The 72,089-nt window shown below is 38.2% G+C and overlaps 1 pseudogene; it reads right to left on the minus strand.

Moving 5' to 3' along the window:
- Nucleotides 1–1,894: 1,894 nt before the first annotated feature.
- On the minus strand, nucleotides 1,895–60,510 carry LOC149267497 (putative protein arginine N-methyltransferase 6 pseudogene; annotated as a pseudogene).
- Nucleotides 60,511–72,089: the final 11,579 nt, after the last annotated feature.

Below are 72,089 nucleotides of genomic sequence, written 5' to 3' on the forward strand. Positions count from 1 at the left end.
AAAGGAGACTATTGCAAATCAAAAATTGAGCATGATGAAGAAGATCTAAAGTAAAGCAAAGCTAGACTATTAACCTACTAAAAAGCTGCAAACACTAGAAGTCCTATGAAGGAGGAAAATTTGTGTTTTTGGGGCAGCAAGAGGGTCTTTGCCTCAAATCATGGTCCCAAAGGGAGGAAGAGAGGCCAAGGCACTATTGCTAGCCTTTTGAATCTTTTTTGATCATTTTTTAACCTGCTACAAAAAGCACAAATGGAAGCAAACTCCTAGATCATCAAAAACAACCTATTCTTAACCATAAAATAAATACATCTAACAACAAACTAATCTACAAACTGAAACAAAGCATACAAATACAAGTAAAGAGGAGCCTGGCTGCTTAGGTTGGGCCCTAACCCAAGAGCTTCAGTCCTCTGAGGTGACTCAGTGCTAGCTCAAAAAGGATTCCATCTTTATTTTCAAAACAATAGCAAGATTACATGAAACTGTCACAAAAAAATAAGCTCGAAGTTTGAGCAGAGTTTGCACAAGAAAAAATCCAACAAAAATTCCAACAAAAATCCAACCCTAGTGAGGCCCTAGGCCTTTCTACTTAATACAAATGAAGCTAGCAACAACTTCCTTAAAATCAAGGAGGCTTGGCTCCCAAAACTCGAGATACTCATCAATCATCCTCCACTTGCTCAGTTGCCTTCTAGTGCATGATTTGACTGCTTGTACTCTGAGCTGAATGAAGGGGAATTCGAAGTGAGGAGTAATAAATGAGGGGGATTCCCTCCTATAAGTCCTCTCCTTTGTCCACTTTGAGTTATTGCTGCCATTTTTCCACTAGATCCTTGACTTTGACTTCGAAAATCATCAATAATCTGCATTAAATACATGTTAGACCACATGGCACAATAACTAACTCAACTCACTCTATAAGCATAAATATAATTAGAAAATCATATAATAAGCTAAGAGAATGGTTGGTTTGACTAGGTTAGGAGGTAAAATGAGCCTATATAATTATCCATTTATGAGGCTCATCGTAAACACATACATCAAGCTGAGTCGGATAAACTTTAAAAGCCATCCGATTTGAATAAATATCATAACGTGAGATATAAAGAGGTCCAATTTCGGAACCCAACCTGAAATTAGGTTGTTTAATTTCACTACACTCAGCATCTGGCAATTGAAAACCAATTTTCCACTTCCCAACTTTCTTCAAACTAACATTTGGCATTTTGATGTCCAACCCCTATTGCCTTCCAATGTCGGGTGCTTCTCCTTGATGTAACCTTGGGGATGGCCCTACGCGCAGCGCCAAAGGGCTACGTGTAGTGCTCCTTGAAGATGGCTATACGCGCAGTGCCAAAGGGCTACGTGTAGCGCTCCTTGAAGATGGCTATACACGCAGTGCCAAAGGGCTACACGCAGCGGTCACGGTTTTTTTTTAAGCCATCAAAACAAATCCTCACTTTTCCCATTTAGGTATGTAGTTCTAGTCAATTGCACTCATCCAAAAAATAGCTACTGTGCCTTCTTCAAATTGACATTTGAAACTGTCCTTTTCTGTGAATCCTCAGCAATATTTGACATCTTATTTGACTGGAAACTCTCCACCTTTGCTAATAGAATGTGCACTCTGAGATAAACCACTACAAAAATGAGAAGTCTTAGGCATGCTCCAAGACTTTCCTCTTGATAGCCATGGTAATAGCATAAACATCATACAAGAGCACCCAGCTCCTATGATGATATTTAGAGGACAAAATTGTGGTATGAATTGAGCCCAACATTCTTTCAGATCAACTTTGCTACAGAAAACGTCAAAGAACCAATGAAATAATCAAATCAAATGTTTCAAAATGATGCCCCAAAGGCTGTGAACAATAACAAGCTGAAAATATCACTGCATAATAAATTCCTTCACAAAGCATTGTCCCCCAGAAGCATATTCTAGGTGTATATTCAGAAAGCATGGGTTCTCCCTACTCTGTGACAATGTAATAGAACCTACAATTACTTGATCTTGCTTCACCTCTAAAGGATCATAGATATAGAGCAAAGTCAGGGCCCAATAGTACAAGTGTATTAGGTGATTTCGCACACTTTTTCTTTGATGTACACCATTTACATGAACATCTCCAAATAAAGAGCTCTCTATTGATGATTCTGACTGGGTATCACTAGATGTTGTTGCATTCCCTCCAAATGAAACATCAAACCATAATGAAAAACCATGCAGGGATGCTTTCATCATAGACGACACACTAAAATTTGCAGTAACTGATTCCAACTCCTGTATTGTGACAGTGCTACAATCAATTTGTTTGATAACAATTACCCATGTCAAGACATTTTCTGCTATAATAGTTTCAATGCAAGGCTCCTCAAAGGTACATTGCTTTGCCAATGGTAACATCACAGACATATCAATTCCATAAACATTTCACCAGAAGTCAATACTTTCACTGTATCTTTCAGGATGTGTAACTGGTGCCATGTACAATGTCGCGTGAGAAGGCAAAATTAGCCCCCCCTTGACTTGAGCCAACGATCTCTTGCAACGATTACACTAGAAAGCATGCTCTCATATAGAAGCATGTAACCCATCCATTCCGATATAATGACATCTACCTCCTCATCAATTTCAACCTCCCCAAGATTCATACTTATAAATCTCCAAGTAATTCCTCTCTAGAACCATGAGACCAGAAGCTGTAAACTTTTCACCAGCAATATCAATATCAGCAATGTGTAGTGCCCTCTACAAAGATTCATGGATATCTCTTTCAATCAAAGCAGAGAAATGAGCTCGCCATATGTTGAGATGAGGATTAGCAATGCAACAGATATCTATGACCTAAAATGCTATGTTCTCTCTTTCTCTATCACAATCCAGCCACAAAACCAACCACTAGCATCTCCTAGCTTCCTCTGGATCATTAAATACATGAACTGTTGCATTGGGAGATCTTTGAGTCAATCAATCATTCGGTCATATCTGCTGATCCAGAAACCAATTACGGGAGTGTGATATACCATTAGAAAGATTTTTCCGAGCTGCTTCTGATGGACATACTTAGGATATGATTTGCCGTGAAAATCATGTGCAAAACATCTTTGAAAACTAGAAATAGTAAGAGCCCATTTTGATTTTGATCCTCGGTGACAGGCTACAAAGACTGGAACTAACATAATATATAAGTGAAAGAATTCTTATTAGTTGTATATGGATTTTTTGTTGTTTTTGGTCATTATGGGCTATTGGTGTATGGATAGCTAGTTTTATTTCCTTTTGTCTGTCTCCTTTTGTATATACCACATAGCCAACAAGTCCAGTAGGAATGAGGCTTGGGGAGGCCCTAAATGATGTGCTCACAAATGTAAATTTTTCATGAATTAATAGAATTTATCGATTTACAAAAAATATATATATATATATATATATATATATATATATATATATATATATATATATATATATATATATATATATATATATATATATATATATATCACAGATATATCTGGAAAGAACAATTAACCTTTAAAAAATATATTTCTATACTTTATACAAAAAATGTAAAAGCTTCTAGATAACTTTCTCAACAAAAACATTATCACCACAATAACTCTTTAAAATATATCTATATATACTTTACATAGAAAATGTAAGACCTTTTAGGAAACCTTCTCAACAAAAATATTATCACTACAATAAGACATTATTATTGTTATTGGGTAGGATTGGGTTCTCTACAATTAACAAAATACCTCAATTTACAAATCAGTGAAACCTTAATACTAACTTTAATTCAATAATTTTACTTTAGTTTAGTTATATTTAAACTAAGAGGCAAATACTAGCTACTGTGTAGCACTTGTTTAATGTAATGTTTGATAATTTTTATTTAAATTTAAGTGGGATTTTATTGGAATTATATATCTTAATCTATTTATATGAAATATAAATTCAAAAACACAATTTAAACAACAAAAGATTAAAATTGTAACAAATCATATTACACCAAATTTATGATTAAATAACCTAAAGCTTCAAACATTTAGCAATCTTATTATGAAAAACTAAAATTTTAAATTGTTCAACAATTATCTACAATTATTAGGTGGATGGTAAAAATTTAACCTCCAATTATTCCCTAAATTTTGGAAAATGACTTTAAGAATTTTAATTTAATTATCAATAACTATTAGGTGGATGGTAATGATTTATTCACAAATCAAAGGTTGAGATTTATCTTCAATATAGCTATGTCCTTTTTTGCCATTTTAATTAAATTGATTAATTAAAATAAATGCCATATGAATAATTGTCATATAAAACAAATTATGGTTTTTTAGGCATGTGGTATTGATAAACCATGGTATTGTAACAAAGTCTATTTACAACTTAAAGATCTCCATGGTAAAAGTGGGGATGAATTTTATTGTTAAGAATCTTGTTATATATATATAATTTAGTTGATTTTTTAACTTTTAGCTAAGTGAGATGTATAATAAAGTAAGTGTTATTATGTATAGTCCATTATTTGTCATTTAATCTATTTAGCTACGGTAGTTTTACTAGAGACATTGAAAATTGAGATTATCTCAAAAGTAGTTATGCCTTTAATTTTCAATTTAATTAAAACAAATATGATATCCATAAATGCCACATATTATGTATTTTTTGGTACATTTTTTTAATGTTTATATGTCTAGCTATATAGTAAATTTTTAATAATAATAATAATTTAAAATAAAATTATAATTTAGTGAATTTTTTATGATTTTTTTAAAATTTGGCAACTATGTATGATGAGATACATGTCATATTCTTTATTAGGTTTACCAACTTTAATTTATGTGGTTGTGCTAGTAATTACTTAATTATTCTTACTCTAACTTCATTGCAGAGTAAGAACTGTTTGCACCATATTGAATAAGCATATTTTAATTATGAGGGTTTTTTATATTTTGACCTTCTTTTTAGATAAATCTACAAAAAAAACTTTATAATGGTAAGTTTGAATTGTCTAATTTAGAGAATTCAAATATCCCAATTATTTTGAAAGAGTTAAAACTATTTATGCATTCAAAAACACATTTTAAAGAACAATAAATAACATTTCCACCCAAAAATCATGTCACCAAAAATAGGAGTGTTTGAGTAGAATCCAAAAATAGGAATGTTTGAATCGAATTTTTAATGGTGGAAATAGATTCAACACCATCGAAAACTCTGTAGGCATCCAAAATTTTGAATTTTGACAGCAATAACCTGGATTTACAAAAATTCCTACCGGAGTTTATCAAAATCTTACCCAAATTTCTATTATTCCCGGCGCATATTTGAAAACGAGATAAACTAAAGCTTTTTTGGTTGTCCTCGTTCTCATGCTTATTAGTTTAGTTCCCGTTGATGTACCTAAGATAAAGGCATGTCCAGTACTTCTTAGTCATTATGGTTTCTTTCCAATATCATGCCTATTCATTGCAGCCAGTGGAATCATTCTCCAGGTATAATTTGCTTTATTATTTGTCAGACACATAAATCTGATGTCCACTAACCTTTCTTTTAATTGTTATACACATAAATCTTATGTCCACTAACCTTTCTTTTAATTGTTATCATTGTAGACCGTACTATATACTGCTCAGTGCTCAATCCATTATGTATTGACAAAAAAGCTCAGTCCTCAATCACTCTCACGCATACTTTGCTATATTATCGTCCACACAGATCTTATCGCAATTGTACACGTTTGTTCAACTTTGTAGTTTGCAATGTGAATACGCAAAGCTTCTGGAATCTGATTAGCATGGAAAGTCGTGACAGTGAGAGGCCCAGTGGGCTTCATGGTGGGCAGAAAAGCTTCTAATCATGGGCACACATACAATAATTAGCTCCCTTCCTTATCAATAGGGTGTGGACCTTTGGAAACTGCAAAGAAACTATTGAAGAAAATCCGGTACACAAAAATACTCATAATTTTTCCCTTTCATGTGGACGATCGGCCATTGATGAAGACATGTCGAAAACGAAGGCCCTAATCCAACCGAGCCCACCGGAAACTTTCTTTTCTTGTCAAGATTGTCAACTGAACATTGAACGGCCGCAATACTTATCACTTCCTGATGTGCCTACTCTTCCCGTTCTTGTAGAAAACTTATTAACTGATAAGACACCACACCAACATAATCATTTAACTTTTTTATTTTTTTTTATTATTTTTTTCCTTTCCTTTTGGTTTTTTTTTTAATTTATTTATATTTTTATTTTAACCATCTATCATTTATTTCTTCTCTATATTTTCTTTACTTTTATTTATTTATTTATATTTTTATTTCTACAATTTATGTTAACGTGTTTCTTTATATTTTACAAATTAATGAAAGCCAAAATGCACTTTTGACCTAAATAGTGATAGCAAAAAAAGCCACAATCCTTTATATTATTGCTGAAACCACCTCCAATAAAATGATGTGCTCTTTAATAAAATCAAATATAACTCAATTATTTAATTATAATAACATTTTCTTCACATACAAAAATTGAAATATAATTAAGACTATTTATGACACAACAATCAAATTTCATTTCTTTTCAGTGAGTATATTGTCTTCTCTTAGGTATTTCTTATATTCTTTGTATAACTAGCTTCACATATTATTATTATTATTAGGTAGCTTTTGAGTTTAGTTTTTATTAAAAGTAGTTTTGTGGTGGTTTTTATTAAACGTAGTTTTGTTGTGTATGATATTTTTTCTCATGGTTTTGTAGTTTTGGTTAAAAAACTACAATTTGATTGTAATTCATGGTAAATGGTAACAAAATATATTGTATTATAGTGTTGTACAGAAAATATATTGTGAAAAATAATTTGGTTTATGTTTGTCATTCTATCTTTTCTATTTTAATTAAGAATTTGTTTGCATTAATGAATTGTATAAGGTTAAAACCTACATTTGATATCAAAGTAGTTTTGACTTCAAGGGTATTCATTTGTGGCTAAGGCACTTGGGTCTATGATACATCCTATCACGGTGCGAGATCTATGGAAGCGCACTTGGGTCTATGGTACATCCTATCACGGTGCGAGATCTATGGAAGCGATTCTTATAATAAAAAAGAAATGAAACCTTATGATACTATTTCCATTCTGATGTACCTACTCTTTTCATTCCTTCTTACAAAACATTAACTGATGAGACAAAACACCAACATAATCATTTAATTTACTTCCTTCTTTCTTTCTTTTTCGTCTTTAATTTATTTACTCTTTCCATTCTGATGTACCTACTCTTTCCATTATTTTTTACAAAACATTAACTAATAAGATAGAACACCAACATAATCATTTAATTTACTTACTTCTTTCTTTCTTTTTCATCTATAATTTATTTACCGGCTTTCTTGATTCTATTGATTATGATGAATGTGAGTTTATTCATCTCTTTTTTAAAAGAAAAAATATGTGATTTACAATAAATTATTGGAAATGTTTAGCCATCAAACATTCACTTCTGTTATCTATCATTAGTTTTGGATTGTTAATGTGTTTTTTCGCATTTCACAAACTTAGACCAAGATGCACTTTGGACCTAAATAGTGTGGGTAAGAAAATTCACATCCTTTGTGTTATTGCTTAATCTACCTCTAATAGGATGATGTGCTTTTTAATAACATTTAACTGTAATCTCATACATAAAACCAAATAAAAATCAACTATTTAATTATAATGATATTTTCTTCATTTACAAAATTCGAAAAATATCAGTAAGACTATTTATGACACAATAATCAAATTCCATTGATTTTCAGTGAGTATATTCTCTTATGTTGGTAATGTTATATTCTTTGCATGACTAGCTCCATGTGCTAATGTGCCATAACTAATGTGCTCTGGAAATATTTTTTGGGTAGTTTTTGAGTCCGTTTTTGGCAATTTTCAGCACATGGTTTTACTAAAAGCAGTTTTGTGGTGCATGGTGGTTGTTCTCATGGTTTTGTAGTTTCAGTTAAGGAATTCTGATTTTTTGTGGTCCAATGTAATGGATTGATAGTTCATAGATGAAGCAAGATATATATTGTATTATAATGCTGCATATAAAATATATATTAAAAAAACTTTCTGTTTTTTTCAGTTTTGGATTTCAAGGATAAAATCTATATGTTAATGTATGTGTTTTCCATTGTATGTTTTCCATTTTAATTAAGAATTTGTTTTCAGTAATGAATTGTACAAGGTTAAAACCTACATTTGGTATCAGAAAAGTTTTGTCTTCAAGGGATAACTTTGTAGCTAATGGGGTTTGACTTGGGCCTATGGTAGATCCTATTAGAGTGGGGGATCAGTGAAAGTGATTCTTGTGGTGAAAAGGAAATGGAAAATAGTTCAAAGATAGAGATTGAGAAATTCAATGGGCAAAGTTTTGCACCTTAGAATCTCAAAATGGAAGATTTGTTGGTGGATAGAGATCAATGGATCACTACGAATATAGGTACTACACTAAAAAAGATGTCAAGAGAAGGCTAGACCAGATTGAATCGAAAAGAAAAGAAGACGATATGATATTGTCTCACAGATTCAGTAGTAATGAATATTTTAGGAAACGTTACAACAAAGGCTTTGTGGGACAATTTACATTAGAGGAAATTTCAACCTAAAAGTGGTCTCCCAAGGAAAAATAATAAAATAAAAGTTAATATAATAAAATAAGAGTTATGAATTTTGGAGGCAAGAAAATGAAAATATCTTTTTTTAATTGTTTTTTGGTTTATCTCCTTATAGGTTTATTCAATTTTCAAGTGTAGAGACTCGTTGGATGCATAATTAAATCTCACGTCCAACGAGTACCCATTATGCATACTTTTGAAAAGCCCACATTGATAAAAATTTAGGATACATTAAAAAAAACATGTGAACACATTTTTTAATGTATCCTTAATTTTTTTATCAACGTGGGTCTCTCAAAAGTATGCATAATCGGTACTCATTGGATGTGAAATACACGTCTTGTTTTTAATGTATACTCAATTGTTATGAATGTGGGTCTTCTCAAAAGTATGCATAATGGGTACTCATTGGATGTGGAATTTAATTCTACATCCAACACGTGTCTACACTTGAAATTTGAGTAAGTCTATAAGGAGATAAGCCAAAAATACAATTAAAAAAAATAGTTTTCTTCTTTTCCCTCCAAAATATTTACATTATATATGTTTTTAAATTTAAAAAAAATTGACCGGTTTACATTTTATGACATGGAAATTATATGAAAAATTCATGGGTATTTTTAGGTTGAAATTTCCTCTAATATGCCTTATGGTGAGCCTCAGTATTGCAGCAATGATGCTGCAACTCCTAGGGCTACCAACCGTACTTTATCAACCTGGGGTTTCGTACAAACCTGGAGGTGACAGCGCTATATAAACAACAGATGCAACATTCTACTCATATCACTACTCAACTGGGGCACTAGACCACTAGGGTCCCAAACCAGTCTTCTATTGATTACAAGGAGTTGACCACTGGTAGTGAATGTAAAGCTATTTCTAATGCAAGAAGGTAAATTCTTTCCTATTTGGGAAATGAAAGTTGTTGAATGATAAATGTTATCAAATGCCATAAATCATTTAGTTAGGGAATAACACAAATTACTTGCAAAAAAGAACTAGGCTAGCTATGCAATTGATCATCTAGCTATTTGGACTATTTGGACATGGGAAGTTGTTCTATCATTCTATGATTTATATATGCATGCACTAACTATTTCATTTTGTATTTGCAGAAAAATATTCTTTTAATTTCTAAATTCAGAAATGTAAATGCTATGCTTATTTTGTTTGATCTTGCAGGGGGGAAAGGTATGGGAGAGTTGATCTCAGGTGGCAATGATAGGCATGGAATCCAATATGAGGGCCTAATCGACTCTCATAATAACATTTCTGATCAAAACAGGTCAAAAAGTATGCTACAAGAGATCTTGTTGCTGCTACATGAAACTACTAGAGGATGTCCTAGTTTGCTATAGGATGTCTTGGTTTTCTACAGGAAGTTAGCTGAAAGATTTAGGAGGGCAAGAATAGTGGAATGAGGTGTTGGAGAGATGTATGATAGTGAGAGAAGGTGTAGGGAAGGTGCATATTTCCTGAGGCTAAGCCCAACACTTCAGGGAGGTTGGATTTTCCTAAGGTGGCTACTCACAGTGGCTGCAAAACAGAGATTTGGACTATGGGACGGTATGCCTTGGTAGAAGGTCGATAAGGCTTAGGTGAAGCTGGTTGGAAGAGGTCCTCCCTGTAGATCAACAATCCCTGCAACAAAACCTATTTTTCTCTTCATTTATGCATCACTACATATCAACATGGAAAAGATGAATTGAATTTGAGAAAGTTGATCTATCTATTTCTAATGACTAGATCTATTAAATGGAATGCCATTTTAAGCTATAACAAACTCAAGAAACAAAATAACAACTGTAAGTGCTTCCAAGAAATCATAAACAGTGATCTATCTAAAAATGAACCTTAAGTTATGCAATGGCCAAAAGACAACTCTATTTTTGGGGTTGTGAGAATGGGACCCTCTAATCATGATCCCATGAGGGAGATGAGAAAGAGTCCACTGTCACAAGCTTTTCTGGAGTACCTTCCTTCACTGCTGCACCTCCTATCTACTTCTTCAAACTAATGGAAACAAGATTAAGCCATCATTCAAAAAATTGTTAAGTTAAACAAAACATAAATAACTTCATCAGATAACTATCATTTTACACTAAAAATATAGATACAAAAAGAGGAACTTCTACTACTAAGGTTGGGCCATAGCCCATGAGCTTCAGCCCTCTGAGTCAACTCAGTGCTGGATCAAGGTAAAATTTCTCATTATTATCAAAATATCAAATACAACAATACAATGATAGTCACAATGTTTCATTTCAAATTGCCTCTTGGTTACATAAAAAAATAAAGAATATTCCGACACATAGGAAATAGTTAAGTATAACTTGGTATAGTGTAGAGTTAGGTAAAGTGTGTTTCTTTACTATGTACTTTTGTAACTTACAATCCAACGGTCATGATATGTTCTAGACATGAAGTGATCCAACGGTTCATTCTCTCCTCGATATTACCGACACTTGATCTGTGGCTTAACACCCGATTGGTCCATGATCTCTATTTAAAGAGCATGGAGGGTCATTCGTAGGGTGACCGTTCATGAGAGAAGCTTGTGTAAATTTTCTTTCTTTTACATTAATAAGTTGCCTGAAGTGGTCGCGTTGGCTCAAGCCATGGACTATTTCCCTCTTTGAGGGTTTTAACCACGTAAAGAATACTGGTGTATTGATCTGTGGTCTGTTTGTGAGCGGTGTCCTTTGGTGTTCTATCCGAGGAACTTACCCTGTAAATTCCTACATGGTATCCGACTACACTTTGGTGTGATAATCAAAGTGCCATTCAACTATGCAAATATCCAGTCCAACATCAGCGCAACAAACACATTGAACTACACATGCACTTCATTAGAAAGCTCATTCATGACCATGTTCTTGAAGTGCAATATTGTTCAACCGATGATAAAGTTGCAGACATCTTTACAAAGGCTCTCACAGAGGCGGGATTTACTAAACTTCGATTTATGGTTGGAGTTCAAGAAGTTGTCATTAAGGGGGGATAGGATCCAATGCCTCCTTCCTTCTCCTATTGTGTCATATTTGTACATCCTTCAATCCTATTGCAAGTTGTTCTTAAGGGGGGATGATAGGATATTCCGACACATAGGAAATAATTAAGTATAACTGGGTCTAGTGTAGAGTTAGGTAAAATATGTTTCTTTACTATGTACTTTTGTAACTTACAATCCGATGGTCACGATATGTTCTAGACATGAAGTGATTCAATGGTTCATCCTCTCCTCAGTATTACCGACACTTGATCCATGGCCTAACACCCTATCGGTCCATGATATCTATTTAAAGAGCATGGAGGGTAATTTGTAGGGTGATCATTCATGAGAGAAGCTTATGTAAATTTTCTTTCTTTTACATTAATAAATTGCCTGAAGTGGCCACGTTGGCTCAGGCTGTGGATTGTTTCCCTCTTTGAGGGTTTTAACCACGTCAAGAATATTGGTGTATTGATTTTTGGTCTGTTTGTGAGCGGGTGTCCTTTGGTTTTCTATCTGAGGAACTTACCATGTAAATTCATACACACATCTTCTACTTTCTTTGACTTGGCAATTTGCATCTAGCGATGTGTTCTTTCCCTTTCTTTTCAAGCCCAAAGAAGAGATGGATTGCAAATTTATGTGGTATTACTCTACCTCCCTCAATGAACTTGTAGTAAGAACTTAGATTTGGCTATGGGTTAAGCTCCTGCAACTTCAAAAAATATCCGTTAGATGCTTTTGGAGAAGCTACCTCCTCCTTCACTTGTGGTGTTGCTTCCCTACCTTCTCTCTGCCCCTGTTGTCCTTCCTATAAATTTTTGTGTTTCCTATAGCACTGACAATGTTTCTTATAGTACTGTTTGAGGATCCTGTAGCAGCCTTTTTCCTTTCTGTAAGAGGGTATAGCCCTCTGCCATAGACCCCTCAGGTTTTTCCCTTTGTCGAACAAAACCTTTCAATTTCTTCATGTGCCTCTCTAAGAAGAACATCCAATAATAAGAAATGACCCCAACTAATTCAACCTCATCTACTAGTTGAATTAGAATATGAACCTATGAGTCCATGAAACACATCGGAAGTTCCTTCTCAAACATACAAACAATCTCAATTATCTCTTGACGCTGCCATGGAATTGTAACAATATGAATCCCATTTGATGTGATCCATTGTACAAATGCAGTTAATTTAGGTATGGCACATTGTAGGTCTTATGGGAAGTCATGGTTCACACACCCACACACAAGCAGAGGAAAATGACACTACACAGTAAATAGTACATTATACAAAAAATAATTATAAAATATCTCGTTGCATAAAACAAAAATAAAAATAAAAATAAAAAAAATCATGTTTTTGACATACATACTCTTAGAAGGTTCAAATGTGTAGAAATTCCTTGTAGATTCAAATTGTTGACGTAATATGCTAAGACAAAAGACTTGAATCTACTCTACTCGTCAGTGGAAACAATTAATCGATCGAGAAATAAAAAAACATGAGAGAAGATCCAATATCATCTACTCAAATATTTATCTAAGGGGAAATATTGCTTCTCAAAACCCCTTCCTATCTGTATATTGCATCAGATCGGAAAAATAGAGAATATTTGTAATGCTTGTTCAACCTGAACAATCTCTGCACAAATACAATCTATCTCCCTACCTCACAAGAAGACTCTAGCCAATACTTAGCCAATTATGATGCCTACCAAGCTCCTATTTCCTTGCATTGTTAATTCTCAAGGAATTATCCCCCTATTAATTAGTGAAATCCCCATCCTGAATTATGCAATCTCTATATGCCCTTCTCTGACTGCATGCACCACCTGTATAACTCGGAATATTATACAACTGATAGTACACTTCCCTTGAAATTCAATCTCAACTGGGTAACACGTATTCCATAAATGCATGAGTTGCTTATGGTTGATTTATTAGTTAAATGTTTGAACACATGAAGTTGCACCCCACTGCTAGACCTCCTGCTAGTTCCTCCAACAGTTGGAGCTAGTTTAAATGAATTAAACTATTACAACTCAAATTAAACTCAACCTAGGCTCCTAAAATTTAGGAGACACTCTAGATGACTCAATTTATGCCCTCAAATCGAATTAACTAAGTAAGCTAAGTGAAATTAACTTAGTTAACTCATTCTCATTGTCTTATGATGTGGAATTACAATTTTCTCCTAATATAATTCAAGGGAAAATTAAATCAGGATTTTCTTGTTGCCATTTTCAACATTCCCTCTCAACAAGAAAGGTATTGTCTGCTACCCCGATCCTGCCTCTATGGAACTTGAATTTTCATCTTTATAATGTCTTTGTCAAAATATCTGCATCCTATTCCTCTATAGGAATGTACTCCAACAACATGATTATCCTCTGCACACAATCTCACAGATGGTGATACCGGATGACGATATGCTTGATTTGATCATGAAAAACTATATTTTCTGAGAGTTTGATACAACTCTAATTATCACAGTAAATCATAGTGGGATCCATCATCTGACCAAATAAACCAACAAGAATCTTCTTCATCAAGATAGCTTTACAAGTTGCTTGACTAGTAGCCATGTACTCTGCTTCCACTTAACAGAATGCAACTAATATCTGCTTCCTGTTGTACCAAGAAATTTCTACTGATCCAATACTAAATATGCCTCCTAATGTGCTCTTCCTTTCTGATGCAATACCTACCCAATATTCATTTTTGAAGCATTGCAGCTTCACTCACTCTGTCTTCTTGTACCAAAGACCAAACTGAGTTGTTCCTTTGAGGTATCTCAACACTGTTGAAAATAGCAACAAGAAATGATAAAAATAGAATCCAAAATATTCCAATTTTAATTTGTCCTTGAATTAAAATTGTGAATTAAAATTTGAATTTAGTCTCACCAGATACTTGAAAAATAATTAATTAATTCATCTTGAGTTAATTAGTTGGAGAAATTCAAGTTAGAAGTCTTTGTGAAGTCATGCAACAGTTATCCCTTAAATTAAAGAGATAAGGTTGAGTTATAATTGAGTTGTAATTAGTTAGATCAATTTACTGAGTTAAGTCCAGTTAAATTAGTTCAAAACTGTTTGAGGAACTAATTGTGAGTTCAGTTAGTTAATGCATGCATGCATCCAACTAGTGTACTCTAGATAACTAAACATTCTCTCATCAGTAACTCATGCATGTCTATTATGAGAAATACCCAGTTGAGGTTAAAGACAGGGACAGGTTACTATCAGTTGCATGTGTTTTCCTATAAAGGAAAGTCATCCATGCAGTCAAGGTAAGGTTCCTTGAGGATTTTTCAGTTTTATAGGGTGTGAGATCAGTGTGAGATATCAGTGTTACACTTGGTAATAGGAGAATCACCCAGGAGAAACTGCGCAAGGAAAAAGGAGGCTTGGAGGGTAGAGGAGAAGGCTTATGAGAAGCTTTGATTTCTTGTGAGAATCCATGAGGATTGTACTAAGAGCTAGCTAGCTATGAGAGCTAAGGATTTATGTAATCCTGATGTATTTCTACCTTGTACGATAATACAGATAGTGGGGTTTTTAGCTGAGGCTTTCCCTTGAGTATTTTCTGTGTTTCATGTGTATTGATTCTTCTTCTTATGGTTATATGTGTTCAGCTCTGATTCAGCTTGATCTTTAAGCTTCTACAAGTTTGATAGTAGAAGTAGATTATAGTATTTTGCTTTGGTATATTACATTATCAAGTTAATCTGTAGTCAGATTTTATACATAGATCTCAGAGGTAGATTTGTAGAAAATTTGCAGGAAATTCTACATGGTATTAGAGCCAAGTTTATCAGAGCAGTGAACAGTATACGGAGAAGAATTCAAAGTTTGAAGTTTGGGGTTGCAGGTTGATCCAGGTTGGGGTGTGAAGAAGGACCCTTCCAAGACCTTTTACTTTCGTGATGTGTTAAAATTGCTTTTAAAAGAACATTAACAAATACAACTGTAGACTATAAATAAGAGGAACATAACAATCATCAGCACATGAAAACAAAATCTGTTGATAACAGAGTTCATCCAGGAGGGACTACGTCTCCGGGCCTCGGTGTCAAGATGGTGTAGGCCGCTGAATTATGTGTTGTCAATAAATATGATGTACACAAGAGATGATGTCTCGATCATACAAGGAAGAATGCCCTCACGCAAGAGTGGCTCTAAGAGATGTTCCAAAACTAGAACTCTCAATCAAAAGACTCCTATTAGTATGACACAAAAACAAGCATGGTGCGCATCCCGCCAACATGGCACAAAAGGGATGTCAAAGAAAAACACATGCATGACGACAACAAGAGTATCCCAACAACATACAACAAGGGATCTCAAAGCATAACATAAAGATTTATGACAACAAGTACATCATATGAAAGATTCCGCATAACATGAAGCAAGGAATCATGACAACATGAAATAAACAAGATCCTACATCAACATCAATCATGGATATCCTGCATCAACATCAATCATGGATCTGTACAACATAATGCAGCAAGAAGAAGTACATGAACACATCATATACCTCACAACCAAGGGCCATCTGAAGAAGTGGTTGTCTCACTGTTGAAGTTGCTCAGACCATTGCTCTCAAGGCATCGATCTCATGAAGATGGCTGCTTGCACAAGAATGTGGACATCTGCATTGGCACTTAGAAAAGTGACTAGAAGAAGAAATGAGAGAATAAGAAATCTGAAGCCACCATCAGATTTGTGGCATCGAGTAGTGTTGAATCGACTGTCCAAAATCCGAATTCTGAGAAGTTGATAATTTTGGGCTCAAGGAATCTTCTAGATTCCCCCAAGATTTCACAAAGAGTTTGTTCCATGTATGGACTGTAAATCTACAACTCAGATGGCGAATATGATTGCTCCATTGCGATCCTTGTGGAAAACCATGAAAAACAAGTATAAACTTGACTATATTCTGAAATGTCAAAATTTTACATCCTTGGGAAAATTTCATGGCTTATGGTTCTGCTCCCTGTTTTCACTGAAATCATATGTGAATTCTAGAACTGACTGAAAAATTCAGACCTCTGATGAAGAAATAAACAACACCATTGTGTTCGTGGTGATGAGAGGTGTAAAAACCATATAGAACTTGTCAAATTCTAACAAAGTGAAAATTTTTCCCTCCTGCAAAATTCATGGTTCCTGCATTAAAATATTAATTAATTCACTGCCTTGAAATCCGTGCCTGCATTTTGCCTCGAAATTTATGCCTGTAGTCTCTCTCCTCCTCAAACTACATGCACAGGGAAAAATGACTGTTTAAATAAAATTCATCGGTGGGTTCTTCAACAAATAGGCTGTTGGCCTAATGGTTAATATCGGCATATGGTTAAGGAGAGGTCAGGGGATCAAATTCCGCCTCGTCCATATATAAACCTTTTAGAACCATAAACCCCGAAAACCCCACATTATGCCTTATTGTCGCATATATTAATACATATAACAACGCACATAAATCGCAATCGACAGTTGCAAGGGGCGCTAGCGCATATATCGACGCCCGATATAGGGTTTCGCCGGTACCCATATCGGCGATTGCGGTCATCGGTGGTCGGATCGGCATAAACATAGGGTGCTGGTAGTTTGATCAGACCGATTTACGGGAGTTCCCCGATATATCGGCTAGTGGCATTTCCACATCGGTGATCGGCGCGACGTTGTTATCGGTGCTTTTGCCGATAAACATATCGGTGATATTATGACGATGCAATAATCGACATATATAAAGGGTAGGGGCAATATATGATATCGGCATACATATATATATATATATATATATATATATATATATATATATATATATATATATATATATATATATATATATATATATATATATATATATATATATATATATATATATATATATATATATATATATATATATATATATATATATATATATATATATATATATATATATATATATGGTTAACATATGGTTGTATATGCGGAATATGTGGAGGAGGGTTCGGTGGAGGTTATTGTCGCCGATCCCGAAACCATATTATATATATATATATGTTTGGTATTGCAATTTTAAAGGGTTCGACAGGGTTTATTGCCACCGATCCTGAAACCAAGTGTTTGTTATTTTAATGTGTTATATAGTTATTTTAATAATTATATTAAAACATATTTCATTGATGGTGATTTATTACCCATTTAAAAATGATTTTGTCTCCTATGCAGGTTTAGGAGACAAATGAGAAAATGCCAAGTGTCAATGGCTATGGGATGCCATGTGGGTCCCCCTCTGCTTATTGGGATGACATGTGGCATGCTGTGGGCCCCACTTTTCCCCTGTCATGTCAAAATTTGAAGAGCTCTATATTTCGCATACGAGCTCGGTTTGACGAGCCGTTCATACGACCATAATCAGGATGACGAGGTATTCAATTTGGTCCTAGTTTGAGCACAATCCAAACACTTTGATTTTTGAGCCATCTTTGTCATGTGTGTCTCTCTGGAGCCACCTGGATCAATCCTCCCCACTAAGGATCTTTTGGTCCTCCAAAAGAATGAAAAATAATCTGCATCTCTATCTGTACCCCATCCGCATCACAAGTGTCCTGGAAAGGTATCACTTCCATCTCCTTCACCTTTGTTCTTCAGAGCCTTAAGCGACGAACCGACACCTGCTACTTCTGCCACCTGTAGTACATTGTTTTCAAATCACATGCTTTGAGTAACATGACCAAACTAAAGACAGAAATGTCCCATACTTGCCATGAGTTGAAAACACATACTCGATGGTCATGTTTACAACGAAATGGACGTAATACCCCAGCTATGACAATAAGGCCAACTCATCATGGTTGATTCAAAAAGTGATGGAAAAACAACATCATCACTGCAACACATGATTTACATACATAAGGGAAAACATTATTATTTTGACAAGTGATGGAAACATAACATCACTTTTAGAGTTTTAACATGCGACTCAAAACATGACCAGACATCATTGTTGCTGACCAAGTGATGGAAACACATCATCACTTTTACACTTTAAGATGCAACAAATGATTTACAAAAGAATGACCATGAAATGACAACATTTCAAAAAAACCATTTTTCATTGATCAATGTGAATGGGTCACCTCCTTGAGGTGGTTTTGCTTGTCGAACAACTACTCTTCCCGGTTCACGCACCGATGCTTTGTCTTTAAGGTGCTGCTCTAGATGTAGCTTCTATCAAGTGGCTCTTTGATGGCCATTTCTGTCACAATGACTGCAGTAGGCTTTCTTCCTCCATACCTACTTAACCTGTTTCTTTTCATACTGTTGAGAGGGTCTTTCATGCCTCATGAGTGATGCCATTCTTTTCCAACACTTGGAAAAGGTATGGTTAGGTAAACCACAAAAGGTGCATGTTTTCTGATTCCTTAATCTTCGTTTATCATTAAAAAAATGATCATAATAAAAATGAACATTCGAAGATTGAAAGTGATTATACCTTCCTTTGCCATCTTTGATGTCAGTATGGTGATGAGAGCTTGCGTCAGCTCTCTCCCCACAATGGAAACTGCCATGTGATGATGGGGATTTTTTCCCATCATTCTCTTTCCTCGACGATGTCTCAGACAAATCTGACACCTTTGAGTACTCTCCTTTAGTGTATCTTGATCCTGTAAATCGATGCTCATGCACAACCTCCAAAGGTTGAGTGATGCCTTGGTTATTAGCACCAAGTTCTTCCTCCTCGTGCCTTGTCTTTGTAAGGAGCCTCATGTTTGTCCCTATAATGGGGATCTCCAAATCTCCAACAGACATCATACTATCAGAAGATAAAATCAAAAGGAAATCAACATCTTTTACCTTCTCTTTCGATTTGGAAAGAACTGATGAGCGCTGCTCATCATTTGTTGTTGGTGGATCGCATTCCCCAACTTCTTTCCTGACATACCCAAGTCCTGCTCAACACAATAATTCGTCTACTTGGATGGGATTGACAATGCCTTGGCCATTAATGCCAAAGCCTTTTCCTTCATATCCCATTCTCTTTAGTAGTTTGGAGCCAATTCCTGTGGTGTGATTTTCAAAAACAATGAAAACATCATTAGGAAACATACATGAAGATGGAGAACTACCTTTTACCTTACATGAGTCTCGCTGCAGCTTTTCCAAGGCCTCATCCTTTGCTTGCAGCTGTAGTAGCAAACTTTGTTTCTCCTCTTTCTCTTCATGTAGATGCATCTTCAATTCATCATTCTCTGTTTGAAGATTATGTCTGTCTTGCTTCAGTTCTTTCATGACCTCTTCTGTGGCTTTCAACTGAAGCTGTAACCACTCCTTTTCCTCTGTTTCTTTATGTAGAGTTTCATACATAATTTCCACCTTCTTGGCAATGTTAAGCATGGTCTCGTACATTTCTCTTTCATCCTCTGTCATTGTTCATGCTGCAATTCACATACACGTAAAGACCCGCTTTGATACCACTTGATCCAGGTCTGGGTGTGAAGAAGGACCCTTCCAAGACCTTTTACTTTTGTGATGTGTTAAAATTTCTTTTAAAAGAACATTAACAAATACAACTGCAGACTGTAAAGAAGAGGAACAGAACAATCATCAACACATGAAAACAAAAGCCGTTGATAACTAAGTTCATCTAGGAGGGACTACATCTCTGGGCCTCGGTGTCAAGATGGTGTAGGCCACTGCATTATGTGTTGTCAATAAAGATGATGTACACAAGAGATGATGTCTCGATCATACAAGGAAGAATGCCCTCATGCAGGAGTAGCTCTAAGAGATGTTCCACAACTAGAACTCTCAATCAAAATACTCCTATCAGTAGGACACAAAAACAAGCATGGTGCGCATCCTGCCAACATGGCACAAAAGGGATGTCAAAGAAAAACACATGCATGTCGACAACAAGAGTATCCCAACAACATACAACAAGGGATCTCAAAGTGATCCGAATTGGATCCTAAAACACTCTCTAAGTTTTCACGACTATTTCAAATTATGCCAAAAGACTCAAGTCTTAGAAAAATCAAAGCTATCAGAAGGATCCTCGTAACAGTTGCAGTTGTGGCCCAGAGCGGAGCAATGAGGACCCTCAGTCGAGCGCGCAAACCATTGGCCCATGGTAACGCGCGCTATCGTAAACTGGCAAAACCAGAGGCCAAATCAAGAAACGGGGGTGGTTTCTGATACGCAATTAGCGCTAAAGCACTAATCACATATCGCAGGGCATCCCCTTCAGTGAAGGAAAGCCCCAAAGCACCTGAACCTGAAATCATTATAAAATTTGGAAAAAAGTAACGCATTCGGTTCCGTAGCGCAAGATTCCACAAACCGGCAGGATATCGGAAGGCCTCGAGGCGGTAAGCAGTTTTGACTGAGTCCCGCTCGATGCCACACATCGAGTGACATGCGTCTGGAAGATGAGAGAGAAAACCACCCGCATCAGAAGGGTAAACATCGTGCAACTTGTCTACCTGATATGAAGGATAACTGTAGGATCTAGAGGGCCTGGATCAATGGCGGAGATGCGTCCCGCTAACTGATCAGATTTGACAAGTCAAAAAAGCAACATGATAGGGGATTTGAAGTCCGACATGGATGATGATTTGGCAAAAAATTCATGTTTCGTGGGCGATCTTGAAGCAAACGGAATTAACGGCCATTCAAAAATGATTCAAGGAATCTGACACCCAGTTTGTTAGGAACAAGTGGCCACCTCCCTATGAGGTGTTACCCAATGATGATGATGCAGAGCAGAGGAATTCGAACGGACAAAGGTAAGGAAACTAGAAGCCCAGGAAGCGGAAACAAATAGTCAAAAGAACATACTAGCTTTAAAGCCATGAGCTGACAGAAGCAAAAAAAAACAACACAAGAAGGCAAATAGCTAAGAGTAGAAAACAGAGAGTAGAAGCCAAGCTGACCTGAAGGCAGCGTCGAGCCAGACAGAGCCAGAGAGAGTCAGAGAGTCTGCGTACTCCATAGAAGGTTTGAGAGGTTCAAGCAAACTCCTCGGCATAGGCCTGTCATACTACTGTGACCTTCAAAGGTCGAATTTCAGTAAGGAGAGTCTGTGTACTCCATTCCTACTGACTTTTATCTGTTTAGTGAGACTCAAATTGAGCTCATTGTTGTAAAAACCCTGCTTAAAAACATAATAGAGAGGCCACCACTGAGAGATGGACCAGGAGACATAGCCCAGGAGCATTGGGTGAACTCCTTATTAAAGTTGTTGTCTTACATGTTTTCCTGTTATGTTTTCTCTAACTGCCTCAGTGTCTGTGTATTTTGCAATCTTATTGATCCATTGCATAAAGTAACATAGGCACATCCATGCACATGCGTCTGTAATACTTTAATTCTTTGTCTTGGATAAATTCAAGATCAAGTGGTATCAGAGCTATAGGTTACTAAGGTTAGACAAGCTTGTGCTGGATTTTGTTGTTGAATGCTAACTAGATCAAAGCTTAAATTAGGAGAAGGAGAGTTGGCTGAAACTAACCCGGAAAGAGGAAAATGTCAGAAGAAATTCCCTTGGAATCAGACCCCCAGTTCATGGATAGTTTTATGACCATGAGATCCATGGTGGAGTAAATGTATAGGGAATTTAAGAAAAATAGAGATGAAGATTCATAAAACTCGAAAGAAGACAAAGGAGTAGAAGAATCTCTCCTCCATGACCACTCTAAAGGCAAAGGGAAAGAAGAAAAATTTCTCACAACTCCTAATAGCCCTGAAAATAAAAAGAAGACATCTTTGATTAAATTAGATGTTAAATTTGATTTACCAATATATGATGGAGAGTTGAATGCAGAGAAGCTGGATAATTGGATCAAACAGATTGACGTTTATTGCAGAGTGCAGAGCATTTATTCAGACAAGAGTAAGATTCAGTTGGCCAGCCTACGCCTTGGAAGGCAGGATACAAGCTAACATGAAGAAACATGGTAAGATTCTTTCTGTCTGGAGTGAATTTGTTTCTGCAATTAAAAAGCAATTCTATCTACTAGCCTACATGCAGTAAGCCATGATGAGCTGGCAAACTCTTTAACAACTAAAAGGGAAAAGTGTACAAGGTTACATCCAAGAATTTAGGAAAAGAGCTTTGATTCTAGGAATTTCTTTAGACTCACCTGAGACTCTGTTGAAGTATATAGGTGTTCTACACAGCTACATGAGGCACACTATCCTCATGTTTAATCCCACTAGCATAGATGAGGTATCCGTTTAGGCTATGCATCTAGAAGATAGAGGTAAGAATGGGAACCCAAAAGTTGGGGGATCATCCAAACCCACTGCAAGCAAAAATAAGGAGAAAAGAAAACAAAAACAGAAAGAGAGGAAGACAAAAACTGTACAGAAAAGCAAGTCTTCATTCACTCATTGTAAGAAGGATGGGTATGGTGATGAACACTACTGGATTCTACATTCGGAAATGAAACCTAAGAAGTTCGAGGGCAAGAAGAAGAAGACTGCTATAGTTATTCAAAAGGATTTGGGGTCAGACTGAGGAGATGAAGAAACAAGGATAGCCATAGGTATAAAAGGTAAAAATTATGAAGCATCTACTGGTAATCTGCACAATCTACTGATAATGAAGAAAATGAGATAAAAAGACATGAGCTTTTTCATATTCGAGTTATTTCCAATCATCAAAGGATTGATACTTTGTTTGATAGTGGATCACAAGTAAATTTAATTTCTGAAGCAATTGTAAAGAAGTTGGGATTACTAACCACACCTCACAAGAAACCATATCCATTAGGTTGGTTATGTGATAAAGCAAAGCTACAAGTGACTAGACAATGTAAACTTAAGTTTTCTTTTGGGTCAGCATTTGTAGATGAGGTTGAGTTAGATATAGTTCCTTTGGATATATGTAGAATTGTTTTAGGAAGTATTTACTTGTATGATAGAAAAGCTATTTTCTATAGAGTTGAGAACAAGTATCTACTCATTAAAGATGGAATCGAATATATTGTAAGAGCTCATAAGCTCAAGAATAATTATACTCTCATAAACTCAGGGCATATGAAACGAATTGTAAATTCATGCAAACAATTTTTACTGATGGTTATAAAGGAAAAAAACCTGATAAAACCAATGAATTTGAGGGCTGTGATGCTAAACAACAAGCTGATTTAGAAAAAGTTGTTTCAGAGTATGATATATTGTTTCAAGAACCTAAAGGTCTGCCGCCCAAAAAGGAAATAGTGCATGATATTAATTTGCAGCAAGATGCTCCATTGCATAACATCGGAATGTATAGGTTGTCCGCTTTAGAGAATGCAGAAATCAAGAAGCAGGTACAGGATCTGCTCAAGAAGGGGTTCATCAGACCTAGAACATCACCATGTGGGTCTCTAATTGTTTTGGTGAAAAAGAAAGATGGCACGTGGAGAATGTGCATTGATTATCGAGCACTGAATAAGATAACGATCAAAAATCGTTATTCCCTTCCTCGCATAGATGATCTATTAGATCAGTTGAAAGAAGCTGTTTATTTTTCCAAGTTAGACTTGCATAGTGGCTATCATCAAGTCAGAGTTGCAGAGCAAGATGCATGGAAGACTGCTTTCAAAACAAAGCATGGATTGTATGAGTGGTTGGTTATGCCTTTTGGCTTAACTAATGCTCTTGCTACTTTCATGAGAGTAATGAATGATGTACTCAGACCTTTTCTTGATGATATTGTTATTGTATATCTGGATGACATTCTTATATTCAGCAAAACGTGGGAAGAACATTTAAAGCATGTTAAGCAGACTCCAGATGTTTTATAAAGAGAAAATATTTATGTTAAAGTCTCAAAATGTGAATTTGGCAAAACATATTTGAATTATTTGGGACATATAGTAGGAGGTGGTGAATTGAATATAGATCCCTCTAAGGTTGCAGTCGTTGTAAACTGGCCTAAGCCCAAATCTGCTACAGAAGTTAGAAGCTTCTTAGGAGTAGCACAATATTGGAGAAAGTTTATTTCTAACTTTTCCTTAATTGCATGTTGTGGGGAAAAATGCCTATGCAGGACGATCCTACCCACCTAAGGTGTGACAGTGCCTTAGCAAAAAACAGAGACAGCTATTCTAGTATCTTCCTTTATGAATTAAGAATGAAGAGAGATGGATGGACTAACTGGTGTCTTCCGTTTGTCCCTCGATCCGGTTTCTCTTCTCTTTGGGAGTTCACAGCTACTTGTCTTCTCGCTCGCCCAGCTTCAACGGGTCTCTGCAAGATCACAAGAGAAGAACACTACACAAAGACATAGATTCATAATCATAACTAGTTCAGGACTAGAAGTAAACTAAACATACTAATGCAATCATACATCAAAGATACATCAGTATATAGGAGAAACCAAGATAGCTTTATTGATGAATAACAAGGTTCAGGAAGAGATACAACCCAGAGGGCTCCAATCCAGCATCTCCTTCCCAGCAAAATGGAATTCCTATCTTCACCTCCCTTCAAAGCATTAAGCACCCAATGATTCCAGTCTCAAACCAATGACAATTCTTTGCAATAACAAAATTCCAGCCTCTAGATCTCATGGAGGAGAGATCCATATATAGATGTTTGGAGAGAGGATGAGTCAGCTTGAGATCTGACTAGTGTCCTCTCCCTCTGTCAGTTCTTGATTCCACTTGGAGGTTCTTGCTTCCACTTGGAGATTTGGAACCTCTTACTCATCATAGTCGAATTCCCTGAGGCACGTGTCATTGAGGAAGATTTTGGAAGCTTCCTGGGTTTTGACACCTTGTGGAATGAACTTGCCACATGTCAACTCTCGCTCAGCGCAGGTAGCCTATGTTGGCTTTGACATTCAACGTAGGTAGCCAGTGTTGGCTTTGACATTTAGCGCAGACAGCTAGTGGAGCCACTGAATTGATCCTGAATTGACTTGTTTTTTGAGCAGTTTCTGGTGGAGAACTTCTGTGAATTGCTGTGGTTTGTTAGCCTTGTTCCTCTAGGGGTAGGAACAACATGTTTAGGGACTTTGGATCCCTTAGATTATGGACATTTCATGCTCAATGCGATAAGGCACAAAAATGTCTATAACAGTTTCCCCCTAGAGTATGAGGCCGTTTATCGGGTGAAATGCTTTATCCAGGAGGGTCCGAAGTTCATCCAATGCTGGGAGGAGACCTGTAATAAGATACAATACAATACATTATTTTTCATACTGCTTTCATGATCTAGCTGAGGCGGGCATTCCCATGCTCAGCTTTATAAATTCATTTTTCTATACATAGAACGGATAATCGTCTGATGGTAGACTGATAATTTTGATGAAATTATCATCCTTTGGGTAGGATGATTATCTGCTGCAATGATGTACATGTCAATGTCTTTATCTTTCCTGGATATATATCGTAGTCCGGATGGATGAAACTAGATCCGGGGTCTTCAAACTCGTTCGATCTTCACTCTAAGTACAAGTCGATCCATGTGAGAAATGTTCTGAAGTCGAACATGGAAAGACATCGCTTGATTACCGGTCAATGAGGTAAATCGTTAATAAGCGCGAGAGGAATCACCGATAATGATAATGACCCTCAAGGTACTGCAGTACAATTCACGTGGTGTGAATAAAGGACTTGGCGTCGAACACCATGCAAAATCTTTCAGTCGAAGGTCATTGATGTATACCTGTCGCCGGAAGTGAGAAACTTGCCATTGAGGCATGTAAGCTTCAAAGTACTGAAGGGGTTGTTCCTAGATCAACTTCTTGGATAATGAGCTGATGTCGACAAGAAGCGATCCGTCAAAGGAGGGCCTTAATGAATCCCACATCAGTGACACGGAACGGAGCTAATGATTTTGATGGAGGTGAAAACGATCTGTGACATATGATTCAGGGTGGCGGTCATGAAAGGATGAAGGATAATGTATGGCAGTGGATGGGACATGGTTGACTTCTCTGAATGAATTTTCTTGAACATGTGGCGACACTGATGCGATGGATCGGTAGCATTACCCCAGATATGGATTGTATGGCGAGACCATGGTGATGTGACCGGTGAATGAAACAACCCAACCCGATTGTGGTACGGAGGAAAAGTGTCATGTTCAAGAGAGACTTGCTACCATCAAAGTTTTCTTGAGTTTCTCCCAATTTTTCCCCAGTCATTGCTGACCAGTACCTCTTTATTTTTGTCAAGCTTGAGGAGGATAACATATGCTTATTCTATAACCTGCCCTTCGGGCAAGCCCATCGCTATGTTTTAACGAGCCTAGCGATGGTGAAACTCGTTCTCGTCTAAAGACAAGTTTGTCGCTATTTAGTGATTTTAACGAGTCTAACAACAAAGATAACTCGGTCCTTTTCATTTTTAGAGAGTCTGAAAAGGTACATAAAGTTAACTCCAAAATTCCTTTTTCGTCATCTAATCCCTTAAGTCCGAAAAAGTATAAAACAATACAGAAGGGATGAGTTTTCGATAGTTTTAACGAGCCGAACAAAACAAGCGCTCGATCTTTTTGTGCAATAATCCCTCAGGTCCAAAAAGATTAAAATCTAGAGGAGGGATAGCACTTCCGGTCGCTTTAACGAGCTGGAAGGCCAAAACTCGGCAATCTTTTCATATTTTACGAGTCAGTTGAAAAGAGCTTAAAGAAGACTCGTCTTTTGAGGAACGAGTGATAAACAGGGTTAGCAGCTGATTCCAGGTACAGGTTGGAATTTTCCAATCACGGCGGTGTCACAAGGATGGCTAGGTGAAATCACTCTTCGCAGCTGTTCCTAAAAATGGGTAAACAATCATATGGAGGTGAACGATCGACCAAATGAAAAGTGGAGGTGACGGTGCAAACACGACCAACGCTTTAATGGCTGATAAGGTTACATTCACAGTGGTTATTTACCAGGTAGTGGTTCATTTTTTATTTTAAAATGAGCTTAAACGCTGGTGGAAACACTTGCTCATTGCTTATGTTTATTTTTTAACGAGCATGAAGTCCGCGTTAAAACTGCTCGGATCTTGCGTTTATTTTTTAACGAGCATGAACTGTGTGCTAAAACTGCTCGATTATACCAGTCATATGATAAGAGTGTCTCATTGAGATTCTATTTTTTATGGAGCTTCATCTCACGAAGCTTTGCCCCGGATCCTTTCGTTATGCAAGTTCGGAAATGACTAATCCTACGAGTTTAAAGGGTTAGACCTACAGGTTTAAAGGGAGGACCTAAAAATTTTAAAAAAATAAATAGTCGCCCCTTGCTTGCACGCCAAAAGGTTTGCATGCCCCCAGGCATAAAGTACGATTTCAAGGTTACCTCTACTTCATTTCCGTCAAAACTTTCGTTTCACCGAGAGAGGCCTACCTCTTTCAGGTTACCCAAAGATTGTCTCGTTCGCGGCCACGAATAAAACACTTCTTTGACAATGTCTACCGAGATAAACAAAGGTGAGCGACGTAGCCCGCCAACTCACATAACTTTGACAAAAGAATCTTATTCTAGAACAACCCCTCTTCCTAGACGGACGGGGTACGGACTAGTCATATTCTCCTGCAGAAACCTACTCTATACCCAAAGTTTCCCTGCCGAAGCAGACCAGGATGCATGCCCCCTGGGTTCCAGTCATATCCTCCTAGATTACTCACGCTCATCAGGAGGACGGACCGTGGGTTGAGACACTTCTTGCGTGAATAGACCATTTAGGGATGGTTCATGACTATTTGTGATGCGTGATCCGGGAAATGAAAGTTGGTCCACGAGCTTGACCACTCTTCCTTCATGCGGAAAACACATTACTCTAAAGAGTGAGGAGACAAGGGATCCCATGCAATATATATAGTCTCGTCCAAGGAGTAGGTTATAATCCAAGGGTCCTTGAGTGACCATCACGTTCATTTGAACGATCTTCCCTTTCAATGTTATGGGCACATTGGGGAGGATCCCTAAAGGTCGACTGGTTCCTTTATCAAAGCCTGATAGATTTCTCATTTCAGGCAAAAGCGCTGGCGAACCAAGCGCTTTCCAAGCAATAGAGGAAAGGATACTCACAGATGCCCCCTCATCAATGATAGTGCCAGCCATTACCATTCTATATATTTGAACGATAATTCTGAATGGTATACTGGCTGGCAACCGGGGTCTGCCTAGTTGGTTCCAGTCGAACGAGACAACTAGGTTGCTTGGTGGTGGGACCGAATAGACGGCCGGATATCGCTCTGACGAACTTCCTTCCTGCGATAAAGGAATGGGGGCATTGCCCCCTTGTTCATCGGAGTCAGTGTTGATGAAGAGAATTTGGACGGTGTCATCTTTATTCTCCTCTGTGATGGTATCATTCGAAGATAGAGCCTCTGAAGGCAAAACCGGGTCAACTGCCGCCTCAACCTTTAGACTTTCGTCAGGTATGGATTCAGATGGTTCATCTTCAATGATAGGTGCTTCGGCTAACCATCTGAGCGGGCCAACCGGGTTCTCAACTAGTGAAGGACTTGGCAAGAGTTTTTGATATCCAGGAGGAAGTTGCGCTCGTAAAATCGAGCGGTCTTCCAAAAATCTTTTTGCCTCGTCTAAGAAGGGACAGCGGTGGATGGCATGATCACCTTCACACAGTTTGCAGGGAGATCTAGCTTTCCCTCTCTTTCCTGGGGTTTCACTTCCACTAGTTGACGGTGTGCTGTCAACATGGCTATCAGAGGTTGACGCCACCGAATTGTGCAAACGGGGAGACCAGTCCCTTAGTATCCGAGGGATGCAGGGACAATCTCTGTGGAAGTGGTCTCCCTTGCATATGACACATCGCGATTTAGGCCTGGCCAGTGCTGTGTGTGGATTTTTGTCAGAAGACACTTGTTTGCCCCCAGTCGCTTTTGGCTCCGTCTTCTTCTTCTCTTTCTTCTTCTTTTCCTTCTTCTCCTTAGGAACTCGGTTTTTTGTTTTACCAGTTCCGTCAAGCGAAGAGAAAGGAGGAGAGGAAGAATTATATGAAGTAGAAGGCTGGTGAGAAACTCTGGTCTGGTCTAACTGTTGACTCGACTGTTCAGGAATCGTGGTGTTCTGAATGACATTGGTTGAAAAGAGCCAGACCGGCAGGCCAATTGTCAGTCCTGGAAGCGACAATGTGGCCATGTGGGGCGCACCAACATCTCCCCAAGAGGAGAAGGGACTAGGATTTCCACCAAGGGGAATTCCTTGGTTGGTGGGCTCCATCTTTTCAACCTAAAGATCAACGCGGGAATAAAGGGTGATTGTTCTGTTTAAAATAAATTTTTAACGACTCTTAGACACAACTTGCTTTTTCACTTTTAAAGAGTCGAGAAAAAGCTAAAGATGACTCTAGTCTCCTTCGATGTTTTAACGATCCCGAAGTGACAAATGCTCGGATGGACTTTTTCCATTATAGAGTCTGAAAAAGGCCAAAAGGAACTGCTCTGGAGTTCTAGGCAGAGGGTGTGCCAAACTTTTCGCAAAACCGCAGAATACATTTTAGGGTACGGGCGGTCGATCTTCCTGAATGCTGTGTTCAGTGCATTGCGATCAGTAGGGCGGCCGACACGACTTCCTAAGGATAAATGTTTTATTCCTATAGGGGTCTCCCAATATATACGCGACGGTACGTGGGAGCACAATCCGTACTGGTACTAATCGTCCCTCAGGAGGAATCACCCAACCATCAGTGAGGCGACCAGTAACCAGGTTTTACGACGCCGGAACACGTCTCTAGCCTAGACCTCTATGTTGTGCGTTATGTTGCAAAGCGTTGTTAAGTTCATTCAGTTTATTTTAAGTTGATCTTTTTAGAAGTTTGCCTTTCTGGATCACCACGAGATGTATGATACAATTCCTAAATGCAGTCTAAAGATGATAAGCAAGCTTTATATCTTTTCAACTTTGAAAATCCTAGCTACTAAGGGAAAAGAAAGACACCATCTTTTCTCAAAGAGCAATCAGCACACTCTAATGCACTTTTCCTAAATCAAGCATGCAAACTATCAAGATGCAAATGCACAATGCAAGTGTTTGTTTTCCGCTTTCTTAGTATTGATGCCTACAAAGAAAGCTTTTTGTACAACTTTGAATTTGCTTTTAAATGACAAATACAAACAAGTTTACTTTTTCGAAATCAGGAAGGGTAGAAGAGAATACAACACTTTACGACTTTCGAAATGAACACTTGTTTCGACACTTAAAAGAGACAAACTCAAACCAATAAGCAAAAGCAAATGTATAATCAACTGTAAACAGCCAATGAACTCTCTCCTAAGATCACAATCAACAGATCTGAATCAAGGGCTACATGATGATTATTTCACTCATGCAAAGGAAAACTGTAAATGACGCCACAAACACATAAAAACACTCACAGTCTTTTTGTACAAAAGGAGGTGGAATTTAAGCAGAGAAAAGAAGTTATCAGACTGGTACCTATGCTGGTTACAGGCTGCAAAAATCAGAGATCAAAACAGGGCAACACAGAGCAGAGAACCCCAGCTGCACAAGGCCAAACTGGATCAGCGCAACCTCAACATAGGGGTTTTGACATTCAGTGCAGGTGGCCTTCACGGGACCTGCGTTGAAATGTAGAATCCCTTCACAGGGGTCGCGCTAAAGGAGAAACGAGAGTTTCTCACTGGGTTCTGGGTCACAGATTGCTGATTAATCAACGGTTTCAGGCCAAATAAAAGCAACAAGCAAGGTACAATCAAAGGGATACTTTGAGGGAGTACTAAGATCTATCACAAAGAATCATCAAATCATTTATGAGTCCATTGTTCAGATCATAGACAAATCCAGTGATTGGATCAAAGCAGCAACTGTCTACTTTGCATCTGAGAATAGCAGAAGCAATTCGATTGTTGCTGTTGAGTCTATGAAACAAACAATGATAGAGACACAAATAAAATGACTAAACAGACCTGTCCCCAGCGGAGTCACCAATTTGTTGTGGGGAAAAATGCCTATGCAGGACGATCCTATCCACCTAAAGTGTGACAGTGCCTTAGCAACAAACAAAGACAACTATTCTAGTATCTTCCTTTATGAATTAAGAATGAAGAGAGATGGATGGACTAACCGGTGTCTTCCGTTTGTCCCTCGATCCGGTTTCTCTTCTCTTTGGGAGCTCACAGCTACTTGTTTTCTCGCTCGCCCAGCTTCAACAGGTCTCTGCAAGATCACAAGAGAAGAACACTACAAAAATACATAGATTCATAGTCATAACTAGTTCAGGATTAGAAGTAAACTAAACATACTAATGCAATCATACATCAAAGATACATCAGTATATAGGAGAAACCAAGATAGCTTTATTGATGAATAACAAGGTTCAGGAAGAGATACAACCCAGAGGGCTCCAATCCAGCATCTCCTTCCCAGCAAAATGGAATTCCTATCTTCACCTCCCTTCAAAGCATTAAGCACCCAATGATTCCAGTCTCAAACCAACGACAATTCTTTGCAATAACAAAATTCCAGCCTCTAGATCTCATGGAGGAGAGATCCATATATAGATGTTTGGAGAGAGGATGATTCAGCTTGAGATCTGACTAGTTTCCTCTCCCTCTGTCAGTTCTTGATTCCACTTGGAGGTTCTTGCTTCCACTTGGAGATTTGGAACCTCTTACTCATCATAGTCGAATTCCCTGAGGCAAGTGTCATTGAGGAAGATTTTGGAAGCTTCCTGGGTTTTGACACCTTGTGGAATGAACTTGCCACATGTCAACTCTCGCTCAGCGCAGGTAGCCAGTGTTGGCTTTGACATTCAGTGCAGGTAGCCAGTGTTGGCTTTGACATTCAGCGCAGACAGCTAGTGGAGACACTGAATTGATCCTGAATTGACTTGTTTTTTGAGCAGTTTCTGGTGGAGAACTTCTGTGAATTGCTGTGGTTTGTTAGCCTTGTTCCTCTAGGGGTAGGAACAACATGTTTAGGGACTTTGGATCCCTTAGATTATGGACATTTCATGCTCAATGTTTTAAGGCACAAAAATGTCTATAACATTGCAGCTCCCTTACATGCTTTAACAGGATTGAACAAGGTGTTTCAGTGGGGAGGCAAACATCAGAAAGCCTTCGAAACCTTGAAAGAAAAGATTAGTTCAACGTCAGTACTAGCACTTCCCAATCTTCAAAGACCATTTGAGATTGAAATAGATGCCAGTGACTATGCCATGGGAGTAGTGTTGATTGAGCATAGTAAACCCATATGTTATCATTCTGAGACATTTAATTCTACAGTAGTTAACTATCCCACATATAATAAAGAATTGTATGCATTAGTACAGAGTGTGAAAAAGTGGAAACATTACTTAATGGGCAAAGAGACAGTTATACATACTGATCATCAACCACTTCAATATCTACACTCCCAAACTAAGTTGCAGTAATCAAAACACTATAGATGGATGGGTTTTCTACAACAGTTTCATTTCGTCATCAGATATAAAAAGGGCATACACAATAAAGTTGTAGATATGTTGTCCAGACCAATTATAAATGCATCTACTATACTTAAGCATAATTCAGTATTGCATGAAAGCTACATTGAACAATATGCTCAATATATAGATTCTAAAGATGTCTATGCAACTTTAAGTCAAGGCAAACAAGTAGAAGAATTGGATTATCATGTTAAGGACCAACTCTTGTATCATTTTGGGAAGCTATGCATTCCACAAACTGAAAGAGTAAAGATAATTCGAGAAGCACACACTTCTCTAATATCAGGTCACTTTGGTGTAAGTAAAACATTTGCACAACTGCAAAGATTTTGTTATTGGCCAAAAATGAATGAGACTGTTTCTAGATACGTAAGAGGGTGTACCATGTGTGCTAAAAGCAAGCCCAGTAATAGAAAACTAGTCTTGTACACTCCACTACCAGTTCCTTCTCATCCTTGGGAAAGTGCTTCCATGGACTTTGTTGGAGGGCTGCTTAAATCTAGGAAAGGTCATGACTATTTATATGTTTTTGTGGACAGGTTTAGAAAAATTTGTATTTTAATACCTTGTAACAAACATATTATAGTTGAAAAAACTGTAAATTTGTTCTTTCAGCATGTATGTGTTCATTTTGGATTACCCACTTCCATAATGTCTGATCGAGATACCCGATTTGTTGGGAGATTTTGGTCAAGTTTGTGGGAATTTATGGACACTAGGTTGAAGAAGAGCACATGTTTTCATCCACAAATAGATGCCCAAACAGAAGTGGTCAACAAGACAGTGATCCAGTTGCTCAGAGGTTATTGCAACAAGCATCCCAAACTTTGGGATGAACATTTATGTTATGTGAAACATGCTTACAACCAAGCTAAACATTCTTCTACAGAGAGATCTCCTTTCAAGACCTGTTTTGGTTTCACACCAAGGTCTCCCTTGGATTTTGTCTTTGGTAAAGACATAGCAATTGATGGACACAGTGATGTGGACAAGGCAACCAAGTTCATTGAACAAATCCAAGAGATTCACCAGGCAGTACAGGAACAGCTAGAAAAGAGCCAAGCCAAGTACAGGGCAAGGCATGACAAGCATCAGATGGAGCACAATTTTCCAAGTTGGTGATCAAGTCTGGATGTATATCAGCAAAGACAAAATGCAAGGTGAAGGTAAGAAGTTGAAGCCAATAAGGTATGAACCTTTCAAGATACTTGAGAAAATTGGTGAGAATGCTTTTCGCCTTGATCTACCAGCTTACATGCACATCTGCTCAGTTGTTAATGCAGACAACTTGAGACTATTTGAACCTTCATTAATCAAATATCCCGAAGAGTAGAGTCGATTACCTTCTATTGATGATCTGTTGCCTGAATATATTAATGAATTGTAGGAAGATATAGTTTTGGGCAGGAAGGTAAGAACTACATGTAGAGGGGATTTTGAATACCTCAGGATTGGACTCAAAGGTTCAAAGCCAAGCAGTGCGAAATGGATAGAAATTGAGCAAGCGAGGAAGCAATACCCTCACTTGATTGATGCTTAAAAGAAAAACCAACATTTGGTGGTCCAAAATCATTTTCAGTGGGAAGGTCGTGATCCGAATTGGATCCTAAAACACTCTCTAAGTTTTCACGATTGTTTCAAATTATGCCAAAAGACTCAAGTATTAGAAAAATCAAAGCTATCAGAAGGAATCCTCGTAACAGTTGCAGTTGTGACCAGAGCGGAGCAATGAGGACCCTCAGTCGAGCGTGTAGACCGTTGGCCCATGGTAACGCGCGCTGGCGCAAACTGGCAAAACCAGAGGCCAAATCAAGAAACAGAGCGTCCCCCTTAGTGAAGGAAAGGCCCAAAGTGCCCGGACCCGAAATCGCTATAAAATTTGAAAAAAAGTAATGCATTCAGTTCTGTAGCACGGGATTCCACAAACCAACAGGATATTAGAAGGCCTCAAGGCGGTAAGCAGTTTTGATTGAGTCCCGCCCGCTACCACACATCGAGTGACACGCGTCCGGTGGATGAGAGAGAAAACTGCCCGCATCGGATGGGTAAACATCGTGAAACTTGTCTGCTCTATATGAAGGACGACCGTAGGATCAAGGGGGCCTGGATCAACGACAGAGATGCGTCCCGATGACTGACCGGATTTGACAAGTCAAAAAAGCAAGATGACAGGAGATTTGAAGTCCGACGTGGATGATGAGTTGGCAAACGATTCATGTTTCATGGGTGATCTTGAAGCAAATGGAATTAACGGCCATTCAAAAATGATTCAAGGAATTTGACACCTAGCTCGTTAGGAAACAAGTGGCCACCTCCCTGCGAGACATTACCCAGTGATGATGACGCAGCATAGAGGAATTCGAATGGACAGAGGTAAGGAAACCAGAAGGCTGAGAAGTGGAAACGAACAGTCAAAAGAATAGACTGGCTTTAAAGCCATGACCTAATAGAAGAAAAAAAAAAACAACACAAGAAGGCAGATAGCTAAGAGCAGAAAACAGAGAGTAGAAGCTGAGCTGACCTGAAGGCATCGTCGAGCTAGACAGAGCCAGAGAGAGTCAGAGAGTCTATGTACTCCATAGAAGGCTTGAGAGGTTCAATCAAACTCCTCGGCATAGGCCTGTCATACTACTATGACCTTCATAGGTCGAATTTCAGTAAGGAGAGTCTCTATACTCCATTCCTACTTACTTTTATCTGTTTAGTGAGACTCGAATCGAGCTCACTGTTGTGAAAAATCTGCTTAAAAACATAATAGAGAGGCCACCACTGAGAGCTAGACCAGGAGACGTAGCCCAGGAGCATTGGGTGAAATCCTTATTAAACTTGTTGTCTTACATGTTTTCCTGTTATGTTTTCTTTAACTACCTCAGTGTCTGTGTATTTTGCAATCTTATCAATCCATTGCATAAAGTAACATAGGCACATCCATGTACATGAGTCTGTAATACCTTTAGTTCTTTTTCCTGGATAAATTCCAGATCACAAAGCATAACATAAAGAGTTATGACAGCAAGTACATCATATGAAAGTTTTCGCATAACATGAAGCAAGGAATCATGACAACATGAAATAAATGAGATCATGCATCAACATCAATCATGGATCTGTACAACATAATGCAGAAAGAAGAAATACATGAACACATCATACACCTCACAACCAAGGGCCATCTGAAGAAGTGGTTGTCTCACTACTGAAGCTGCTTGGACCATTGCTCTCAAGGCATCGATCTCATGAAGATGGTTGCTCGCACAAGAATGTGGACATCTGCACTGGCACTTAGAAAAGTGACTAGAAGAATAAATGAGAGAATAAGAAATCTAAAGCCACCATCAGATTTGTGGCGTCGAGTAGTGCTGAATCGACTGTCCAAAATCCGAATTCTGAGAAGTTGAGAATTCTGGGCTCAAGGAATCTTCTAGATTCCCACAGGATTCCGCAAAGATTCTGTTCCATGTATTCACTCTAAATATGCAACTCAGATGGTGAATCTGATCACTCCATTGCGATCCCTGCGGAAAACCATGAAAAACAAGTATAAACTTGACTATATTCTGAAATGTCAAAATTTTACCTCCTTGGGAAAATTTCATGGCTCATGGTTCTGCTCCCTATTTTCGCTGAAATCATGGTTCCACGTGCATTCTGGAACTGACTGGAAAATGCAGACCTATGATGAAGAAATGAACAACACCATTGTGTTCGTGGCGATGAGAGGTGTAAAAACCATATAAAACTTGTCAAATTTTGACAAAGTGAAAATTTTGCCCTCCTACAAAATTCATGGTTTCTGCATTAAAATATTAATTAATTCACTGCCTTGAAATCCATATCTGCATTCTGCCTTGAAATTCGTGCCTACAGTCTCTCTCCTCCTTGAACTGCGTGCAGAGGGAAAAATGACTGTTTAAATAAAATTCATTGGCGGATTCTTCAATAAATAGGCTGTTGGCCTAATGGTTAATATTGGCATATGGTTAAGGAGAGGTCAGGGGATCAAATCCCGCCTCGTCCATATATAAACCTTTTAGAACCATAAACCTCAAAAACCCCGCATTATGCCTTATCGTCGCATATATTAATACATATAACAACATGCATAAATCGTAATCAGCAGTTGCAAGGGGTGTTGGCGCATATATCGACGCCCGATATAGGGTTTCACCGATACCCATATCAGCGATCGCATTCATTAGTGGTCGGATCGACATAAACATAGCGTGCTGACAGGTTTATCAGTCCGATTTACAGGAGTTCCCCGATATATCAGCGAGTGGCATTTCCACATCGGCGATCGGTGCAGTGTTGTTATCGGCGCTTTTGCCTATAAACATATCGGCGATATTATGACGGCACAATAATTGGCATATATAAAGGGCTGGGGCGATATATGATATCGGAATATATATATATATATATATATATATATATATATATATATATATATATATATATATATATATATATATCTATATCTATATCTATATCTATATCTATATCTATATATATATATATATATATATATATATATATATATATATATGGTTAACATATGGTTGTATATGCGGAATATGTGGAGGAGGGTTCGGTGGAGGTTATTGCCACCGATCCCGAAACCATATTATATATCTATATATATATATATATATATATATATATATATATATATATATATATATGTTTGGTATTGCGATTTTAAAGGTTCAGCGGGGTTTGTTGCCGCCGATCCCGAAACCAAGTGTTTGTTGTTTTAATGTGTTATATAGTTATTTTAATAACTATATTAAAACATATTTCGTTGATGGTGATTTATTATCCATTTAAAAATGATTTTGTCTCCTATGCAGGTTTAGGAGACAAATGAGAGAATGCCAATTGTCAATGGCTGATGGGCTACCATGTGGGTCCCCCTCTACTTACTGGGATGCCATGTGGCATGTTGTGGGTCCCACTTTTCCCCTATCATGTCAAACTTTGAAGAGCTCTATCTTTCGCATACAATCTCGGTTTGACGAACCGTTCATACCACCATGATCAGGACGACGACGTCTTCGATCTAGTCCTAGTTTGAGCACAATCTAAACACTTTGATTTTTGAGCCATCTTTGTCCTGTGTGTCTCTCTTTAAGCTTCTGCAAGTTTAATAGTAGAAGTAGATTATAGTATTTTTCTTTGGTATATTGCATTATCGAGTTAATATAAAGTCAGATTTTCTACATAGATCTCAGAGGTAGATTTGTAGAGAATTTGCAGGAAATTCTACATGGTATTAGAGCCAAGTTTATTGGAGCATTAAATAGTATACGGAGAAGAGAATTCGAAGTTTGAAGTTCGGGGTTGCAGGTGCAAATCGAATTCATATCATACTTTAGGTTGGTCAATGGCGTTCTATGGCTTGAGACATGAGTATGCCTTGGATGGCAACTCGAATTACATAGCATGGAAAGATCGCATGGAGGCTGTATTAGAAGACAATGGATTGAAGGATTTCATTGATCAAGAAATCCAAAAGCCAGGTTCAACTAATGCACAAGAGTTGGCTGAGTGGAAGAAGTGTGTGGCAAGGGCAAGAAAGATCATCCTTGAAGGAGTTTAAGACCATATTGTCTCGAGTCTCCATGGGAAGGATACTCCATATTCAATGTGGAAGACATTGAAGGACCTCTACCAAAACAATAGCGACCAGAGGAAATTGGCTCTCAAGGATAAGCTTCAAAGAATCAAGTTGGTGAATGACAATACTATTTCCACATCTCTAAACAAGCTCACCACCTGTAGAGATGAGCTTGGAAGTGTGGGAATAACTACTGTCAATGATGATATGGTGAGCCTCGCTCTCCTTGTCCTTCCAAAGAGCTGGAATATCTACCAGGACTCTGTGAATGGAAGGGAGAAACTGCCGGATTGGGAACGACTATGGTTGGATCTCATGCCAGAGGAGATTAGGAGGAGCACACGAGATGGTTCTTCATCCAAGGATGATGATGAATAAAATCTGGCCTTAACAAGTAAGGCAAGGAAAGGGAAGGGGAAGGTGTCCCATTCCAAATCTAATTCTTCTCATGGAGGGAAGAAGGGTGACAAGTCTAAAGTGAGATGCTTTAATTGTCACGAGATGGGTCATTATGCGACTAATTTCCCATCGAAGAAGTCCAAGAAGGGATCCTTAGAAGGATCTGAAGGTGAGGCATTAGCCTCTTAGTTAGAGATGGACTTCACCCTCATCGCATGCATGGTGTCATCGATGATGGGTTTTGGTTGGTATCTTGATAGTGGAGCCTCATTCCACATGACCAGTGATAAAAGTTTATTTAGTACCTTGGAGGAGAAAGACCTCAAGATGCGCATAGAGATGGGTGACGATGAAAGGTATAGTGTTTCAGGAGTGGGCATGGTTGCTTTTCAAAGGGAGCATGGAGCTTCTATCACCTTGACAGATGTGAAGTATGTGCCTGGACTAAAGAAGAACTTGGTATCAATCACGATGTTGGAGGACAAAGGCTATGATGTTGTCTTCACTAAGGGAAATGTTTTCCTTAGACACATCACCATGGGACAGGTGAAACAGATCGGTTCACTAGTTAAGAACTTGTATGCTCTTAAGGTTCAAGATACATGCAAAGCCTTGAGGAGCAAGGAAAATGTTAGAGACTTGGTGGTTGAGATGGAGAGTAAATTACCTCTCTACATGCAGCCCCAGAAGAAGTCTCAGACAATTGTGGAGGAGCCACAATTGGAGATGTTGAGAGGAGACCGAGTGGAGGCATCCACTCATGCAGAGACCTCCAGTAGGGGGAAATTTCGAGCCAAGTGGGTAGAGGGATCATATGCAGGCATACCTCTAGGTGTTAGGTGGGGTGATGTGAAGTGATAGTCCCAAGAAGGCTAAAAGTGGGTAGGGTCCATTGAGAGGTTTTATCTCATGGATCGTACCTTGGTATGGGAGCCCAAAGTACTTAGTAGCGGGAGGAATCAGTGGGATTGAAGCAGTTAGAGATCAAGGTGAAAGAGGCTAGAGAAGTCAGATATTGAAGAGCACAAAGAAGGATTGACAACAATGCAGAAAGGCAGAGTCAGCAAAAGCGCAAAGTTTTTAGTTGACAGAGGCAATAGCAGTCAAAGACTTTGATGACAAATGCATCATACTGATTCAGGTTGGATGTTTTTTTTTTTTTTTTTTTTTTTCTGGTCTTGTTGGAGCAACAACACTAAAGAGTAGCGTTGCATACATAACATTCCAAAGGTTCAGGAATGGGATTGAGTTGAATTCCTTTCTTGTTCAGAGGGAGTGTTGAAAATAGAAACAAGAAATGATAAAAATAGAATCCAGAATATTACATTTTTAATTTGTCATTGAATTAAAATTGTGAATTAAAATTCGAATTTAGTCTCACCAGCTGCTTGAAAAATAATTAATTAATTCATCTTGAGATAATTAGTTGGAGAAATTCAAGCTAGAAGTCTTTGTGAAGTCATGCAACAGTTATCCCTTAAATTAAGGAGATTATCCCTTAAATTAAGAAGATAACGTTGAGTTATAATTGAGTTGTAATTAGTTAGCTTGGTTTACTGAGTTAAGTCCAGTTAAATTAGTTCCAAACTATTTGAGGAACTAATTGTGAGTTCAGTCACTTAATGCATGCATGCATCCAACTACTGTACTCCAGATAACTGACAATTCTCTCATCAGTAATTCATGCATGTCTATTCTGAGAAAGACCCGATTGAGATTAAAGACAAGGACAAGTTACTATCAGTTGCATGTGTTTTCCTGTAAAGGAAACTCATCCATGCAGTCAAGGTAAGGTTACTTGAGGATTGTACAATTTTACAGGGTGTGAGATCAGTGTTATACTTGGTAACAGGAGGATCACCCAGGAGAAACTACGCAATGAAATAGGATGCTTGGAGGGCAGAGGAGAAGGCTTGTGAGATGATGTGATTGCCTATGAGCATCCAGGAGGATTGTACTGAGAGCTGGCTAGCTGTGAGAGCTAAGGCTTTGTGTAATTCTAATGTATTTCCACCTTGTATGATAATATAGATAGTGGAGTTTTTAGCTGAGGCTTTCCCCTGAGTATTTTTTGTGTTTCATGTGTATTGATTCTTCTTCTTATGGTTATATGTGTTCAACTCTGATTTAGCTTGATCTTTAAGCTTCCGCGAGTTTGATAGTAGAAGTAGATTATAGTATTTTGCTTTGGTATATTGCATTATCGAGTTAATCTATAGTCATATTTTCTACATAGATCTCTGATCTGATACTGAGATCTAAGACAATTAATAAGGTATTACAGACTCATGTGCATGGCTTTTTCTATGTTATTTTATGCAATGGATCGATAAGATTGTGAAATACATAGACAATGAAGCAGCAAATAAAACATAATAGACAACACATAACACAACAATTTAATGAGGAGTTCACCCAATGCTCCTGGGCTACATCTCCCGGTTCAGACTTCACTGGTGGCCTCTCTATTATGTCTTCAAGAAGAGTTTTACAACAGTATGAGCTCAATTTGAGGCTCAATACACAACATATATAACAGTAAGAGTTTGCTTGAACCGATCAAGCCTTCTCTGAGTACACAGACTCTCTGAATCACTCTCTGTCTCTGTCTTAGCTCTGTCTCGGCACTGCCTGCTCTGTCTTCTGTTTTCTATGGCTTTAAAGCCAAAACTACATTGCCTATTCATTTTAGCCTCTCGGCTTTCTATCTCCCCAACCTCTGTCCGCTCAGATCCCTTTCCAAGCATTAGCAATCATTGCTAAATGCTTCTAGGGATGGTGGCCACCTGTACTGTAACGGAATGGGTCATCGGCCCTTGAAATCCTTTGGAATTCCCAAACGTAGTCGTTTTCTGCTAACACAGGAAAATGCATTCACGATTGTGAAATTCCACCAAAACACAGTTCATTTCAAACTTCAAAAGTCCTTAGATATGGTTTATTCCTCTATCGGGTCTGTCCTCAATCACTATCGCAAGTCGCTTCGGCCCTGCTCCAAGGTTCCCCTTTGTATTTTAGAAATATGTTAAAACTGTGAAAATAAAATAAAAATGACTGATGGCGGATCTGAAATAATATACAATAGCTTTAAGGAACCCTTTTGGGTCCGGCTTATCGCATCGGTGCTTCATCCTTCGCATTTCGTTTAATAAACGAAAACTACGAAAATGCATTAAAAATGGCTTTTCTACGGATCTCAAATCTTATGAAATAATATTGATAAAACCATCAGGTCCTGTTCATCGGATCGCACATATACATGTGTATGGTCCTGATTCATAATGTTTCTCCGATTGTGATATCACAATGCAATTAATCGCAATCGCATATCGGTCATGCCCCGGGCCATTGCAAGCGCTCTTTGTAATCACTGAGAGTGATCCCGCGATGCAACGTGGGCTGTTGATCTGTGCGCTTGATCGATGGTCCTAGTTGACTTCGCCAGTCGCCATGGAAAGTTTTATATGGTCTGTGCCGATATCCGCTATCTGCCTGTGCTGATTGCGATTTTCCGTTCAGATCTGGGCCATTGATCGGCCAGATCTGACGGCTATTGTGAATTCATTGTTCAGACCTCCGATACTTTGTTTTTCACTGTTTTGACGTGTTTTTGGCCTCCCGATAATGGTTTTCTGCCATTCTAAGGGTTCTTCATATGTGATTGTTTTGATCTTTGGCATGATTTTAAGAGGTTTTGAAGACTTAGAGATCATTCTAGGATCCATTTGGATCACACCTTCCACTAAAAAAGGCTTTTGGACCACCAAAAGTTGGTTTTTAAGCATCGCTCAAGTGAGGATACAGCTGCCTCACATGCCCAATCTCTATCCATTTTCATTGCTGGGTTTTGAACCTTTGAGTCCAATTCTTAGGTACTCAACATCCCCTCTGTGCGTAGTTCTCACCTTCCTATCCATAAATGTATCTTCTTGCAACTCATTGAGATATTCAGGTAACATATCATCAATAGAAGGCAATTGACTTTTCTCTTCGAGATCTTCAATTAATGAAGGTTCAAATAGTCTTAAATTTTCTGCATTTACCATTGAATAGATGTGCATGTAAGCTGGGAAATCAAGGAGAAAAGCATTCTCACCAATTTTCTCAAGTATCCTGAAAGGCACATACCTTATTGGCCTCAACTTTTTTCATTCACCTTGCATTTTGTCTTTGTTGTTATACAGCTACACTTTATCACCAACTTGGAAGTTGTGCTCCACCCGATGCTTATCATGCCTTGCCTTATACTTGGCCTGGATCTTTTCCAGCTGTTCCTGCACTGCCTGGTGAATTTCTTGGATCTGTTCAATGAATCTGGTTGCTTTGTCTAGATCACTGTGTCCAGCAACTGCTATGTCTTTTTCAAATACAAAATCCAAGGGTATCTCAAAAGGAGATCTCTTTGTAGAAGAATTTTTAGCACGGTTGTAAGCATGTTGCACATAACATAAATGTTCATCCCAAAAATTGGGATGCTTGCTGAAATAACCCCTGAGCAACTGGATCACTATCCTATTGACTACCTCTGTTTGGCCATCTGTTTGTGGATGAAAAGTTGTGCTCTTTTTGAGTTTGGTGTCCATTAATTCCCACAGACTTGACCAAAACTTCCCAACAAATCAGGAGTCTCGATTAGATACTATGGAAGTGGGTAACCCAAAATGCACCCAGACATGCTGAAAGAACAACTCCGTTGTTTGTTCAGCTGTAATCTGTTTGTTACAAGGTATTAAAATACACATTTTGCTGAACCTGTCCATAATAACATATAAATAGTCATGACCTTTTCTAGATTTTGGCAACCCCCAACAAAATACATGGAAACACTTTCCCAAGGACGAGAAGGAACTGGAAGTGGAGTGTACAAGCCTAGTTTTCTATTGCTGGGCTTTCTTTTAGCACACATGGTACACCCTTTAATATATCTAGAAACTATTTCATGCATTCTTGGCCAATAACAAAATCTTTGCAGCTGTGCAACCATTTTTCTTACACCAAAATGACCTGATATCAGAGAAGTATGTGCTTCCCTAATTATGTTAACTCTTTCAGTTTGTGGAATGCATAGCTTTCCCAAATGATACAAGAGTTGGTCCTTAACATAATAGTCCAATTCTTCTACTTTTTTTCCATGACATAAAGTTGCATATAGATCTTTAAATTCTATATCTTGAGCATACTGCTCAATGTAGCTTTCATGCATTACCAAGTTATGCTTTAGTAGAGTAGATGCATTTATGATTGGTTTGGACAACATATCTGCAACTTTATTTTGTATACCCTTTTTATATATGATGACTAAATGAAACTGTTGTAGGAAACCCATCCACCTATAGTGTCTTGATTGCTGCAATTTAGTTTGTGAGTGCAAATACTGAAGTGGCTGATGATCAGTATGTATAATTGTTTCTTTGCCCATTAAGTAATGTTTCCACTTTTTCACACTCTGGACTAATGCATACAATTATTTATCATATGTAGGATAATTAACTACTGCATAATTAAAAGTCTCAGAATGGTAGCATATGGGTTTACCATGTTGCATTAACACTGCTCCCATGGCATAGTCACTGGCATCTGTTTTGATCTCAAATGGTTGTTGAAGATTTGGCAATGCTAGTACTGGTGTTGTACTATTTTTTTCTTTCAAGGTGTTGAAGGCTTTCTGTTGTTTTCCTCCCCACTGAAACACCTTGTTCAATCCTGTTAAAGCATGTAAGGGAGCTGCAATTAAGGAAAAGTTAGCAATAAACTTTCTCCAATACTATGCTGCTCTTAGGAAGCTTCTAACTTCTGTAGTAGATTTGGGTTTAGGCTAGTTTACAATGACTTCAACCTTATAGGGATCTATCTTCAATTCACCACCCCCTACAATATGACCCAAATAACTTAAGGATGTTTTTCCAAATTCACACTTTGATAATTTAACATAGAGATTTTCTTTTTTCAAGACATCTAGAGTCTGCTTTAAATGCTTCAAATGTTCTTCCCATGTTTTACTGAAAACAAGAATGTCATCCAAATATACAATTACAAAATCATCTATAAAAGGCCTGAGTACATCATTCATAACTCACATGAAAGTGGCAGGAGCATTAGTTAAGCCAAAAGGCATAACTAGCCATTCATACAGCGCTTGCTTTGTTTTGAAAGCAGTCTTCCATGCATCTTGCTCTACTACTTTGACATGATGGTAACCACTACGCAAGTCCAACTTGGAAAAGTAGACAACTTCTTTCAACTGATCCAATAGATCATCGATGCGAGAAAGGGTATAATGGTTCTTGATCATTATTTTATTCAGTGCTCAGTAATCAATGCACATCCTCCACGAACCATCTTTCTTCCTCACCAACACGATTGGAGATCTACATGGTGATGTGTTTGGTTTTATGAACCCTTTCTCAAGTAGCTCTTGTACCTGCTTCTTGATCTCTACATTCTCTAAAGCGGATAACCTGTACATTCCGATGTTAGGAAATGGAGCATCTTGCTGCAAATTAATATCATGTACAATTTCCCTTTTGGGTGGTAGACCTTTAGGTTCTTGAAATAGGATATCATATTCTGAAACAACTTTTTCTAAATCAGCTTGCTGTTTAGCATCACAACCTTCAAATACATTGGTTTTATCAGGTTTCTTTTCCTTTAAAACCATCAGTAAAAATTGCTTGCATGAATTTACAATTCTTTTCATCTACCTTGAGTTGATGAGAGTATAATTATTCTTGAGTTTATGAGCTCTTACAATATATTCAATTCCATCTTTAACGAGTTGATACTTATTTTCAGCTCTATAGAAAATGGCTTTTCTATCATACAAGTAAGGACTTCCTAAAACAATTCCACATATATCCAAGGGAACGATATCTAACTCAACCTCATCTACAAATGTTGACCCAAAAGAAAACCTAAGTTTACATTTTCTAGTCACTTGTAGCTTTGATTTATCACATACCCAACCTAATGGACATGGCTTCTTGTGAGGTGTGGTTAGTAGTCTCAATTTCTTTACAATTTCTTCAAAAATCAAGTTTACTTGTGAGCCACTATCAAATAAAGTATCAATCTTTTGATGCTTGGAAATAACTCTAATATGAAAAATCTCATGTATTTTCCTCTCATTTTCTTCACTATCAATAGTTTGTGCAGAATTACTAGTAGATGCTTCAGAATTTTTACCTTTTATACATATGGTTGCGATTGTTGTTTCATCACCTGAGTCTGACCCCAAATCTTTCTGTATAGTAGCAGTAGTCTTCTTCTTCTTGCCAACGAACTTCTTGGGTTTCAGATCCGGATGCAAAGACCAGCAATGTTCATCATCATGTCCATCCTTCTTGTAGTGAGTGCATGAAGCTTTGGCCTTTTGTACAGCATTTGCCTTCCTCTCTTTCCATTTCTACTTCCTCTTTTCCTTGTTCTTGCTTACAGTGGGTTTTGATGATCCCCCAATCTCTGGGTTCACATTCTTGCGTCTAGCCTCTAGATGGGTAGCCTGAACAAATACCTCATCTATGCTAGTAAGGTTAAAGATGAGAATGGTGTGCCTCAAATATCTGTGTAGACCACCTATATACTTTAGCAAAGTTTCAGGTGAGTCTAAAGAAATGCCTAGAATCAAAGCTATTTTCCTAAATTCTTGGGTGTGGCTTTGTACACTTTGCCCCTTTAACTGGCGAAGAGTTTACCAAATCATCATGGCTTGCTGCATATAAGCTAGTGGATAGAATTGTTTTTTAATTGCAGAAACAAATTCACTCCAAATAGAAAGAATTTTACCATGCTTCTTCAAGTCAGCTTGTGTCCTGCCTTCCCACCATACCAAGGCAGTTCCTCCAAAGCATAGGCTGGCTAGCTGAATTTTACTCTTGTCTAAATCAATGCTCTGCACCCTGCAATACACATCAATCTATCTAATCCAGTTATCTAACTTCTCTGCATATAATTCTCCATCATATATTGGAAAATCAAATTTAACATCTATTTTAATCAAATATGTTTTCTTCTTTTTATTTTCAGGGCTATCAAGAGGTGCGGATAGAGGAGCCTTTTTTCCTTTCCCTTTGCCTTCAGAATGGCCATCTAGAAGAGATTCTTCTATTCCTTTTTCTTTTTTGGAGGTTGAAGAATCTTCACTTCGACCTTTCTTAAATTCTCGATACATTTCTTCTACCATGGCTCTCATGGTCATGAAACTATCCATGAACTGAGAGTTTGATTCCAAGGGATTTTCTTCTGCCATTTTCCTCCTAGGATAGACTCTACCAATTTCTGGGTTAGCTTCAACCAGTTCTCCTTCTCCTAATTTGAGCTTTGACCTAGTTATCATTCACCAATTCAGAAAAATCTTGTCTAACCTTAGTAAACCTAAAGCTCTGATACCACTTGATCTGATACTGAGATCTAAGACAATTAATAAGGTATTACACACTCATGTGCATGGATTTGTCTATGTTATTTTATGCAATGGATCAATAAGATTGCGAAATACACAGATAATGAAGCAGTAAACAAAAAAATATAGACAACACATAACACAACAAATTTAATGAGGAGTTCACCCAATGCTCCTGGGCTACATCTCCCAGTCTAGCCTTCGGTGGTGGCCTCTCTATTATGTCTTCAAGCAGAGTTTTGCAATAGTATGAGCTCAATTTGAGACTCAATACACGACAGATATAATAGTAAGAGTTTGGTTGAACCTCTCAAGCCTTCTCTAAGTACACAGACTCTCTGAATAACTCTCTGTCTCTGTCTTAGATCTGTCTCGGCACTGCCTGCTTTGTCTTCTGTTTTCTATGGCTTTAAAGCCAAAACTGTGCTACCTATTCATTTCAGCTTCTCAACTTTCTATCTCCCCGACCTCTGTCCGCTCAGATCCCTTTCCAAGCGTTAGAAATCATTGCTAAATGCTTCTAGGGATGGTGGCAACCTGTACTGTAACGGAATGGGTCATCGGCCCTTGAAATCCTTCGGAATTCCCAAATGCGGTCATTTTCTGCTGACATAGGAAAATGAATTCACGACTATGAAATTCCGCCAAAACACAGTTCATTTTGGACTTCAAAAGTCCTTAGATACAGTCTATTCCTCTATTGGGTCCATCCTCAATCGCTATCACAAGTCGCTTCAGCCGTGCTCCAAGGTCCACCTTTATATTTTAGAAATACGTTAAAACTGTGAAAATAACATAAAAATGACTGATGGTGGATCTGAAATAATATACAATAGCTTTAAGGAACCCTTTCGGGTCCTGCTTATCGCATCGACGCTTCATCCTTTGTATTTCATTTAATAAACAAAACTGCAAAAATGCATTAAAAATGGCTTTTCTGCGGATCTCAAATATTATGAAATAATATTGATAAAACCGTCGGGTCCGGTTCATCGGATCGTACATACACATGTGTATGGTCCCGCTTCATAATGTTTCTCCGATTGTGATATCACGATGCGATTAATCACAATCGCATATCGCTGATGCTCCCCGCCATTGCAAGCTGTCTTTGTAATCTCCGATAGCGATCCCGCAATGCAACATGGGCCGTTGATCTGCGCGCTTGATCGACGGTCCTAATTGACTTCGTTAGTCGCCATCGCAAGTTTTATATGGTCTTTGCCGATATCTATTGTTTGCCTATGCCGATTGTGATTTTCCAATCAGATCTAGGCCGTTGATTGGCCAAATCTGACAGCTACTGTGCATTCATTGTTCAGACCTCCAATACTCTATTTTTCACTATTTTCACGTGTTTTTAGCCTCCCGATAGTGGTTTTCTACCATTCTAAGGGTTCTTCATATGCGATTGTTTTGATCTTTGGCATGATTTTAAGAGGTTTTGAAGATTTAGAGATCATTCTGGGATCCATTTGGTTCAATCTCAGAGGTAGATTTGTAGAGAATTTGCAGGAAATTCTAAAAACACATATTTTGTTTCCTTCTAATACAATTTGGTTGGGTTAACCATAGCTTGACTAAGATAGTTAACTACATAACACATGTCTGGTCGTGTGTTCACCAAATAAATAAGTAAATCCACAAGCTTCCTATAAATAGTAACCTCCATTACTTCACATGTAGTAGCATATTCCTGTTGTACGTGTTTCCCATAGGCAGTCCTTGGATGCAAAAACTATGCTAGGAAACCAACTCAACCAGCCTTTAGGTTCAAGCTATCCCTTGAACTAGAGGGGGCTCCCTCAGTTGTTAAGAGGCCTTGTTTAACATTGTTCACTGTCACTGAACAACAACCTATGAAGCACAGTGGCCAGATCTATGATTTAGTTTGGGTGGTTGTAGATGATTGCACAATCCCCATTCATGAATAAATACCCCTCTTACAGAGGCATTCCTCAAAGTGTCAGCTTCCAGCCTGAAAAAATAACATGATTTATAAAGAATTGGACAGAAGAATATAAGGATATTCCCAGTAATTAAGCAGTCAAAGTGAATACTTAATCAATCAGGCAGATTTGGATGCGGGTAGAAAACTTCTACAGCCCAACAAAACAAATTGAAGAGGATGACATAAGGAAATCATTAGTAAATATGTATAGGAGCTATCTCAGACAAACAGTCCAATAAACTGATCTCTTTAAATGATTATAATTTTGAAAGGGATTTCAGAAAGATTGATACTCATTCTATTCTCACCCAAACTATTCTATGCAAACTTGAACATGTGCAGAAAGAGAGCATGAAAGTACTGGAAAAAACAACAAGAAACACAAGTTCTACCATAAATTGGAGCCAGAAGGTTTTGATTAGGAATTCTGTAATAAATTTTTTACAAAGATGACAAGTTCTTGGCATCAAAATCCAACCACTATTTATTAAAAATGATGGAATATATAGAATAAACTTCTCCTAAATGGTTACAATATTTCTGGAATAATATCCTCAAAAATATACTAAAAATAAAATAATCCATGGATACTTTGCCAGAAATTTCAAACTGTTTGAAAGTATTGTGCATTCATATCTATAAATTAGATGAATGACTGTTGAAAACCTGCAGAATGATCCTCAATATGTTGGTCTTCTATTTCTAGGTGTCTTTTGAATGTTGATATCTCCATGCCCTAAAATTTGGGGTTTGTGAAGCTATGGCTGAAGATCTGCTTGGAATGATTTTATGTCACTTTTTGACAATGCTTCACCAATGTCATAAAATATTTGGAATGAAATATTTTATAAATGTTTTCAAATATTCTGTAAATAAATTTTATATTTTTCTATTTTCATGAATTTACTAAATGAAATTTAGAAAATATCTCCTTAAATAATTTTATTGAATAATTCATCCACTTATTTGAAATTATGTCTTGTTTTTCCTTCTCATGTATTCCCAAAACCATGTGTTGTTTATCCTTCTCTGTAAAAACTCATTTTCTACTTATCCTCCATTTACTTTCATTAACCTAGTAAATTCAAATTCACATGTACCTGTAAAATTTATTTCCCCTCACCAGTAAATCCATTTCACCATGTAGTTGTAAATTTATTTCACTCACCAGTAAATCCATTTCACCATGTAGTTGTAAATTTATTTCACCTTGGCCTCTTTTACGTGAGCCTCCCATCGTAAAATGTGTTTACATGAATTTGATTTCTGCTCACCTCTGCATTAGTTTCATAAACATATGAGTGTAAAAGTCTCCCTTTATATTATGTAAAATATTTTCATAATATATCATCCAAATTATTCAAATTCACATGTACCTATAAAAGTTATTTCCCTTGCACCAGTAAATCCATTTCACCATGTAGTTGTAAATTTATTTCACCTTGGCCTCTTTTACCTCAGCCTGCCATCATAAAATGTATTTACATGAATCTCATTTTTTCTCACCTATACATTAGTTTCATAAACATATGATTGCAAAAGTCTCCCTTTATTTTCTCTTGTAAATCCATTTTCTTGCACTTGGGAATTCATTTCACCTGTAAAATCTTTTCATAATATATCATCCAAGCTTGTGAAGAACCCAAGCTCTAACTCTTCAAAATTTCCATTAATCATTTCGATTAATCCAAATTTCGGAAGAGCTCTGGTCTGAAATATATTTATAACCTTTGGATTTAATGTGCCTGTTATCACCCCAAGAAACTCACCTAGGTTGTAAATCAGTGATGCTCAAGAACATTATAAATTCAAAAATTATGTTGGATAAAATGATGGATAAATGAAGATATGTTGCAAATTTAAGCCAGATAACCACTCCTACTATGATTATCCCCGGATATGGGTGAAGACCCCCAAACTAAAAGGCTTTCAACTACCAACTACTCACAGTTTAAGGTAAAGGTGACGATGGAGAAGACTAATTACACCAGTAGATGCACAGGACCCTATGATGGCTAGCTGCAACGAGTTAGAAGATCTATAAAACTATTTTTTAATACACAGACAGGATGACAACTCTCTGATATTAAAACAACAGCAATCTGCAAGCAATTTCAATGAACCAATAAATTATAACACAGAGGTGGGATGACAGCCCCTCTGATGTTAAACATTTACAGCACATCAAATAAATGCAAGCAGGCACAACCTAGAACAAGAAAGAGAAGTGGAAAGTGAGCAGGTGACAGCAAAAGAAGCTTGTATTAGTTGAAAATCTAGACCAGAAGCTGCAGGTCTCATAGTATTTACAGTCTCCAGAAGTTAAAGGAAACAACAAAGCTTTCATTCATCAAACACTCATCAATCTCACTACATCTATTTTTTCAGTATATATGGTGTCTCATTACACAATCTCCCTGTTAGCTATGCGTGGAGGAGCCCATAAATGGCCACCAACCACATTTACATTCAGAAATGGGGCTGCTGATACAACTCTGGCTGTGTTGTAAATAGATTTGACTTCTCTGGTGCTCTGCGGTCCTACTTGGGCAAGTGGCGTAAAATACCAATGGAACCATAACCATTGAATGCTCTGAACTCCCCAGAGGTGTCCTGCTTCCTCCTCGGCCATACTGCTGATTAATTCTGCTGCTGATCATTAAAAACGGCTCCATTATGACTGTGCTACTTTAAAACAGTGGAACGCTGCCCAAACTGTTCATTCCCACCCATCATTGCTTCAATTTTGACTTTTAAGAGGTGCATGCATGGTTCATCCAACTATCGGGTCCGCCTTTAGGGTCGAAATTCATATTATAACATGCCCATCCTTTGTATTTCTTTATATTTCCTTATACACAGAAAATGCACCCAAAACCATTGAAAATGGCTTAAGCGCGGATTTGAAATTTTATAAGAAATGATTCATAAAATATCGGGTCTGACCCATCGGGTCACAAACATATATGTGTGAAAGGCCCTGCCCCCTTTGAAAGCGCTGATGCGAAATGCTGACGTGATCTCAGCCATTGATCCGGATACGCGATCGACGGTCCTCACAAAATCGCCGATCACCATCCCCATTGCCTCTTTTTAAAAGTGCCGATACGATACGCCGATGCGATATCAGCGATCGCTCATCGGCAAGGTCTCCTTTGTCGCTGCCACTGCCTCCCTCGACTTGCGATATGTCGACGCGATTTAGATCGTTGATCGGCCAGATCCAACGGCTGAGATTAAAGCGGATCCTTTAAGCCTATAACTTTGATTTTTTACATGGTTTTTTGGGTATTTCCGCCTCCCGATAGTGTATTTCTGCCTTCCAAAGGGCTTTCCTCTTGCAATTTTTTCGATCGGTGGAAAGATTTTAGACATAATTTGAGGATTTCAACAACAACCATGGATCCTTTGGCATAATTATAAGTGTAATTGTAGCCTTTGAGAGTGTTTGAATCCATTTTTGATTCTTTTGCACAGCAAAGCTAACACTGGCTCCTTCTGGGGATGAGATTCTCCCTGTGAGGTCTCAAGAACCTGCAGATCAATGCCTTTCCAGCAAAAAACAGATTAGCCAAAATTCCTAGTGTTCCATTGGGCATGGAATCTGCTACAGCTATACAAAAACTGATAAAAGCACAATATTTACAGCTTTTAAGGCCAAAAGACCTTAAATCACATAATTTTTCAAAAACCGCCCATTAACTGGGCCATCAAAGACTCGTTCTCCTCCCATACTTTTCAGTATGAAGGTGTTGTTTCCTTGAATCTGTGAAATGATGAAAGGGCCTGTCTAGAGAGCATCAAACTTCCCATGATTGCCTTCTTTTTCTTTAAATGCATCCCATTTTAGAACCAAATCCCCAACCTGCAAATCATTTCTTTTTTCCTTTTTGTCAAAGACTTCCTTGATCTTTTGCTGATGTGTTGTAGCTTTTTCAATCAGCTGCTCTCTGATATGATATAATTCTGTTAAATCAGTGACTCTATTGGCCATAACATCTTCTTCATTCTGCGCTGTTTGGAGCAACTTTGCCACGGGGAGGGTAAGTTGAATTGGAAAAATAGCATCAGTACCATATACTAGCTTGAAAGGAGAGCAGCATGTAGATCTTTTGATGGTCACTCTGTCTGCCCAAAGCGCATATTTGAGCTTGGCATCCCAATTCTTCTTATTTTCCTCTAACAGCTTCTTAATAATCCTGATCAGACTTTTATTAGAGGATTCTGCTAGACCATTCCCTTGGGGGTAATAGGAGGTGGAATGAACAAGTTTAATGCCCATTCAATCACACATTTCCACCAACTCTTTTGCCTTGAAGGCTGCTGCATTATCTGTTATAAGCTTATGTGGCCAACCAAATCTACTGAAAATGTTTTCTGATAAAAATTTCACTACCACATTATGATCAACCTTCCTTGTTGGGATTGCTTCAATCCATTTTGTAAAATAATCAGTGGCAACTAATATCCACCTGTGCTGGCCACTGGAGTGTGGGTTGATTTCACCAATGAAATCCAAGCCCCACTGCTGAAAAGGTCCTTTTGCAATTATAGGCTTTAGGGGCAGGGATTTTAACTGCTGCTTACCTTCAAATATTTGGCACCTGTCACAAGATTTAACAAAAGCAATTGCATTAGAAAATAAAGAGGGCCAATAGTACCCAACTCTGAGAATCTTATGGGCTGTAGTTTACCAATAATGATGTCCCCCACACATGCTGTCATGGAACTGCTGCATAACTTCTATTGACTGTTGTTTATCCTGGCATCTTAAAAGCACTCTAGATGGATCCCTCCAATAAAGCAAGCTACCATTGATGCAATATTTTGTTGCCTTGAGCTTTAACGTTCTTGCTTGACTTTGAGAAAATTCTGAAGGAACTTCTAGCTTTAGCAGGAAACTAATTATTGCAGCATACCAGCTACATGAAGCTAGGTTCTCGGCCACTGACTGTCCTCTCTGCGTTTCAGCTGTTTCATACTCTTCTATTTGACCATTTTCTGCTACATTGAACAAGAAATCAATGTCCAAAGACCTGCAATTTTCTTCAGCCAACAGTTTAGCAAGCCCCTGACCTCTTACCAACTTGGTGGGCTTTAGCTCTATGTTGAATACTATCATTTTTGCAATCCATTTTGCTCTTTTTCCATCAGCATCAGGCTGCGTTAAGACATCCTTTATTGCAGCAGAAGGCACATATGCAACTATTTTGGAATGCAAGATGTATACTCTGAAAGCTTTCAAGGATTTGATAAGAGCATAAGCCTGCTTTACAATAATATAATACCTCAGTTCAGCATCCCTCAGATTCTTGCTAAAAAAGGCCACTGGATGCTCTTGACCTGCTTCATCTTGCTTCAACAAGACAGTTGCAATGGTATCCTTAGAGGCAAATGAAAATAGGTGAAATTCCTTGCTATAATCAGGGCTTATTAAAGTAGGAGCTTCCACAATAGCCATCTTAATAGACTCAAAATATCTTCTAGCCGCATCAGTCCACTTCACCTCTGCTTCCTTTTTCTACATGGAGGTTATGTGCTTAACCATCTCAACAAAATTAGGAATGAACCTCCTTACAAAGTTAATTTTCCCAAGAAAAGATTGTATGTCTTTCTTTGATCTTGGAAGAGTCAAGGCCTGAATTGCTTTGACTCTTTCTAGGTCAATTTGAACACCTGCAGCAGACACTACATGCCCCAACAGTTTGCCTTCTTCCAAAGCGAATTGGGATTTTTTGGGATTGAGTGAAATTCCAAATTTCCTGCACTTTAAAAACACCTTCTTTAAATGCTATAGATGATCATGATGGCTGCCAGAATAAACAATTATGTCATCAAGATATATCAACACGAATTTATCCTTTTCTCCCACAAAAGCAATATCCATAGCGCACTGAAAGGTGGCTCCAGCATTCATCAGCCCAAATGGAATTTTGGCATACATGAACGTGCCCCAAGGAGTGGTAATGTTGTCTTCTCTTGATCATCTGGATGCACAATGAATTGATTAAAGCCTGAAAATCCATCTATAAAATACATCACTTTGGCACCTGAGACTTGCTGCAACAAATGCTCCATTTTTGGCAGGGGATAATTATCCTTTTTGGAGCATTTATTTAGATTCCTGAAATCAACGCACAGTCTGATTTCTCCATTCTTCTTCCTAACAACAACCATATTGGCCACCCATTTAGAATATCTGAGAGGCACTATAATCTTAGCAGCCAACAACTTTTTAATTTCTTTCTCAACCAGAGGAAGGAGCATAGGATTCATTGGTCTCAGCTTCTGTTTGAAAGGAATAGTGTCTTTCTCAAGCAGAATTTTATGCTGAATTATATTCCTGTCATATGTTTTTAGATCACTGTACTCCCAAGCAAACACATCACCAAATTGCCTCATTAATTTGCAATATTCAGCACTCTGATCAGCAGATAGATTAGTGGACAGATTTATGAATTTGGGCTGACCTGGACCTCCTATATCATGCTTGCAAACTGCAGACTGATCTTCTTTTTGGGCAGCTTTGTAAGGCACATCATTGTGGTCAAAAAATCTCTCAAGAGGAATTAGACCCTTAGGGATATGGTTACTAGGAAGCTGGACTATGCTATTCTTGCCAATCTTATTTCTAAGCTGGGACTTGGGATCTTCTAACAAAGCATCATTATTTTGGTCAATTTTCATTTCAAAGAACTCATCAATGACTTGAAGGAACCTATTTAACTCATCATCATCATCAAAAACCTTCCAATGGTGGACATTATCAGGCAAGGAGGGTCTATACTTTACTTGTACCTCATAAACTAGTTTGGGAGGCGATGGAGGGATGAAAAAACTAGCTGAAATAGCAAGGGAATCAACAAGCTGATTTTGGGCTCTAGGAATATATGAAATGCAGAAAGAATCAAAGAACTCCTTGACTCTCCATACCTCATTTCTATAAGCTCTTAGCCTTGGATGCTTTGCTTGGAACATTTTATTTACTTGCTGAATTATCAGATCAGCATCTCCAAACACCTTCATATTTTTTATTCCCCTATCTTTGGCTGCATGAAGGCCCAACAACAGTGCTTCATATTCTGCTATGTTGTTTGTCACCTGAAAAACCAGCTTTAGAGACAGTTGAATTGTTTCTTGTTGTGGAGACACTAGCACCACCCTTGCTCCTGCAGTCTCCTTGGTACATGCTCCATCAAAGAACATCTCCCAAATCTGACCTCCTGTATCATGCTCGGCCTGAGCTATTGGTTTCCTGATCTGTAATGAAACCTTCTGAGATTCTTCTATTTGGAGAATGCAAGCTCCAAAATCAGTGTCCACTGCATATATGGGATGGTTTGTAGGATTCTTCTCATCACTAATGATATATGCCAGTTGTGCTTCTCTATATAACCTCCTTCTTTCTCCTCCAAACACTGGAACGGTTGCATAAGATAGATCATTCTACAATGTCCCACCTAGTCTCTTAATCCACCCTTTAGACAACAACATACCAAACTTGGGAGGAACATCAGCCACCACTATATCCATCATCATACTTTTCATGGGCAGCTGGGTTAAGGTAATGGCCAGATCCTTAATTAATCCAAGACATTTTACCTTCCTTGAATCAAAAGAGAACAAATCATGATAAGGTCTAGTGATATCAAGGCCTAACTCTTCCATGACAGTTTTAGGCATTAGATTGTGGCTGGCCCCTGTGTCTAGCAAGAAATTGTGGAGGATTTATCATGGATAGTTAATGAAACATAGAAATATGGAGAACTATTATCAGCAGGTTCAATCATGGGGCTAAGCACAATAGTAGGCTTGTCATCTTGCAAATTGATAGAGTCAATAGAGGTTTGTTTAGATTCTAGTTCAAAGGCCTCAAGGATGGGTTTTCTGAATAATTCACTCTTCACCAATTCAGCCAGAGGCATGGATATTTTCAATTTCTGAATTTCTGACTCAAAACTAAAAGAAGATAATACTTTATCAGCAGTTTTTACCTCTTGAACTAGAGCTTTGAGGGTGATAGGATCAGCTGCTGGTGTTCTTTGCCTGCTATTCTGTGGCATTGTTTGAGCAGTTGCTTCTTGTACAACATTTTCTTTGACATTCTTTTCATTGGATCTTAGATTATATCTTTGCTGCTGCTCACCAGATTGCAGAACAACACCACTTTCCCACCTCTGAATGTTTTGCTCTTGCAACAATTATTCTTCATATTTGGCCAATGTTAAAAATGCAGCGCTGCCTTTATCCTCCAAGCAGTGAATTTCATCCTCATCTTCTTCAAATTGTTCCCCCTCCATGACTGCATTCTGAAAGGGAGCTTTTACTTTATGATCTTCTTTTGCTTCTTCACCCCTTTTCATAATTTGTAGCTGCTCATTTGCTTTTCTAAATGGGTTTGAATTTCTTGGAGCAAATGTGTTTTGCTTCCTTGTTTTGCCTGAAGTCTGCTCAACCTTTAACTTAGAAATTTCAGCAGCCAATGACTCGATCATTTTAGTCATTTTCTCTATTTTAGGCTCCGAAGTTGATGCAGGGGAAGAAGAAGCCTCACCTCTCGGCCTTCTTCTATCAACTTGACTCTTTAACTTCTCTGCTGCCAAAATATTAGATTCCACCTCCAGGGCTGCCTCTTGCATATCACCCAGAGTATCACATCATCTTTCTCTCAAAAATAAGTAGAAATCAAAGTCAAAAGCATTGGCATATGTGATTTTAGTAGCAGTGGGGGTAGGCTTTACCTCAGCTGGTATTTTACTATATATTCTATTAAATCTTTTATTGAAGTCAGGAAAAGACTCACCCTTTTCTCTTTTCAAGTTTCCAAACTCTGTATGATAATACAACAAGTCCTTCTTATCTCCCCATTACTTCAAAAATGCATCATCTAATGCTTCAATATCTGTTATGGATCTTTGGGGTAATTCTCTAAACCACTTCCTAGCCTCACCATCAAGGCTCTGGACAAAAACTCTCATCCATACATCATTCTCACTTATATCTAAGTTATCAGCATAACTGTAAAAATCTTCAAGATGTTATTCTGCTGTCACTCCCTCTGTTCCAGTAAACTTGGGCATATATTTTTGATATTCTCCCACAGGCATAGGATTTAGAAGCACATGCAATACCAAAGGTCCATATTTAGCAGCAACAATCCTCTCAATCCTAGTGGGTGCTTGCTGTCCTGCCATGTTTGGAATATGTGGAAGAATACTAACAGATGGAGCAGTAGGAAATAATGTAATGGATGACAGAGATATTGGGATGTTTTGGACAGTGTGGGAAGATTTCTTTGGACTGAGATTCAAAGGGGAACTAACTGCACAAGGGGCTGAACTAACTCTGAAGGAATGTCTATATTAACAGTGTTGGGCTCTAAGCCTTCAAGCTGTAATTCTTCAGTTATGAAGTCATATTTCAGAGATAAATCGGAGTTTTTAGGCTTACCTGATCCTGATGCCCCTTTTTGTGATGATTTCTTCGATTTAACGATTTTCTCAGGGTCATGCAATGGTTCGGCTGGAGACTTCTACAAATTTCTTCTAGTATGCCTCACAAACTGAGCCAGAACTTCAACGTGGAGTCACCAAAGGATGGTCTTCCACCAATGGAGTCGCCAGATAGAAGATTACAACCAATACTGTGTTCAAACCTTGTCTGTCATTAAAGCTTGAAACTATGTCGTTCTCCCAGGGAAGCTTGAGCTCTGATTCTCCTCTCCCCGGCAACGACGCTGATTAATGTTATCACCCCAAGAAACTCACCTAGGTTGTAAATCGGTGATGCTCAGGAACATTATAAATTCAGTAATTATGTTGGATAATATGATGGATAAATTAAGATATGTTGCACATTTAAGCCAGATAACCACTCCTACTATGATTATCCCTAGACATGTGTGAAGACCCCCAAACTACAAGGCTTTCAACTACCAACTACTCACAGTTTAAGGTAAAGGTGATGATGGAGAAGACTAATTACACCAGCAGATGCACAGGGCCCTGTGATGGCCAGCTGCAACCAGTTAGGAGATCTGTAAAACTATTGTTTAATACACAGACAGGATGACAACTCCCTGATATTAAAACAACAGCAATCTGCAAGCAATTTCAATGAACCACTAAATTATAACACAGAGGTGGGATGACAACCCCTCTGATGTTAAACATTTATAGCACATCAAATAAATGCAAGCAAGCACAGCCTAGAACAAGAAAGAGAAGTGGAAAGTGAGCAAGTGACAACAAAAGAAGCTTGTATTAGTTGAAAATCCAGACCAGAAGCTGTAGGTCTCATAGTATTTACAGTCTCCAGAAGTTAAACGCAACAACAAAGCTTTCATTCATCAAACACTCATCAATCTCACTACATCTGTTTTTTCAGTATATATGGTGTCTCATTACACAATCTCCCTATTAGCTATGCGTGGAGGAGCCCATAAATGGCCACCAACCACATTTACATTCAGAAATGAGGCTGCTGATACAACTCTGGCTGTGTTGTAAATTGATTTGACTTATCTGGTGCTCTGCGGTCCTGCTTGGGCAGGTGGCATGATATACCAATGGAACCATAACCATTGAATGTTCTGAACTCCCCAAAGGTGTCCTGCTTCCTCCTCGACCATACTGCTGATTAATTTCTGTTGCTGATCATTAAAAACGGCTCCATTATGACTGTGCTGCTTTAAAAAAATGGAACGCTGCCCAAACTGTTTATTCCCGCCCATCATTGCTTCAATTTTGACTTTTAAGAGGTGCATGCATGGTTCATCCAACTATCAGGTCCGCCTTTAGGGTCGCAATTCATATTATAACAGGCCCATCCTTTGTATTTATTTATATTTCCTTATACACAGAAAATGCGACCAAAACCATTGAAAATGGCTTAAGCGCGGATTTGAAATTTTATAAGAAATGATTCATAAAATATCGGGTCCAACCCATCGGGTCGCAAACATATATGTGTGAAAGGCCCTGCCGCCTTTGAAAGCGCTGATGCGAAATGCCGACGTGATCTCGGCCGTTGATCCAGATACGCGATCGACGGTCCTCACAAAATCGCCGATCACCATCTCCATTGCCTCTTTTTAAAAGTGCCAATACGATACGCCGATGCGATATCGACGATCGCTCATCGGCGAGGTCTCCTTTGTCGCTACCACTGCCTCCCTCGACTTGTGATATGCCGACGCGATCTGGACCGTTGAGCGGCCAGATCCAACGGGTGAGATTAAAATGGGTCCTTTAAGCCTATAACTTTGATTTTTTACATGGTTTTTGGGGTATTTCCGCCTCCTGATAGTGTATTTCTGCCCTCCAAAGGGCTTTCCTCTTGTAATTTTTTCGATCGGTGGAAAGATTTTAGCCATAATTTGAGGATTTCAACAGCAACCATGGATCCTTTGGCATAATTATAAGTGTAATTGCAGCCTTTGAGAGTGTTTGAATCCATTTTTTATTCTTTTGCACAGCAAAGCTAACAGTGCCCATATCTCGAGGCATGGGAAAATAGGGGATTTTAAATAGTTAAGTGCAGGGTGGGCCATAGGCTTTGAACTTTTAACTTGGTTTTGCGATTAGGCTTACCAAATAATTTTTTATAACATAAATTTTAACTTTAAAAAGATATTTCCATAAAAATATATCATTATATTTTTATAAAAATATGATTATTTTAAAATTAAAATTATTATTATAAAAAAAATTATAAATCATTCAAAAGTACTTAATCAACATATATCTTAGCATTTGGCCAAGAAATAAATTGGCAATTTCTCACTAAAAATTTGTAATTTTCAATGTACCAAAATATGTTACAACATAGGCTCCAATGGGGACTGCTTCCCTTGTGAGATGTAGAGAACTCATAGGCTCCAATGGGGACTGCTTCCCCTATGGGATGTAGAGAACTAGTAGACCTGCTGCCTTTTTGGTGGGAAATGGAGTCATGTCATCGACCTATGACCTGAAGTTGCATCCTGCTATAATCAAACTGATACTCCTTGAACACTACAATCTTTAACTATAACCTCAACTTATAATCTGACCAACTTGTGACCTATTCCAAATCCTTTTCTCAGATCTGATAATATATCTTGCTTTTTATATCAGTTGTCAACATAGCTCATTGTTCCCATCCAATGCTCATCACAACCCTTTGATTCACCAACAATTGTTTCAACTTTGGATTAGCTATGTGATGTTTGATAAGTGATATTCAAAGCTTCATTAAAAATAAATTGATTTCCCATCCAATGCTCATCACAACGCTTTGATTCACCAACAATTGTTTCAACTTTGGATTAGCTATGTGATATTTGATAAGTGATATTCAAAGCTTCATTAAAAATAACTTGATTTTTGACCTGCAGCCCATACCTTTAAGTGTTTGTGGTACATCAAATTTTCAAGGTTGCTGCAACTAAAAATTATGTCCTTGAAAACATCAACTTTCCCATCTATATGTTGTGAAAACATGAAAGAGTTCATAGTTGAGAATTTGTCAATGTCTAGGCCTCCAAATTAATTTGAGTAATACTTTCTATTTCCATTTTTTGTCATTTATAATACTCTCAACAACATCTCTCTTACTGTCAAACAATGATGCAGAATAAAATTGAATGATGATGTCCAACCTAGATAGGATTTCTTCCAAGACAATTGATGTAAGTATGACATCAAACATATGACCAATGTAAACAAGATTGCATGTTTGTCCATTGCTGACTATTCCCAGCAGAAATAATACAAATCTTAAAATAGTTAAGAAAATCTCACCAAAACCTCCAACATTGTTTCTTTAAAAATAATTACTCATTTACTGCTTACCAGCTGCTTAAAATGAAATAATCCTTATGCTGCAAACCAACCACTGATCTACTACACACTGAATCTGAAAATAACTAATTCAATCCCACATACCTCTATCTAACTGAACTAAAAAACTTTACACTATTAGGTGTAATCTGCTTTCCAATGTAACCAAGTGAGGAGTGGGTTTATTGACAAACCACGTTGCCAGCAGCTGAAAATCTGAAAAATATATACAATATAAAATTCAAATTCCATAGGAAACTTATACTCACAAGTGAACTTTGGGAGTTGCATCCTCTATGGAAATATTAGATTTTTTATCATGACTGAGAGGAAAAAACATATTCTGTTGTCTGCAACTATCAATGAGCTTTGTGTAACTGAGGTCTTGAAACAATAGGATCGGTAACCCAGTGGAATCGCCATATGACAAAGTGGAGTTGCCAGTTGAAAGAATTGCAACCAATAATAAATGCCTACTCCTTGTTCACAAGCAAGGAATAGATCTAATCTTTATAATTCTCTGGAGAAATATTTCTTTGTTACTTCGCTCCCTGGCAACGACACCAAATGTTGTACGTGTTTCTCGTAGGCCTTCCTTGGTTGCAAAATCTACACCAGGAAACCAACTCAACCAGCCTTTAGGTTCAAGTTGGCCCTTGAACTAGAGGGTGCTCCCTTAGTTGTTACAAGGCCTTGTTTAACGTTGTTCATTATCACTGAATAACAGCCTATGAAGCACAGTGGCGAGATTTATGATTTAGTTTGGGTGGTTGCTGATGATTGCACAATCCCCATTCATGAATAAATACCCCTCTTACAGAGGCCTTCCTCAAAGTGTCATCTTCCAGCCTAATGAAATAACGTGATTTATAAAGAATTTGATAGAAGAATATAAGGATATTCCTAGTAATTAAGCAGTCAAAATGAATACATAATCAATCAGGCAGATTTGGATGCAGGTAGAAAACTTCTATACCCCAACAAAAGACATTGTAGAGGATGAAAAAATGCAATAATTAGTAAATATGTAGAGGAGTTATCTCAGACAAATATTCTAATAAATTGATCTCTTTAAATGATTGTAATTTTACAGGGGATTTAAGAAAGATTAGTACTCAATCTATTCTTACCCAGAATGTTCTATGCAAACTTGAACATGTGCAGAAAGAGAGTATGAAATTACTGGAAAAACAAAAAGAAAGATAAGTTCTGCCATAAAATGGAGCCCAAAGGCTTTGATTAGGAATTATGTAATAAAATTTTGACAACGCCCATCAAAAGCCAACCACTGTTTATTATAAATGATGGAATATACAGAATAAACTTCTCCTAAATGGTTATAATATTTCTCGAATAATATCCTAAGAAGTATACTAAAAATAAAACAATCCCTAATACTCTACCAGAAATTTGGAACAGTTTGAAAGTATTGTGCCTTGATATATGGAAATTAGTTGAATGACTGCTAAAAATCTGCATAATGATCCTCAATCTATTGGTCTTCTTTTGCTAGGTGTCTTCTGATATCTCCATGCCCTAAAATTTGGGGTTTATTAAGTTGTCATTAAAGATATGCTTGGAATGATTTTATGACACTTTTTGACAATGCTTCACCAATGTCATAAAATATTTGGAATGAAATATTTTATAAATGTTTTTTATATTTTTCTATTTTCATGAATTTACTAAATGGAAATAAAATATCTCAAATAATTTTATTGAATAATTCATCCACTTATTTGAAATTATGTCTTGTTTTTCCTTCTCATGTATTCCCAAAACCATGTGTTGTTTTTCCTTCCCATGGATTCCCAAAACCATGTGTTGTTTTTCCTTCTCTATAAAAACTCATTTTTTACTTATCCTCCATTTACTTTCATTAACCTCAATTCACCTGCACTAGTAAATTAAAATTCACATGTCATTTCACCATGTAGTTGTAAATTTATTTCACCTTGGCCTCTTTTACCTCAACCTCCCATCATAAAATGTATTTACATGAATCTCATTTTTTCTCACCTCTACATCAGTTTCATAAACATATGATTGCAAAAGTCTCCTTTTATTTTCTCTTGTAAATTCATTTTCTTGCACTAGGGAATTCATTTCACCTGTAGATGTAAATTTATTTTACATTCTAATGAGCCTCATCATTGAGTAACTATATGGACCTTAATACACCTCCAAGCTTATTAAAATCAACTCTTCTCATAATTCCTTACATATTTTAATTATATTTTAGTTAATGAGATGAGTAAAAGTAAGATGTTATATCTAGTGGTGTAATGTGCATTGATTGCAGGTTTTTGAGAGGAAATCATGGCAATTTTGGCTAATGAAGGGTAGAAACTTGAATGAGACAAGGAGGAGAGATTATAGGAGATATATCATCCTCATTTAATCCTCACCCATTCGAATATTCCTCCATCAAATTACACTAACTCAGAGTTGGCGAGTCATGAAGATCATGGGTAGCTGAGCCAGTGACAGTTAAGAGCCAGTTCATCTTGAGTTTGGGAGCCAAGCCTCCCTATATTTAAGGAAGTCATTGGATGCTTCAGTTGTATAAATAAGGATGCCTAGAGCCTCATTAGGATTCAGATTTTTTATGTAAGAGCACTAAGAATTTTCGAGTTTAAGGCTTGTGGAAAAACATTGTTATGTAGTTTTCCTAATATGATAATGAAAATGAACATTTCCTTGATCCAACATTAAGTTGCCTCAGAGGATTGAAGCTCTTGGGTTAGGGCCCAACCCTAGCATCAAAGGCTCCTCTTCTTGTACTTGTATGCTTAGGTTATTTCATAGATTAATGGTTGAATTGGTTTTAGCCTTATTTAATTACAAGTAGCTATGAATTTGATTACTTTGCTTCCATTTGTGCATTGCTTTAGCAATAGCTTAGAAAAATAAAGGAATACAAAAAAGGATGATAGCAGGTGGATCTGGTCTCACTCCTACCTTCAGGGACCATGGTTTGAGGAAATAACTGCTATGCAACCCCAAAAAGACAGAATTCTGATCTCTTATGGAATTTAGGGTTTTTTGCTACTCAGGCCAGCCTCTTTTTAGTTTTCAAGAATAGGATTCAATTGTCATTTATGATATCTTCAGCCTTGTATTAGATCTCATAGTGTTTCACATTATTCTTCAAGTATTTCCATGCATGAACTAGGAAACTAAATAATGAAATTCAGTTTTCTTAAGTTGATTGAAAACCTTTCTTGTTTGACATGATTCATGCATAATGCTAATGATTGATGCAGTGCAGGAAGTTTCAATAGTGCAGGAAGATCTCATGACTAGCAACCCTATCATAACCTCATCCATGTAGGTTTTAACCCTGTACAGAAATTACCTGCATACGAATTCTTAAACAAAGAAAATAAACAATGCGAGAGCATAACCCATAAAACACATATGCACAGATATTTTTCCCTGGATCCCAAAACCGGGACTACCAGCTTGATTTTTCATTATATTCCTTTCAATGTTACAATACATATTTATACATGCCGAAGCATCCAATACCACAGACCGAAAACCATCGCGTCCAATACCATGGACCAAAAAACCATCGCGTCCAAAAAACATGTGCGAAAATCATGCACAAAACCATAGGTGGGTCCGCCCAACCTAACATATAGTCCAAAACCAAAATTTTCTGGGGCGCTGCCCCGGACCCCATAAAGTGGGGTTACGGGTGCCCTTCAAACCCCCTATTAAATACATGGAAAGAATATAACACAACCCAACAATCTCCCACTTGTTGTTTTCTTTCCACAGGGGGCCACAGGAGAGCTTAGTCATTTTTTCAGCCCTGAGATTCCCATTGCTTCTCTACACCAAGAGAAATTCTCAGAGCTCACAAATTTTGTCAATGCATTTGTAGTATTCTTCAAAGTGTCCACCTTTACCAGCAACACCTTTCTGTCTTCTATCATATCCCTCACAAAGTGATACTGAACATCAATGTGCTTTGTCTTTGAATGATAAGCAGGGTTCTTTGCCAAGAAAATTGCACTTTGGCTGTCACAGTCTATTCTTATAGCTCCCTGTACTAACCCCATACTTGAACACAATCTCTGCAACCAAACTGCTTCCTTGCTTGCATGAGTGGCTGCCATGTATTCTGCCTCTGTAGTTGATAGTGCCACTACAGATTGTTTCTTACTCATCCAACTGACTGCACCTCCAGATAGGTTAAACACATACCCACTTGTAGATCTTCTCTGATCCAGATCTCCAACCCAGTCTGCATCAACAGAGCCATGAATATCCAACACTCTATCCAATCCTGGTCTTCCTTGGTAGCACAAACCATAATCACTAGTGCCACGCAAATACCTGAAAACTAGCTTCACTGCTGTCTAGTGGTCCTTCCCAGGTTTTGACATAAACCTGCTCAATACTTCCACTGCATGTGCAATGTTTGGTCTAGTACAGACCATTGCATACATCAGGCTACCCACTGCACTTGCATATGGACCACGGGACATGTCCTCTTCCTCTTCTTGTGTCTTGGGACACTGTTCAGCAGATAACCTCACACCTACAGGAATAGGAACCTTCACCGGTTTACTATCCTGCATATTAAACCTCTGGAGTATTGTCTCGACATACTTCCTCTGGTTTAACCAGAGCTTCCTCTTTGACCGATCTCTTTTAATTTCCATGCCCAAAATATAGTTTGCAGCACCAAGATCTTTCATGTCGAATTTGGAGGACAATTGGGTCTTCAAATCCTGGATAATTTCTTTGTCATTTCCAACCAGCAACATATCATCCACATACAAGACCAGATAAATAATACGGTCACCAATTAATTTAAAATACACACAATGATCTGCTTTGCTTCTGGTGAAGCCAAGTCCCCGTATAAATGTATCAAATTTCTGATACCACATCCTTGGTGACTGTTTTAACCCATACAGAGACTTCTTTAACTTGCATACCAGTTCTTTCTTACCCTTAACCGCAAAGCCTTCAGGTTGCTTCATGTAGATTTCCTCTTCCAAATGCCCGTGAAGAAATGCTATCTTCACATCCATATGTTCTACCTCAAAATAAAAAGCAGCAACTACAGATAAAAGTAATCTAATAGAAGTTACCTTGGCAACAAGAGAAAAAATATCACCAAAATCAATTCCCGGCACCTGGGAATAACCTTTTGCTACCAACCAAGATTTGTATTTCTCCACCTTTCCTTATGCATTTGTCTTCTTCTTGAACACCCATTTGTTGCCAATGGGTTTCCTTCCAGCTGGAAACTCCACCAGATCCCAAGCCTCATTTTTGTGAAAAGATGCCATTTGATCGACCATGGCCTCTTTCCAGAGTTTTCCATCCTCTGAATCCACTGCTTCCTTCACAGTTTTGGTATCATTATCAGTAACAGACAAAACAAAATTTGAACTGAAAGCAGATGGACTATACCTTTCTGGCTTCCTTCTTTCTCGAACTGATCTTCTCACAGCCGGAGTTTGTGGCTCTTCATCTTCTGATTCCTCCTCTGCTGCAGAGTCTGATTCTTCCTCCTTTGGCTCAAACTCTATCTTCTCAGGTTCCTTTGGTTGGACTTCATGTTGAATAACATCTTTTACCTCTCTGAACAACACATCTCGGTTGTACACAACCTTCCGTGTGACTGGGTTCCAAAGCTTATAACCCTTTAAACCATCCTTATACCCAATAAAGATGCACTTTTCAGATTTACTATCCAACTTGGTTCGTTTCTCCTTTGGAACATGTACATATGCATCACATCCAAATACCCTTAGATGTGAAAGAGAGGGTTTCTTACCAGTCCATACTTCTTGTGGAGTCTTTTCCTCCAACGCTGATGAAGGTGATCTGTTGACCAGGTAACATGAAGTATCCACCGCCTCTGCCCAGAATTCCTGTCCTAACCCGGCACCACTGAGCATGCTTCTTACCCTTTCCATCAATGTCTTGTTCATTCTTTCTGCGACTCCATTTTGCTGAGGTGTATATGTAGTAGTCTTCTGCTGTGCTATACCACACTTCTTACAAAATTCTTCAAATTCCTTGCTGCAAAATTCTCCACCATTATTTGTCCTCAGCACCTTTATCTTCTTCTCTGTCTGATTTTCCACCAGAGCCTTAAATTCTTTAAACCTATCAAAGACTTCAGATTTCTTCTTAAGGAAATATATCCATGTATTCCTTGAGAAGTCATCTATGAATGATACATAGTACACTGACTTACCCAGTGATGGAACCTTCACAGGTCCAAGCACACCACTATGCACAAGCTCTAATATATGTTTCGTCCTCTTACCACCAGAGGGGAAACTCACTCGATTCTGCTTCCCATACACACAATTTTCACAGAAATCAAAATCCAGAGAGCTATCATTCATACCTTCTACCATACCTTTACCATGAAGTATTCGAAGGCCCTTCTCTCCAGAGACCACTAGATTTTCTACTCCATTTTCAGGAACCATAGAACTATTGCACCCATCAACCACAGTGCTACCTTGCAGTTTGTACAGAGTTCCAATCCGAACTCCCCGCATTAATATCAGTGCTCCTCGAACCATCTTGCAGGTATCTTTCTCGAACACCATCTTTACACCTACATCATCCAACTTTCTTACAGAAATCAGATTTCTAGCCAATGCAGGAATATGTAGAACACTCGGAAGTTTTCTAACCCTTCAACCTTGCGACTTCAACTTTACTTTTCCCCGACCAATGATTCTAGCCTTCCTATCATCTCCTAAGAAGACATCACCACCATCATATTTCTCATACTCGCAGAACCACTCTCTATGGGGAGTGAAGTGAAAGGATGCACCTGAGTCAATCAACCATGCCTCATGATCTACATGTGTACTTGAAGAAGCCAAGTACACATCCCCACCTTCATCTGAGGTAGTTTTCGCCTCTGCAGAAGGAGCATCATTAGATCCCTTTCCTTTATCAGGAGCTTTAGATTTACAATCCCTTCTGAAGTTCCCTTCCTTTCCGCATTTCCAGCACACCACATTTGTAGGTTTTCCTGGACGTTTAGATCTCCCTCTAGATTTAGATCTCCCACTCGATGACTTATTTTTGTTTCTGTTCTGGGACCGTCCTCGTACAGACAAGGCATCACCATTCTGGTTGTCCATATTTTTCCATCTCATCTCCTCCGTCAGCAAGGCTGAGACTATTTCATCAAACTGCAAAGCAGTTGCATTGCTACCTATTGCAATAACCAGACTATCCCACGAATTTGGTAGAGAACACAACAGACTGATGCACTTATCTTCATCTGAAATTTTAATATCAACAGATAATAACTGACTTACCACAGTATTAAATGCATTCAGGTGCTCTGTCACCGAGTCTCCATATTTCATCCTCAGGTTATACAACTGTTGGAGAGGTAAATCCCCTCTACGGATAGAGGCGATCCCTACTAGCCCAAAATGGGTCTAGCAACAATCAGTCAATGCTACTATGCAAGTTCCTAATTGCAATTAAAAGGTAGGCAATGGACACCTACTTGGATTCCAACGCTATTGTTTGATGAAGAGATGCCGCTCTCGCTCCTTCGCTCTGGCCGGTCACAATCCTCAGCGATCTCTGTGAATAGATACCTGCACACACGAAGAGAAAGACAAACACAAGCGTGAAATCTAATAAAAGAAATTATACATCAGTCATAAAGGATGTAATTCACATTAACCATTGCAGAGACAAATGGGAATGGAACCATAATAGTAGTCATCTATTATTAATCAATAACAGAGAAGAGTACAACCAAATGTTCTGACGTCGAATCCTTCTCAAGAGGGTCCAGTCAGCAAGTCTCTTAAGCATCCACCCTTAGATATAGATCTCCCAAGACAAGAACTCTCTCTCACACAAGAAACACTCCACAACCTTCCTTAAGCTATCTAGAAATTCCACACTTATCACAGCAACTACCTATTAGTAGCAGCAATCTGAGCACTATAAACTCCACACAATCCAAACTAGCTGCTCATGGCAATGGTAGAGGTTTAAATAGGAGAAGGAGTCTCCATGAATGGTGGGAGGATGAGCTTATCTTCAAGGAATGTGGTTTCAAATGACGAACAGACATGCCATAGAAGGGAGGGCGATACTCACAAGGCCAACAACCAAGTCTGGAAACATCTGGAAGGCTGGCTGTTGGAACAAATTCGCCCAAACTGGATCAGCGCGGGTGCGTAACTGGACTGGAGCGCTGACAGCGCATCTGAATAACAGGACATGTTGTGTCAGCGAGACTTAATATAAATATGTGTTGCGCTGGCCCATGAAATTCGACCAGCGCGGAAAACCCGTGTGCTTCCGCGCTGGCAGCGCATCAGTTGTACTATCAGCCGCCAGTCAGTGCGGTTATTTTAATAACAGTCGCGCTGACCAAATAAACTTTGGCAAAGTGGGTCATTTGGCCAGATTAGGGAGCAGGAGCATGATCAAATGAAGTTCATGACACAGTAGGGAGACTGACAGGGAGACAGTGACAAATTACTACATAACAGATTGCCCCCTAAAGCATGAAGCTCGAGAGAGTGGGAGGGGTGAAATGCTTTACAAAACTCGCCAAACTGGAACACCACCAGGAAGGACCTGCACGTACAACTGATATCTCGATTACATGTAGTCTAGGCATGGGCACAGCCATCCAGAAGACATACGAAGAAGGTCTGTGGTATGGACGCAGCCACCCAGCTGAAGAAACCATGATGATAATGAGGTATGGTCGTAGCCATCCTAAAAGAATCAGGCATGGGCGCAGCCATCCATCAATGAGTCATGCAATAACAATCCACAAAATCGCAACCTGGTTTGCAACAGACAAAAACCAGGGTCTTGCGCTCCATCCCGATCCGAACAAAGTACAAGTTCAAGCACGTGAATACATGAGCTGAAGTCGAACATGCATGAACATCGTCTGATTACCAGTCAGTGATGAAAACTGTTAACAGACGCGAGAGGTACCACCAATAATGACAATGGTCCTCAAGGTACTTATAGGTACAATCCGCGGCGTGTGAATCAATGAGTTGGTGTCAAACACCCGCAGAATCATTCGATTGGAGGCCAATGATGAAAACCTCGCGTCGGACACGAAGAACCTGCCATTGAGGCATGCAGGCTCTAAGGCACCTGAAGGGAGTCTCTAGGTCACCTTCCTGGATAATGAGCTGAAGTCGACAGGAAGTAACCTTTATCGAAGGTGGGCCATAATGTTTCCCACATCATCGACACGAGACAGAGGAAGATATTTTGTGTGAGACATCAGAAGGAGGTGGTAAGCTTGCAGAGGTCAACTTCTCTTGAACATATCGGCGGCACAACAGCGGACTTGGCAGTATTTGACATCAAATGAGCAAAGGTCACGGTGACGAGGCAATGAGCAGATGAGAGGTCAAAACAGGGTAACCCAAACCCACAGAGGCTAGTGTGAAACAAGATGAGAAACCCCCACCCAGACATGAATGCAGACGAGTGCCATGTTCAAGAGCGACATACTGCCGACACGACTATTTATTGCAGTTCCATTTTCCCCACCATTTCTGGCAGGTACCCCGATTATTTTTGGATGAAAAGATTGACGAGGATAGCATATGCTTGGAAAGAGTCATTTCGACCATGTCCGATGTCATGAGGTTTTAACGAGCCTGACAAAGGAGGAGCTCGGCGTATTTTCCTGTTTAGAGAGTCTGAAAAGACAACGAAAAAGAAAACTCCAGGGGGGTCCTTTTTCGTAAAGTTGTGTCTCCCGAGCCCGAAAAAGTATAAAACGATGCTCGAAAGAATCGCCCGACCAGTATGATCGAGGAGTATTTTTCGTAAG

This window comes from Pinus tabuliformis, chromosome 6 (genome assembly GCF_031772625.1).
Source record: "Pinus tabuliformis cultivar Carrire ecotype Pingquan chromosome 6, CPIR1, whole genome shotgun sequence".
Classification (NCBI taxonomy): domain Eukaryota; kingdom Viridiplantae; phylum Streptophyta; class Pinopsida; order Pinales; family Pinaceae; genus Pinus; species Pinus tabuliformis.